General features: G+C 38.7%; 1 pseudogene; it reads right to left on the bottom strand.

Annotated features, from left to right (window-relative positions):
- Positions 1 to 9,733: 9,733 nt before the first annotated feature.
- On the bottom strand, positions 9,734 to 31,468 carry LOC102542093 (cytochrome c oxidase assembly protein COX18, mitochondrial pseudogene; annotated as a pseudogene).
- Between the last annotated feature and the right edge of the window lie 38,893 nt (positions 31,469 to 70,361).

The following is a 70,361-nucleotide window of genomic DNA, read 5'->3' as shown; positions in this document are numbered from 1 at the left end:
AGGAACTGGCACTGGTCCTGGCTTTCTCTTTTCATTTTGAATCATTTCATTTCACTCTCACCTTAACAAAAGTCTAACTGAAAGAAAAGTAAAACTTTTATTGCCAACAGGACAGAAAGGTGAAAAAGTTTGAGAGAACAGAGAAAGAAAGAGAGACAACTCAAGTAGAAATTCAAGAGTAATGAAGAAGTGTGCTTTTCCTACAGAACAGAAATTAGAGAGTTTAAGGGGGAGTGAACTTGTCAAGTCTTACATGTTCGCACAGACGTAGACTTAAGAATAATCAGAAGCTAGAACAGTCCATACTGGGTGACTGTTGAAACTCAGAAGATATATCCAGAAGGTTGAAACTTCAATTTTGACTCTAGTAGCTGGAGGCTACCATCAGCCGCACGGAGAAGCTGAGGGCAAGAGCTCCCAGGTGTTCCTCCATCTCCTAGAGTGATAAGGTTTGTTTTTTGACGACTTTTTAGCTGATTCTTACCAGCCTCCGGATTCTACCAGAGTGAAACCATTTTCCAGCGAAGAGCAAAAGGGATATGCATATTTTACAAGGCTTCTAGCATTTTAGGTTTAGATAAACACTGCAGTGTCAAAAGGGAAACCAGTGACTGTATTTATTTCTGACAACCCTAACCAAACAACCAGTTACTTAAGGTTCAGGACAATGTTATGCTTTTTTTGTGACTCTCTCCCCTCAACACCTTTAAAAGTACCTGTAACAGCCACTAGTATATCATTTCCATAAATAGCATTAAATACTTATTAAATTGAGTCAGTAGCATGATTTTTTAAAACTATAGGGATTAATTCAACTATGGTGATAAATATTCATAAACCTATGGGCAAGATAAAATTATTTTGATTTTTTCCTTTCATTTACTATTCCATGTAATGGCCATAAAAGACTCAGTTAACTGTATTTTTATTACTTTCACATGATGTGTATCCCCTAGTAGGAAGTCAACACTAGGAAGTCAACACCAGGCCAATAAATGGATGTCAGCTCTTAACATGAACTTGCCCGGCTAACACCAACTCTCTCTTGAAAAATAACTGTAAATCCATACATTTTGTTAGGACGTTGGCATAATTTATCTTGTTAACCAAACCACTCATATTCCCAGCCAAGTATCACCTACATCCCGAGACTCGCTCTCCCTTCCTGTTCAGCAGCATCTCCCAGTTCACAAGAGTGAAATCTGAGCCATATCAGACATCTCCCTCTCCTTCACCATTCATATCTGTTCCGTTATGAAGTCTATGGGTTTCACCTTCATTAAGCTTTTAGACTCTATTACCTCCTTTGAATTCCCTCTACTACCACTCTGTTTTGAACCATCTTTAGTTCTGATTTGAGCCACTGCAAGACAACAGGCCTTCTGGCATTTGGTTTCTGCCCTCTCCAATACAACTAATAGTTCTGCCTGATATCTCTTCTATACATCCTTCTCATCCCAAAACAATTTAAATACTCTCAATTGCCTAATAAATAAAGCCCACTCTCTTCACATATTTTTTAAGAAAGGCTTTCTACAATTTAGCCTTGCCTCTATCAGTCATGATCAAGACCTCTCACATCTCAGAGTCCCATTTCCTTGATTTAAAAATAAAGGGGGTGAAACTGTTTCCATTTTGGCTTCCTGTTCATAGGGTAAAATGTGTACTGCATATGAACACGAAGTTCTTGCTATTCCCAGAACGTGATATAACCAGTGGGTTCTTGAACATTTTTTAGGATATGAACCCCTTATGAGATGTTGATAAAAGCTGGGGTCCCTCCTACAGAAGAATTATCTACAGAATTTCATGGGTCTGTGAGTGTGTGGACCCTCTGATGGTCTATGGAATTAACCTACACCTTTCTATACCATCTTTTTTTTTTTCACACCGTACTATGATCTACATTTCCCAACATATCCAGGTATCTTTTTGAGATCTAATTCAAATATGACATCTTCCATTGTACTCTTCAGTTTCACTCACTGGACATGAATGACCCATTCTCTAACCCCCACAGTATTTTATGTGCATCTTTCTCATAACATAGATGACATTCTGCCTCATATCTTAATGCTTGGTTTTCCACTCTAATTCTCCTTACTAGGTTGCAAGAGCCTTGCAAGCAGGAAAGGTGTCTCTTCTTCCCTTTTTCTTCCTTCTGCACCCTTACCCCACTCCCACTGCTCTGACATAGAGCTGGAACTTCAAAGACATTCCATGAACGTCTACGAAATCAACGAATAAATGAAGAGTTAGGAAAAAACTCTAATCCTCTCATTTACTTGGGTATTTATTTGTTCTTGAATCAAAGTAACTTATAAAATATGCTAACAATAAATAACTGGAAATAAAAGGTGAAGCTGGGCCATCGGGCAGCACAGCCACTGTGGAACTCCATGGAACACACCTGGGAGAGACTGGATTTTGTCCAGATTCTATAATAAAATAATGCTACTCCCTAGGATACGAGGGCAACTTTTACAACCATGAGTTCCATGTTACATTTGCAATTCAGAACGTTCAGCGTTGGTGGACTTTTTTTTTTTTTTAACTTGGAGAAAACAGAACTCATGCCCTCAGTTCCTCAAAGTGATACATTAAAGATGAGAAAGTGTTCATAGAGTTCTTTCCCAAAGCACCATTTGCTTATGAAGGTAGTGGTTTATGTCCTGATGACAAATAACCCTTTCTTACTATGCATTTATTTCTCCAAGGAAAACAGCCCTAACAGATTCCTTCTTATTAAATTATACTCTTAGTCCTATCATAGTCACCTAAGAGTTAAGCTCTCTTAAATCTTAAATGACATTAATGATGACATGACCATAATGTCCCTGATGTCCACCACCCCCCTTGGGAACTGGATACATTCCATCTTAGAGACTCTGTTTTGAGCTTTTCTAAATCAGCTTGTCCACGTGTCCATGACTATAGGAATCCAACATTCTATACTGAGTAGGAATTTTAGCTAAAACTCCCCATCTTACATGGCTTTTAACAAGATGAAAATGGTATTCATTACATGACTCATGCATGCGATGTGAAATATAGTCACTCCCTGCATATATTCTTTAGACATACTAATAGAAATTTTTAATAATATATTTCTGTACTAAGTTAATGTGGTGGAATAATCTAGACACTCCCCTTTAATTGGAGATGGGGTGGGAATGCAGGTGAGTCACACATGCTATAAAATAATCTAATCAGAGCTCATACCTCCAATCCTGATGTCAAGGAAAAGGCTATTGACAGCTACATGGTGGTTCTTTCAAATAAGGCAGACCCAGAGAAGGAGCAATGTTCCTTAGAACAATCCTGTTGTACTTCTTGCTCTGAAGAAGCAGAGGTCATGCTAACAGGAGGGAAAGACTTGTCTCAAGTGAGATCAGGCAGTGCTGTCTCTGGAGAAATATATCCCAGGCTTTGCTGAGGTCCACCAACTCCCTAGTTCAGCTAAGGTGTTAATCAGCCCGAGGCTTTCTGCAGGGAAACCCAGATAGCACAAAGGAAAACTCGACTCCATAAAACAGAGGCCTGAAGAGGGGAAGAATGGGTTTGCTGGAGAAGAGGAGCGTTTATGCACATCCTTCCAAGGATCTCAGAAGGGGATACCTTTCTTAGAAAGCCTAATTCTGTCATGACCCCCTTCTGATGCTTCATACAAGGAAATAAGTAACTGAAATGCAGCTTCTTTAGGTACAATTTATAAATAATTATTGTTATTGACTGATTTTATTCCTCCCAAATTTATATGTTGAAATCCTAACCCAGAAGGTGATGGTGTTAGGAGGTGGGGGCCTTTGGGAGGTGCTTAATTCAGAAGGGTGGAGCCCTCATGAATGAAATTAGTGCCTTTAGGAAAGAGGCTCCAGGGAGCTCCTCCACCCTCTTCCTGCCGGGTGAGGATACAATGAGAAGCCAACCAGCCAACCATCCACATCTCAGAAGCAGATCCTCAGCAGACCTGACCCTGCTGGGAGCCGGATCTCAGACTTCCAGCCTCCAGAACTGTGAGAAACACGTTCCTGTTGCTTATAAGCCACCCAGTCTATGGTGCTTTGTCATCCAAGCCTGAACTGAAAGGACTATCTATGTACGTACATAGACTGATACACATATGCATTAGTATTACGTAAATGACGTAACCTTACCCTGTGTTGCTCTTGAGAGATCTACTTGACCAATGATGCGAAACTCTACTGAGTTTGTTTTGTACTTAGTCTGAACAAGACTGGGCCAGCAGGACACATTTGGGTGCCTGATGGTGATCCTTTCCTATCTCTGCCATTTCTGGTGGCCCAGACAGAAACGAAAACCCACTGCTCCCACTTTTAGTGCATAAATCATTACCAAGCAAGGTCGGTGCAAATGCTGGCAGAAAACAAGAGACTTGGTCCCCTCAGGTGAAGCATGTGAGACCAAATTACCTGGCAGAAAAGGAAAGGGCTTCCCATGCCAAGGTTACATGGGTAGCTGTTTGGGATGATGCAATGTGCTTTTATAGACAGGAGGAAATGGCCTTAACAAGACTGTCTCCACAGACCCAACTTTCACACAACTCCCACTGCATAAGGGAGGTACTTGCCCTACCATGCCACCGTTCTCTTCCAGAATTTAGTCTTTAGGACTCACAAAAGAATGAACATTTCAGGCTTTCTAATGGAATTCTGTGTGAGAGACATTCTTTCTGCCAGGAATGTCTGAGTCAAGATGGCAGTGATTTTTCTTTAAACCCGGCTGAGCCCTGGCCCTGTGGGAGGGGACAAAGCTGAGGTACAGCCAAGTCTGCACTCTCCTTTCCTGAGAGGTGATGGCTCCTAACCCAAGCCCATGAAAGTGAGGGTCTGGAGCCGGCTTAATCACAAGGGCTCGTGTTCTATGACATCTGTTTATGGTCAGAAGCAACTTCCCTGCCTCACAAGTTGTTCACACCCTCCTGTCTCCTCTCCCAGTCACTGTGGAGCACAACCCTACATCTGAGGAAGAAATCATTTGGGGACTTTCACTTGGGCAGCCAAACACTGGTTTCTTCAAGAGGATTGAGGGGTTTGGCCATGATGGCTCAAGTCAACTACTGAGTAATTGTGACCGAACAAGACAGACCTCTCTCCCCGTGGGTATTCCAGGAACTGGTGGGCTCCCTGGGCACAAGTATGAAGATGAGAAGCTGTCAGAGGTACAGGAAGGGCAGTGGCCCTGGGCAGCATCCTGGGAGGGCCGGGACCATGGCTGACCTCTGTGCATTTTCACTCTTCTGAAGGTTGCCTGGATGAGCCGTCATTGTATGTTGGCAGCTGCTGAAATTTTCTGGTTAAATAATAAATAAATCAGAAATAGAAATAGTCTCTTTCTTCTTTTGCTGTTCCAAATTATTTTGCAACAGGATGCTCTGTAAGTCAAACTCGGAAATTCCTGAAAACATGAGGACTGGAAAAAGGGTCCAAATGTCTTCCCAAAAGGGCCATCAAAGTGTGTCTCAATGCTCTTCGGACAGAAGTGGCCACCTGCCTCCCAGGCTGACCCCTGGGTCTGACAGGAGTTACTTTGGTAAGCCCTCATGTAAAACAGTGCAAGGTGAGGACCTACTTATTTTCCTTTGATGAACTCTAGGTATTGGTAAAGTAATCTAAAGGAAAGTGCTTCAGACTGGGATATTAATTATTTTCTTTATTCATGTAAAAGTAGGGTCCCTGGTGGGGATGGAGCAGTGGTTACTACAAAAGAAGAAAAACTCATGTAAGGAGAATTATCTAGTTTTCCACCTCTCCTTCCCACTAGGAACATACACAGACACCTCTACTGTTTGACTTTCCAAGTGCTTCGAGGAACACATTATGCCTGAGAAGAGTGGCTGATAATGTACTTTTGAATCAGCCACTTCCACATTTACTATATCTCTGTGAAGACGGAAATGAACGCAAGTGCCCAGGAAATACAACACTGATATTATCAAACGCTTTGCCTCATCCGAGTCTCCCCAGCCCAGAATAATTGCTCTCTCTTATGAGCAGCTCTAAGCCCTCATTTGGCATCTGGCATTTGAATCTTTTCATCTGCATGTGCTCCCTTATCATCTAGTTTGTAATTCAGCTCGGTCCCATCCCATCCAGCTTAAAATATTTATTCTGTACCTATTGCGTGTCAGGGGCTGTGCGACATGATGGTGATAAACATCCAAGATGTCCTCCCTGGCTCCTAGGAAACAGCTGAACATACTGATGAGGAGGCTGGCAAATAACCCAAGTGCCCACACAGAAGCGTGGCCAAAGTAACAGGCAGCAGGGCAGGAAGGGACAGGGCTGAAGCAGATGCATCAGGAAGTGGTCCTTGGAGATGTGACATCTGTGATGGGTTCAGAGATGAGTTCATGTTCCTTAGGCAAGGGTGAGGGAAGGAAACATGTATTTCAGGCAGAAGGGAAGTGTGTGTGCAAAAGACCAGAACACGTGACATTTGACCCATTTGGGGAAATGAAAGTAGTTCAGCGCCAGTAGAGCCTAAAGATGAAATAGTGGAGCTCAGCAGTGGATGATACTTGGACTCAGATGATTGAAAGCTTTGTACACTATGTTAAAGAGCTTGGATTTTATCCTAAGGCCAAAGGAAATTATGCAATGGTTTATATAGGTTAGCAACAGAAATTATTGTTATTTTTTGGTAGCATGTGGAGAATGGATTGGAGGAGGAGGAGGGTGTACATTGTAGAATGTATGTCTGTGTGCCCCCAAAGTCATATGTTGAAATCCTAATCCTCAAGTGATCCTACTAGGAGGTGGGGCATGTGGGAGGTGATTGGGTCATGAGGGTGGAGCCCTTACGAATAGGATTAATGACTTTACAAAAGTGACTCCAGAGAGCTCTCTCGCCCTTTATGCCAGATGAGGACATAGCAAGAAGATGTCTATGAACCAGGAAGCGAGTCCTCAGACAGAGAATCTGTTGGCACCTTGACCTTGGACTTCCCAGCCTCAAGAACTGTGAGAAATAAATGTTTGTTATTTAAACCACTCAGTCTGTGGTTATAGGAGCCTGAATGGGCTAAGATAGTACATATTTGCAGGAAACTCAATAAGAAGTGACCAAGGAGGCAGTCACTGGACATAAAGAAGAACAATTTTGATGATGTAACCTAAAGAACTTGATGAATGAGAGGGATGGGGCATGGGGGCACATCTAGAATCATTTCCAAGTTTCTACTTGGGTACCTCTGTGACTGCTGGCACCACTCCCAAGGAAGAGAATGCTATAGGAGCTAGAGAAGCTTTATGGAAAGGGAAACAAGAAGTTGGTTTTAGACCTTTAAAGTTTTGTGCCTTTCTACTCCCAGGACAATCTGAGGCAACTGCCCAGGAGGCAGTCAGAAGTATAGGTCTGGAGCTCCAGGAAGAAGGCTGGGTGTGTGTCTCATCCTCTGTGTGTCCCCAAGCTTACCACCTGGCCCTGATGCTGCATCTATTCATTCCAGGTCTTTGATGATGGTCTTAATTATGGTGCTAATGATGATGAATCTTTAATCAGATGTGTGCTTTATCAGCATATGACACGGTTTAGGTAAGGCTGAATTGTTTCTGAGGTTGGACTTAAAACAATCTGGATGGCTCCATTAAATTATTCGCTCTTCCTATTATGTCATTTCCTTTGATGTGTCCTTTGTTTGCAGCATGAGATTCTAGCTAGTGTCTCCTGGGATACACAGGGTCCACGAAGTGATCTGATACTGCCCACGGGGTACCATCGCTCCAGCTGTTGCCAGGAGAAAAACAGCTGTCTCCAGAGCGTTGGGATGGTGTGTTTTCTCAAGATTGAGGAGAAAGAAAAACATTGCTTTAAACATCATCATCCACTAGCATTAATCACCCTCTGCTTCAGGCACTCCACCAGGTGCTGTGTTATTTATTTATTTACGTATTTTCTCTATTCCAGCAGACCGTGACCCATCCAGTTCAAAATGTAACATTTCCGAGAATGTTTATTTATACGTGCTGAACATAAAAAGAGAACATAAAAAGAGACCATCCTAAGAAACTCGATTCAAATTGCTCTGCACACCCAGTAGTATGTCAGTATTTCTTATGGGTAAAAAATCAACTGACTTCCCCAAATTAGACAGTTTCACCAGAAGGTAATAGGGCACCTAGACTTGTGTTTTAGGCAACTTGGCTATCAAAATTTTTTAAAAAGATGTCTCCCTGAAGGTAGCCAGGAAATGCGTTTTGGCTCTTGTATAGAACAATGGTTGGGCGCTCAAGTCACTAATGTGGCCGTAAACGTTACAACTGGGGGAAATGGTGAGAGCACAGACATTCAGAGGTCTGGCCATGGCCACAGCAGTTTAGGCTCTGACTTAGCATCAGCCTAAACCATGTGGGTGATGAGGGGAAAGGAAAGCAAAACTCAACCATGGAAGGCTGAGGGGAATGTGAAAGCCAAATAAGGAAAACCAGACATACAGGGGAGATAGGAAGTATCGGACACAGAAAACAAAGGTGCAGTGAAAAGGAACTTCGTTCTCCGGGCCACACACCATCCTTAACTGCTTTGGTCAGTTTTGCTCTGCTTCTTTTCCGTCGTTGTGGGGATTTTTGTTTGTTTTTGTCCTGTTTCTTTCCTACATTCTTTTACTTATTTTTCATTCCTTAGAAAATGATGATTAAAACTCATTTTATGAGTGAGTACATTTTCTTTGAGTTGTTAAGTGCTCATGGAGTGCAGCTCACGTGTTTAAGTTGCTGTGTGAGGTCAGTGCTACGTGGGTTCAGATAGGTCATGTGCATTGTCTCTACCCAAGATGGGATTTACAGTCTAGTGTGGAAGACAGAACATACACATCAATAACCACATGGCCAAGCAGACCAGAAAGAGCTAAATGTCTGGAAAGTACAATGGAAACTCAGAAGTAGAAGGAATTACTCCTAGAGGAGAAATCAGAAAAGACTTCAAAGGAGTGAGAACATTTTTAGCTGGGCGATGAATTATGGTTAGTACTGCAACAGGCAGAGCCACACAAGGAAATGCATGAGTGAAGACTCAGCAGTGGCAAAGCAAATAGCAGATTCAAAGGGATCCAGACAAAAATTGAGTAGAACTTGATAATCCTAAAATCTAGTTCTTTTTCTTTCTTTCTTTCTTTCTTTCTTTCTTTCTTTCTTTCTTTCTTTCTTTCTTTTTCTTTTATTTTGTGGGGGTGGGGGGCACAGAATTTAATTTTATCATTCTTATTCTTTTCTTTTATTTTTTCAACGTATGTTCCATTGAGATAATATTTATTAACTAGGAATTACCAGAAGGCCTTCAGGGGATCAATAAAGGCCTCCATGATGTGAGTTCCAAGACTTTTCTGAAGAGAAAACCATAGCTTTATCAAATACTCAAACAGGTGTATGATCTTCCACACCTCCAAAATTTTAAGAATCACCTCATTGGATGCTCTTATTTCATAAAACTTTTCTAGTCTTGTCCTCCAAGGTTCTGTTACTTCTAATAAGTGGTAATTTTATAAACAGGGCCCAACACTTTGATTCCCTTTTTATATTCTTAGTACATAATTAAACATACTACATTTTTAGCACTTAAAATATTTTAAGGATCCAAATATATCTTAATCCACAGTACTTCACAGGGCTCATGATTTTAAACAAAAGCAAATTAAATCGTATCTGAATTTCTCGATGTTCTAAATACATTGAGTGAATACATTGTCATTGTTCCAAAATTACTAGAAAGTATGTCATTTTCTTGAACTGCACTTGGCATAAAAGGCAGCAAAGAGGTCCTTATAAGGAGTGTGTGAATCTGACTCGGTCAGCGGCATTCGGCGAAGTTGGTGAAATCGAGGGGAACGCAGCAGCAAGCTCCGTGAAAGGCCCGTGAAGCTGGAGCATGACCAGTACCGAGCAATCGATGAAGGTACTGTGGCTGCAACTGGAATCATCAACACTGACACCGCCCGAAGAAAGTATGTAATATGCATCTGAAAACGAGTCATTCCAATCTTCTGCAGAGCAAACATCCCCACTATTAATAAATTGATGACCCCCACGGAGACAGGCAGAATCCAAGTGGAATCCAGGGCAGTGAGGTCAGGAAACCGCAGGACCCCACCGGTAGCAAACTGCTCCTGAACAGAAAAACCTGCTTCTGAACCTGTTGCCCCTGTGCTGAAATTCCGGAGAGCAACAGACATGAAAATCCGCATTGGAATCTGAATCCAGACCAATACAGTGGCTTTGAAAAGGGTGGCAGTTATCCCGAATATACAGCGCTGAAACAAGCCGCCACAGCCTTTAGACAAGTGAGCCTGGCAGCTCTTTTGGACCATCCCAACTGATCTGCACGAACTGCAACTTCTTGGTTAAGACGCCTTGCAACGTGTTTTTATTTCTGGCTGCAAATTTTCCACCTTGGCCAGGATGTAGTGCCGGTAGGCGGCCAGGGGCAGCGTGACGGCGCCGCGCAGGGCCACGGCGGTGAGGATGCTGACCCCCCCCCCCCCCCGCAGGCCCGGGGCGCGGTGCGCGCAGAGCAGCAGCCCCTCCGCGCCCTGTGGGAGCCGGCGCAGCCAGGGCCTCGTCCCAGCCTCCCGCGCCGCCCGGGGCAACTGCGGAGACTGACGCCGCTGCCCACAGGGCAGGGCGGGGCGCCTCGAGCCGCCCGGTGGGACGGGCGCGAGCTGCGGGCCCAGGGCCCCGAGCCGCAGGGCGGGCAGCGGCCGCAGCCGCCGAAAGCCGAGCCGGCGCAGCACGGCTGCCGCCACCGCGGAGCGGAACACGCGGGCCTCTCATTCTCACTGTTTTCTGAGAACATGCTGAGACCCTCAACTAGACCCCTACAGATTTAGTCATTACATAAATCCCAGCAAACATTTCTTTCAAACATGTTTAAGCTCCGTAAATAAAATACAGGCTCAAGTGGTACTCGACTGACTTTCGATACTTAGAGTCGTATGTTTACTCTTTTGCCGAATCAGCTGAGACTTTAGCAGACATGGTCTTCCACTGTTTGTAAAGGAATGCACCTCTACTGTAATGACAGCACAATATTTTTGCATTAGGAGTCCACGAAATTAAAACCATGTCGTTTAAAAATAACTATTATCAAAATTGTAGGTTATTGTCTTTGTGAGTGAAAGAGTGAAAAACTGAGGCACAGAGCAGAGATAAGGCACATATCTCCCAGACCACCATTCCGGAAGTACACTGACCATCTGGTTATCCTTTTTCATGAAGTACCTGTTCTTCAGTATCACAATCCTCTGCCTATGTTTATATTGGGTTGCCTGTCATTTCCTTATTATTTTACAAAAATTCTTTATATGTTCTGTATATGAGTCCTTAATAAAGCATATGTTTAACAAGTACTGTCAATTCTCATTACTTGTAATGTTTATGTTCAATAAAGTCACTGTGAACACCGAACTGGTGAGTACTGAATCACTACTCCTAGGAGAAATACAGGGCTAGGTTCCTGTGGGACTCTCGTCACATTTTTGTCAACTGATCAGTATATTCCCTTATTTTGTGTGTATTCTACTTAAACACTCCTCATTTGATGGATAAAGAAGTGGTGTATATATATGTGTGTGTACACACACACACACACACACACACAGGAATATTACTCAGTCATAGAGAAGAATGAAAATTTGCCATTGGCAGCAACATCGATGGGCCTGGAGGGCATTATGCTTAGTAAAGTAAGTCAGACAGAGAAAGGCAAATACTGTATGTTTTCACTGATAGGTGGAATATAAAATATAAAACAAAGAAATGAATAAAACAAAACAGAAAGAGACATAGATACATACAACAAACTAGTGGTTACCAGTTGAGATGGGGTAGAGGCAAGGGCAAGACAGGGAAAGGGATTAAGAGGTACAAACTACTAGGTATAAAATAAGATACAAGGATGCAATGTACAACACAGGGAATACAGCCAATATTTTATGACAACTTTAAATGGGGTATAATGTATAAAAATATTCAATCACTGTGTAGTACACCTCCAACTAATATAACAGTGTAAATCAATCATACTTCAATTTAAAAAAAAAGACACTTCATTTGATACACACTGCTGATTCATTAACATTAAACTCACAGCTGACAAGACTCTAACTCATGCCTCTGAAGCGTCTTTAACCCACTTATTTTCTCTGTAAGGCACCAAATAGCCTTCTCACGCTCAGATACACTTAACAAGACTTCAACACTATGCTTGGGCACCATTCAAAGCACTGAAATAACCCAAAAATCTCAAAAATGCAAAAAGTTGGTACTAAATACATTGCAAAAAGGATACTCATTTACAGTATGAGAGCTAAAACAAAAAGGCAGATGGTCACTTTGTTGGATCTCAGCTGGGAACATCCCCATGTTGGGTGACTCAAAATTTCTGCCCTCCTGCCCATGTCTGGGAATGAAAGCACTGGAAGTACTGATTCGTGGGTCATAAATAATTTTTAGTGTTAAGCACATTCACAAATGTGAAATCCATTAATAATGAGGATAGACCTTACTCATTCTGTGATTTGCTATTTTATCCTCATTTTTGTCTTTTGAACAAAAATTATTAATTTTAATATAGTCCTTTTTAACAGACTTTTCTCTTCATGATTATTGCTTTCTGTACCCTGTATAAGAAATCACTGCCAACCTCAGGATCATGAAAAGATTCTCCCACACTTCTAGAATTTTAATATTTCCCCTTTCACATATAGATGGATCATCTATCTGGAATTGATTTTTTGTTTATGGTAGGAGGTAGGGTTCATAATATTTTTCTCAGTTGGGAAATATTCAATTGATCTACAAACTTATTGTAAAGATTATCCTTTCCACTCCACACTACAGTGACACCTTGCCATCAATTGACTATACATGTGTATCTCCTTGTGAACTCCTCTCTATTTCACGTGTTGAGATATCTGTGCTTGCCCCAGGAGTACACTGTACTTTAAGTACTGTAGTTTAAAAATAAGTATTGGCAGCTGTTAGCATAACACTTTCCTATTTGTCTTGGCAAGTCTTGGCCCTTTGCACTTCCACATAAATTTTAGAATATGCTTATCAATTTCCACATAACCAAAAGAAAGAAGAAAGGTAAATGAAAGAAATATTGTGGGACTGACTGTGATTGCATTAATTATACAGATTAATTTGGGAAGAATTTGAGATAGTGAGCTTGCCAATCCACAAACATAAGTACCATGAAGGTACTTATTTAAATTTTCTTTAATTGTACTCAGCAATGTTTTCCAATTTTAGTGGAGAAATCTTGCACATGTTTTGGGTTTATTTGATTTTTTTTGACAGTGTTATAAATTGGATATTTAAAAAAATTATTTTTTGTGTTTTGTTTCTATATAAAAATATAATTTTTGCATACAGGACTTGTATCTGATAACCTTGCCAATTTCACTGATCAGTCCTAATATTGCATTTGTAGATCTTTTTATTTTTTTGATTTTTTAAACTTTTTTTTAAGGTATATAAGTGAATGTTTATTTGGAATGAGAAAAGAAATGACAACAAATCACAAATGTACAAAAGCTTACAAATGCATCAAACATCATGAATCTCAAAAAATAATATCATTATTACTATTTAAGACATCTTTACAATACCATATCCCCATATTTTGTGGCTGATTATTCTTGGATCACTTTCTTTTTTAAACATTTTTTATTGATTTATAATCATTTTACAATGTTGTGTCAAATTCCATTGTATAGCACAATTTTTCAGTTATACATGAACATATATATTCATTGTCACATTTTTATCTCTGTGAGCTACCATAAGATCTTGTATATATTTCCCTGTGCTATACAGTATAATCTTGTTTATCTATTCTACAATTTTGAAATCCCAATCTTTCTCTTCCCACCCCGCACTCCCTTGGCAACCACAAGTTTGTATTCTATGTCTATGAGTCTATTTCTGTTTTGTATTTATGCTTTGTTTTTTGGTTTTTTTGTTTGTTTTTTTTTTAGATTCCACATATGAGTGATCTCATATGGTATTTTTCTTTCTCTTTCTGGCTCACTTCACTTAGAATGGCATTCTCCAGGAACATCCATGTTGCTGCAAATGGCGTTATGTTGTCGGTTTTTATGGCTGAGTAGTATTCCATTGTATAAATATACCACTTCTTCTTTACCCAGTCATCTATTGATGGACATTTAGGCTGTTTCCATGTCTTGGCTACTGTAAATACTGCTGCTATTAACTTGGGGTGCAGGTGTCATTTTGAAGTAGGGTTCCTTCTGGATATATGCCCAGGAGCGGGATTCCTGGGTCATACGGTAAGTCTATTCCTAGTCATTTGAGGAATCTCCGTGCTGTTTTCCGCAGTGGCTGCACCAAACTGCATTCCCACCAGCAGTGTAAGAGGGTTCCCTTTTCTCCACAGCCTCTCCAGCATTTGTCTTTTGTGAACTTTCAAATGATGGCCATTCTGACTGGTGTGAGGTGATATACCTTATTGTAGTTCTGATTTGCATTTCTCTGATAATTAGTGATATTGAGCATTTTTTTCATGCCTATTGATCATTTGTATGTCTTCCTTGGAGAATTGCTTGCTTTGGTCTTCTGCCCATTTTTGGATTGGGTTGTTTGTTTTTTTCTTATTAAGTCGTATGAGCTGCTTATATATTCTGGAGATCAAGCCTTTGTCGGTTTCATTTGCAAAAATTTTCTTCCATTCCATAGGTTGTCTTTTTATTTTACTTATGGTTTCCTTTGCTGTGCACAAGCTTGTAAGTTTAATTAGGTCCCATTTGTTAATTTTTGTTTTTATTTCTATTGCTTGAGTAGACTGTTCTAGGAGAATATTTTTGAGATGTATGTCAGATAATGTTTTGCCTATATTTTCTTCTAGGAGGTTTATTGTATCTTGTCTTATGTTTAAGTCTTTGATCCATTTTGAGTTGATTTTGATGTATGGTGTAAGGGAGTGTCCTAGCTTCATTGATTTACATGCTGCTGTCCAGTTTTCCCAACACCATTTGCTGAAGAGACTGTCTTTATCCCATTGTATATTCTTGCCTTCTTTGTCGAAGATTAGTTGACCAACCGAAAGTTTGTGGGTTTCATTTCTGGGCTCTCTATTCTGTTCCATTGGTCCATATGTCTGTTTTTGTACCAATACTATGCTGTTTTGATTACTGTAGCTCTGTACTATAGTCTGAAGTCTAGGAGAGTTATTCCTGCAGCCTTTCTTTTTCTTCAATAATGCTTTGGCAATTCTAGGTCTTTTGTGGTTCCATATAAATTTTATTATGATTTGTTCTAGTTCTGTGAAATATGTCCTGGGTAATTTGATAGGGATTGCATTAAATCTGTAGATTGCCTTGGGCAGTATGACCAGCATTTGTAGATCTTTGTATTTATATATTCTTGTACAATTTTATGATGTGAAAATATGATATTATAGTTCCTTCCGTCCCCTTGTCTTTATATTTTAAATTTCTCTTTCTTGTCTTATTGCACTTGCTAGGACCTAGACTATAATGATGAATAAAACTGGTAATAAAGCCTATCTCAATTCCAACCACAGGAAAACCTATACAATAATTCACTGTTAATTATTTGTTTGCTATAGGAATTTTCTAGATTCTATCCATCAGATTAAGAAATTCTGCTTCTATTACTAGTTTGCTAAGAGGTTTTTGGCTTAAATAAATCCTGAATTACACCAAAGGCTTTTTCTTTGTTTACTGAAATGGTCATATAATTTTTCCTGTCATGGTTGAGAATTAACATCAACTGTTTTCAAATATTAAACAATCTATTGTGAATTTCTGAAAAAAAATCAACTTGGTCAAGGTGGAGTATCTCCATTACATACTGCTGGAATCTATTTTCTAATATTTTATTTAGGATTTTTACATTTATACTCATGAGAGGTAATGGCCTGTGATATTCCTTTCTTTTAATGTAATTTTAAGGTTTTGACATCAAAATTATTGTTTTAGATTGGATTCCCCAGGAAAAAGATTCTGAAACAGAGATTTGCATGCCAGTGAACAACTCCCATGGGGGAGTGAAGAAACAGGAGTTGGGGAAAGGATTTTACTGCAGTATGGAATATATCACACCAGAGGCCTCAGGCAGCCCAGAGATGTTGATTGGCTGGGATGTCCTTTCAGCATCATTCTTCCTTAAGGCCCCGGAGATGGGCACTACACCTCTCAATAGCCCAGTCTTTGGATGAAGTTAAAAAATTTTTAGGAATCTAATACACAGACTCTAAATACTGAAACAAAAACAGACAGGACGACAAGGATAAAAAGAGAAGTTCACAGTCACATTTGGAAATTTTAAGACAACTCTCTTAGTAAGTGACAGAACAAGTAGACAAAAAATATGAGCACAGAAAAATTGATCATTATAATTATCAAGCTTGATCTAGTGACTTACATGGAATTCTGTACATAAAAACTCCAGAATACATATTCCTTTCAAGTTCACATAAAAGATGTAAGGAATTTGATCATATGCTAGATTACAAAGCAAGTCTCAACAAATTTCAAAGGAACTAAGATGGAGCGTATTTTCTGACCTGAATGCAATTAAGTAGAGATCTAAAGGGTAACAAAAAATTATGTTTGGAAACTGAGAGATATGTGTCTAAGTATCTCATGAGTCACAGAAAAAATTATACTGAATATCAGAAAATATTTCAAAATTAATGGTAATACAATGCCACATGTAAAACTTTTAAAATAGAAATATTTTCACTAGACAAAAGGAAGATTAAAAATAACCAATCTAAAATCTTAATCTCAAGAAGGTAGAAAAGGAATAGCGAAGTGAGTGAAAAGCAAGTAAAACAAACAAACAAAAATACTGAAGCAAGAGTGGAAATGGAGGAAAGAAATCAACAAAGAACACATGGATTCTTTGAAAGAAAGGGGAAAATATAGAAGGGACAAGGTGGAAATAGAAGACAAAACCACTGTCTAGAAATGTTGGGAACATTGAAAAAATCATGAGATTCTATAATAAATAATTAAATGCCAACATATTTGAAAAATCAGGTGAACTGGACTGTTTTCTAGAAAAACAGAACTCCAAAGGGATGAAGCAATGTTGCGCTCACTGGTTATATTTTAGTGCATTGGTGAAAAATCCTGATTCAAAGGAGTTTAAGGGAGATTAGAAGGTGAGGAATTGGGGGTAAAATGCTTTTGAATAATTTTGTGGCAAGCAAAAAAGGTTATGTGGAGGGAGAAATGAAGTCAAGAGAAGGTATCTTTTCAAGATGACAGAGCTAGCATCGTATCTGTCCACTGAAGGGAAAAATCTGGTAGGGATGTAAGAGAAAAAGCACAGAATTACTAGAGAGATGTGCTTGGTGAGGCAAAAAAGAGTGAAAACCAGGCAGGATGGGCTTCAGATGGGAACACAGATTGTTCATCTACGGCAGCACAAAGAGCAGGCTGATTCCAACACTGGTAGCAGAGTACACATGCTGTGTGGAAATTATGGAAATTCTCTTCTGATTCTGTATTGATAGAAAAACTAAATAGTGTGTAGGTGTAAACTCACTCCAAATTATTCTGCAGATGCAATTAAGGTTAAAATCTCTATAGCATTTTAGTGGAACAGGACCAACCATCTGATCATAAGTTTACTTGACGAAACAAGTATCAGCCAGTTTTGAAGAGAAAGATGTGTGAGTGTGTGTGTGAGTGTGTATGTGTGTGTGTGTTACTATCATATATCAACATTTATTTTAATGCTATAGCAATTAAGATAGTTGTTAGTCTCACTGGAGTGTACAAATGACAGAGGATAAATGGACCCAAGCATATGTGGGGATTTAATATGAGAGAGAGACTACTGTGCATTACTGGGAAAAGGAAGTCATTTCACAAGTGATTTGGGATAAATGGTCACCTATATAAACACATTGTAAAATAGATTCCCATGCCATAGCATACACAGGAATAAATGCCACATGAATTAAAAAACAAACAAACAAACCTGGATGTAAAAAAACTAAATTGATGACTTACAGAAGAAAGAGAGATATACCTATTTTCCAAAGTCTTCATACAAACATATTCCCCGCCCCAGAAAAAAATCTATCATTCTCTGAGCTTTCATTACTCAGGCTCTAAATCAGTTTGAATAATCTGGTATCTCTCACTATGGTCTCTCTTATGAAAAACAGTAATGAATGGTTAATTGGTAAGAAGGAAAAACAACTAGGATTTATACTGGCTTTCTCTAATGATCTTACGGCTCCTACTGAAGTTTCTCTCAGGTTAAATTTTTCTGAAGAAAAGAACATTTGTATTTTATATTTTCTGTATATGACACAAAATCCTGTGTATCTAAATCTGATATAGGGTCTCATTTCTATTAGGAACATGTATTGTAAATATATAACAGATGTTCATATCAGCTGTCTGAGCATTCACATGGGTGAGAAGAAAGGGGTACTCTTTTGTACTAAAAATTCCACCACAGAACTTTCCTTTTCCCCGTTCAGCCTCTCTTTCTTCCTGTCTTTGGTCCACTCCTTGTCTGGGTCCAGGCCCCACAGAGCTCACTCAAGCCTGGCATGTCTTTGAAATCAGTGGCAGCTCTGCAGGGGAGCAGACGAAGCAAAGAGATGGGATCTTTGTAATTCTTGCCTCTGCACCTTGAGTATTTGTCAAATTTTTTTGAATGGAGATCCAAACACTTTGCTTTGAGTTTTGTGAGCACTTAGATCTCTGCTATAGACACTCTTCTTCAAGGACTTGCAGCCAGATAATGATCTCCTGGGACACCCACCCTCTCCAGGGCCACCCATGCCTCCGTCAGAGTTGTTGGAAGGTGCTGTGTGCTTGATCTCTATGTCTGCCACGGAAGTTTCAGTGAAGAAATATTAAGGGCATCTAATTAGTATGAGAAGCACACATAATCTTCCATACATGCCACTTTTTTCTTCTACATAATTCCAATCTAAGGTTGGCTCATTTGAGGAGAAACATGGCAAGTTTAAATGAAAACAGTCAGATAGGCTCTCTCTCATCACTCATCTTTAGCCATGGTCCATGTGGCTGGTCACCTGATTTACCCTTTCCATCTTTTTCCTTTGTTGCCCTCAAAATCCTTGCTGGCTATTTCTTTAAAGTTGTTCTCTGTAAAGTTATTAATAGGCTACCTACAAGGGTGGTCAGCAAAAGGCCTGAGTCTCTCATGTAGAACCAGGAGTTGGGTCAATTAAAACCAAAATACATTGTAATGTCAAGGATAATAAATTTGAATCCAAAAATAAGAACAATCCAAAAGAGGTTATCATCAAAGTGGGGATAAGGATTTGGGGTGAGGCAATTCAATTATGAGTAATAGTGGCAAATAACAGTTGAGTGTTTAGGGGCAAGATCATAGGAAATATAGAGGAAGTCATAGAGGCTGGAAATACTGAGATTTAAGCACAGGACCTTGAAATATATTAGAGAAAGCAGGCTCTGTTGATTTTACTACATGGGGCCAATTATGGGGGTCCCTCTCTTCTGGATGAGACAAACAGAGTAAACTCTGTCTACATAACTTATGTTCTCCTTTATAAAATTCACCATGCATGTAAAGGGAATTAAGTTGATATAAATTATTATCACTTTAATACTGTCAATTATTTTGTCTCTGCCATAAGAGATAATTGCCAAGAAATTTCCTAAACCATGAATATTTAAATGCTACAGGTTGTCTAAAATGTGTAGCTGTCAAACCACAAAATCTACAAACTCATCAGGTAGTGAAGTCCCCATCACTGAGGTTACAGAGAAGCTGAAAGGGCAACTGCCAGTGACTTTTTGCACTGGGTGGAAAGTTGATCCAGATACTATCATTTATCATTTCTAGGAGCCAATCATGTAGGAAACATGATTATAGTTGTTAAACTACCAGAGTGGAAATGCTTTGCAATTTTTCTAGTTCAACTATTCACTAATTAAGCAGCCTGTGTTGACCTGAAATTACATATAGAATGAACCTGATGCCTCTGGATGCTAGAGGGAAACACACCCTAACAGAGAATATAGTTGCAGTTAATACCCTAGAAACAGAATTGCTGAACAGATACAATATTTCATTCAGAATCTATAATAATTTTGTATTTGAACTTGTAATGCTGCTACTGTCTGAAATAAAGGTTAATACTAAGCTATAGTCTAAATTATATATACACTTAAAAAAAAGAGAAAGAAAACAGCCAGGATTGGTATATAAATAAATGTGGGCTAACTTGAAGAGAATATGCAATGTGAACAACATTAAAGCCCTGATTTTCTACCACTACTGTCTTTGTATATTATTCACTGGGTTCTGATAACATGATCTTTTTTACTTAGGCTCTAAGTTCATTTACATACAATAATTTAGCATGGTAGGATCTTTGATAGTGAATAGACCCTATACTTAGGACAACCACTTACTCTAGCATTACTGGAATAGGCTTCAACTCAATTATCCTATTTTATTATTCTATTAAAAACAGGAATATCACAAAACTCCAACATACTCACTGCCTTATCTAGACTATCAATAGGCATTTTTAAATAGAAGAAAATGTTATCAGGTCACATATTCTAACAGAGGGTTTAGAAAACATGATCTTACAACATCCATTTATGATTAAAAATCTCTCAACAAAGAGGATATAGAGAGTATAAAAGGAACATACTGCAACATAATGAAGGCCATATATGACAAGCCCATGGCTGATACCATATTCAAGGGTGAAAGCTGAAAGCTTTTCCTCTAAGACCAGGAACAGGTTAAGGATGCCCACTCTTGCCTCATTTATTCAGCATAGTATTGGAAGTCATGGCCAAAGCAGTTAGGCAAGAAAAAGAAATAAAAGGGATACAAATTGGAAAGGAAGAAGTAAAATTGTCTTTATTGACAGATGACATGATATCATATTTAGAAAATCTAAAGGCTTAAAAAAAGTTACACTAATAATTCAGTTAAGTTGCAGGACACAAAATCAATATACAAAATCAGCTGCATTTATATACACTAATAACTATTAGAAAGAGAAATTAAGAAAATTATTCCATTTACAATTGTATCAAAATAATAAAATATCTAGGAATAAATTTAACCAAAGAAGTGAAAGATCTGTACACTGAAGGTATAAGACATTAATGAAAGAAACTGAAGAAGTCTCAAGTAAAAGGAATATTTCATGGTCATGGATTGGAAGAATCAATACTGTTAAAATATCCATACTGTGCAAAGCAATATACAGATTCAATGCAATTCTATCAAAACACCAACGGCATTTTTCACAGAAATAGAGCAAGCAATCCTAACATTGGTACAGAACCAGAAAAGACTCCAAGAGTTAAAGCAATTTTGAGAAAGAACAACAAAGCTGGAGGTATCATACTTCCTGAGTTCAAACTATATTACAAAGCTGTAGTTATCAGAACAGTATGGTATTGGCATGAAGACAGACATACCGCTCAGTGGAACAGAATCAAGAGCCCAGAAATAAACCCATGCTCAATTGACCCATATGGTCAATTAATTTATGACAAAGAAGCCAAGAATATACCGTGGGGAAAGGACAAGTATCTTCAATAAATTGCATTGGGAAAATTTTGCCACATGCAAAAGAATAAAACTGGAACACTATTTTACACTGTACACAAAAATTAATTCAAAATGGATTAAAGACTTAGATATAAGGCCTGGAATCATAAAAATCCTTGGAGAAAACCTACGCAGTGACTTCCCTGACATCAGTATTAGCAATAATTTTTTGAATTTGACACCAAAAGCGAAGGCAACAAAAGCAAAAGTTCACATGTGTGACTACAGCAAACTAAAAAGCTTCTATACAGCAAAGAAAACCATCAACAAATGAAAAAGCAACCTACTGAATGGGAGCAAGTATTTGCAAATCATCTATCTGATGAAAGGTTAATATCCAAATATATAAAGAACTCATACAACTCAGTAGCAAAAATTTGTTTCTAAAATAACAATCCCATTAAAAAATGGGCAGAGGATCTGAATAGACATATTTCCAAAGAAGACATAAAGATGGTCAAAAGGTACACAAAAAAGTGCTCAACATCACTAATCTTCAGGGAAATATATATCAAAATCACAATGAGATATCATCTCACACCTGTCAAATGGCTATTACCAAAAAGACAATTAATGGCAATGGTTAAGGAGGATATGAAGAAAAGGAAGCCCATGTGTACTGCTGGTGGAATATAAATTTGCAACTATGGAAAACAGTATGAAGGTTTCTCAAAAAATTTGAAAAACAGAACTACCATATGATCCAGCAATTCTATTTCTGGATATTTATCCAAAGGAAACCAAAACACCAACTCAGAACATATTTAGTCCTCCATATTCCTTCTAGCATAGTTTACAACAGCCAAGATAAGGCAACAATCTAAGTGTTTATTGAGAGACGAATGGATAAAGGAAATTGTGACCAGTCTATCTATAGTGAAATACTATTTGGTCAAAAGAGAAAATCCTGACATTTGAACAACATAGACAGAACTTGAGGGCACAACTGAAGAGAAATTATTGAGACAGATAAACACAAAGATCATATGATCTCATTTTTATGTGGAATCTAAAAACCGAAACAAAACATGAGCTCATGAATATGGAGAAAAGATTGGTGTTTGTCAGAGCTGGGTGTAGATGCTCAAAGCTACAAACTTCCAGTTATAAGATAAATAAGTTCTGAGATGTAAGTCACAGCATGATGACTATAGTTATTAATACTCCATTGTATATTTGAAACTTGATGAGAGAATAAATCTTAAAATTTCTTATCACAGGAAAAAAATTTAAAAATGTGGTGATGGATTCACAATATATACATATATTGAATCATTATGTTGTACACCCGAAACTAATATAATTGAATGTGTCAATTATGTCTCAGTTTAAAAACAAAAATATGATCTTAATATCATCAGTGGTTCGACTGGATTTTTAAGAGAAAGACAAAGAGGAAAATGCATAAACCTTCTTGGCATTCAAATTAGGATCCCTAATATAGGACCTAGAATGAAAATTAAGGACTTGTGATAGGTGCTGATTTGCAAAAATACTCATAGATACAGTTCCGTTCATTAATTGTGACAGAAATAAAAACATATAGGTAAAAATGATGTTTAGTTGAGCTGCTAGTGACTCATTCATTATTCCTATTAGAATATCATCACTCATCTCTTAAAAAATATGTTTTATTTCCCTTGAAGCCTAAGATTACTGGTGGAGTGAGTGACTTTAACATTTCTGAGGAGTTTGTTTGGGAGGGAGCAGATGGGTTCTTTGACAGTAGTGCTCCTAGGCAGAGCTAGGGAGGACTTAGCATCTTGAATCCCTTCCTGTTATGACTTCTGGAAAACCACAAGAGGATCTGGCAGGGAGTGGCTTAGAATTGAACCAGGTAAGACTTTGACATTAATTAGTTAATTTCTGTTATTTACAGTATTATGTGCACAGAATTCAGAAATGCTTATTTTTTCTTTTCACTTGTATCCCGTTAATTGTCTTAACAAGTGTAGATTACATGTGAACTATATTAAACTTACCCTGCTAGGCACTACGGGAGATACAAAGGCACACAGTAATTTGTAGAACAACAGCTTCATGCCAGGTGCTATTCTAAGGGCTTATCTGGTTTCTCATTCAGTCTTCATAAGAACCTTACAAGGTTCATACCACTTTGATCCCATTTTACAATTTAAAAGAGTCATAAAAATGTTTACCCCAATTTGTAAACCAATGAGTAGAAAATCCTGTGTGCTAACTACCACAGAGTTCTATCTCTATTTTGTAGAAGACATATGTCTGTGTGCACATATGCACGTATGCGTGACACAACATAACATCACAACTACTCAAATTAATGGTAGAATTGTACAAGTATTGCATTCTAAAGTTGTATCTTCATTAATCAATCAGGGTTGGTGAACAAAATGCTTATGACTACGAGATACGCATCCTTAATGTACACAGACTTGGAAGCTCTCTTCTGAGATCTAAACTTTTATAATTATTTATGGGACTAAACTATTGCATGTCCTACAGGAATTTCAATTTCACCATCTCCAAAATCCACCACATCTAGACCTGCTCTTTTTGCTGTAACCACATCTCAGTGAACTGAAGTGCCATCAAAGCAAAAAGTCCTAAATTGTCTTTGAATCATCCTTCTGGCTTATTTTATGTCCAATCCATGAAAGTTCCTATAAAGTCTACCTTCCAATTATTTCTCAAATACCCTGTGGCAATCACATCTCCTGGAAGGAGACGCTGAACTGGGGACATAAGTGCAAGCAATTTCTTCTGGGAAAACGCTTGTGAAAGATAAAGAGGGAAGGGAGCAGCATTGAACAGGAAGAGCCACTGAGTTGTGCTGCAGATCTGACACCCGTGAAAGGAAAGGACGGGGGAAACAGGACTGGGCAGGAAATTTCAGACAACTTGGTGGATCTTACAGAATTGAAGTCAACGCAGTAGGAAACTCAGCACTAGGGACCGGCCATGAGAAGAGTCCCATGATGGGCAGAAATGGCCAAATCCTAATGCTACAGCCATGCCGGTCACTGGCTGGGGCTACTCAGGATGAGCGTGGCCTCAATTCAAATGCTACAGCAGATCTCTGAGACATTGCAGCGAGAGGAAGTCGGGTACCTCCAGAACTTGCAGCCAAGCATCAAGTTCTTTCTTGGAGGCAAGCCCCTCCACAACCTTCCTTCGGTGCCCATTACTGATGTGATTCAGGGTCCCGTGACTTTCACGCAGCTGCTACAATGGCTTCCTAACTGGTCCCCTTGACTCTGCTCTCACTCACCTCACATCCATACTCCAAAGCCATCTTTCTAAGGAGCAAATGTGAGAAGGTAATTCCTCTCCTAACACATGTCCTACAGTTACAGCTTCACAACACAACGTGCAAGGTCCTTCATGACGGCTCACCCACTTGGCTTTAACCACTACTGCTCCCTCCACACACCCAGAGGTCATGCCGGCGTCTCCTCCCAGCAAACACTCCCTGACTTCTTTAGGCTGGCATCGCTCTGTCTTTGTTTGTTTTTCACATTAGACTGCAGGTTCACCCAAGGCAGCAACCACACCGTTCATCTCTGTACTCTCATGCTGAGCTCACTGCCTGGAACTTATACTTTAGAGTCTATGTTTATTGAATGAGTTAAATAATATGGTTGAAAAGTGAAATTTAATGGGAGTCTCAAGAGAATGGACATATTCTATAATTTTAGTTCTATAATTAAAAAAGAAAAATGATTGAATCTACCCTATAATCAATAATAATTACAATTTTTAAAAATCAGCACTACATGATTAAAGATATAAAATACATTTCCTTACATTAAGGTGGGCAGTACATTTGGGGATTTAAAATCCTGTGCTTAATAGTCCATATTTTTGAGATGCATGATAATTCATTTAGACTAGATTCTATAAGTACCATTCAAATTTATTTTAGTGATAAACTGTGGGCATCTTGTCTGAGGGAAAAACCAACAGCATCAGACTTGTAAAGAGATAACTAATGTCTTTTGATGCAGTAACAACTGTTTCATTAATATGCTTACAAACCTCTGGTCATTAAGCAGAGAACAAACCTTAGGTTTTCTTTTCCTACATTTTTCCTACGTATAACCTTATGTTTATATGTGCTTTCACTTTAAGATATAAAAATTTAGATTTTTCCCAAACTGCCATTTAGTAGGAAGAAAATAAACATATTTCTCTTCTTTCTCTCTCTCTTTCTTCCCTCCCTCCTTCTTTCTTTTCTTTTGAATAAGAGTATTACCTGTGGGAAGAGACTCTGTTTCATGGGCTGGTGACTGCATTGATATTTTCATTTTCACTTGATTCATGATTTGTGTGAGTCTGTGGCCTTAGAGTGATACAGGGTAGAAAAACATAAGAGGAAATAAATGAGGGAGGTAGAGACACAGGTACCTGTAAGATTCAGAATAAAATTCTCAGAGCGAGTAAGAATGTTACTGGCCGGTCTGAGAGAAACAGAATTATGGAGAGGTAAGCTCTGGTGCAAGGTTAAGCCTGAGAAACTGGTGAAGACAAGTCACAGTGCCTCCTCTGGGCTCGCCTGGTCCACCTGACAACTCTTTATCCCTGGGAATTGCACCATCCAGTATCGCTCCACTTACTAACCCTTCTGCTTCAAGACTTTTTGTCTAAAGCCCACTGCTACACTCCTTTATTCTTTTTCCATCTACCAGTGTTCTCTGACTTTGACCTTGTGGCCCGATCGGATTTTTCAGTTTTCTACTAAGTAGTTTAAGAATTTGGGTCCGTGTTCAGACTCATTGCAATCCTGCTCATTCAACATACATTTATGAACATCTAGAATGGGAAATAGGATGGATTCCTGCCTTTAAAAAGCTCACAAGCTAGGGTCAAATATGGAAAGCATGCTTTATAAGAACAAATTCCAATAATGGGCACGTTATAAAAGAACAGTTACCAAGAGTACATTTTAGATAACACTGAATTTCACCAAGTCTCTCTCATACTACATTCCTACACAAGTAGAGAAAATTAGATCCATACAGGCACAAATATATTTTCACTCCTAGGAAACATAGTTTGCAAATGCAAAATATGCTCCTCGTAGCAAGAAATGCCAGAGAGGTGGAGAAGTGTTATTATTTGTAAAAAGACTGTGCATTACACATCTGCTTTATGTAAACAAGAAAAGACCCAATAAACAATAGCATCTCCCCGTGTATACATTAGAAATAAATTTCTGTTTTGATGATGTTTGACTACACTGTAGCAATTTCGATATCCAACCAAGCTTGGTAAAATGGGAATTTTACCTGAAATGGATTTCCAACTAATATGCCTATTATGCCATGACTAATACAGCATTTTCTCCTGTTATATGAAATCCAACAAGACAGGATTATTTTCAAAGAAGTCAGGCAATATGCTTATATTCTGTAATAGTCTTTATGATTCCAGAAACATATAAAATATGTCTTAAGGACTGCTGATTTATTTTTGTAAAAAATTGGTGCTATCTCAATGACAGATAAGTACAGTTGAAATTACAATATGGAAAACAGGAATTTGGGTTAAGATACAAGTAATGGGCTACTTTAATATAGCGAAGGATTGCTCTAGGTTTCTTATGCTCTCTGACATCAGAAAGATTGTTACCATTTATGTCACAGAGACACATTAAAGTAAAGTAATAGAAATAACATGTTGCTAATTTTGGTTTTAAAATGTTTTAATACAATGGATGGCAGCATGACTGGAGTTACCATTCACATCACTGACACTATGAATGGCAACACCACCAGAAGCTGGACAGTACAGCCACTTTGCAAGGTCCACAGCTGGATGGAATGTGTGATTTAACCACTTTACGTATAAATTAAAGTCCAGAGTTATTAAATTAAATAACAATATGTGCTGAGCAGTGTGGATAATATGATGAAAACAGTGACATTGCCTTGGCTTCTACCATTGTGTAAAGAATGGTAGAAACAAATTACAGTTCCTGTTTTCAAAAGCTACACATTTCTTTTTCTAGAGTCTTGCTTTTGCTTATCTGTAACACTTGCTTTGCCCTTGTATCATGATGGTTTCTGTTTTAAGAGGAAGCCTATTTTAAGTACTTTCCTAAGTCAGAATCTTGCCTTTGTTTTGCGTTCACCCAGTGGACTCCTGGGTGCCGATGCTTGCGTGAAATCTACCACCTTCTCTACCTTACTTCTGATGTGCCCTGGCAGCTGGTAATTCTGAATACCTTAACTCCTATTGCATCCATGAAGGTCTCTCATGGACAACCTAGTTGTGATTGCTGAAAATAAACTGGTCCTTCACCTTGCTGGTTGATATTTACTAACAATATTTACTAAATAGCTCTACAGTTCCTCTTAGACTAAAAACCATCTATAAGTTTAAAAAATACTTCAATAAACTACTCTAGATATGAAAGATTGAGGCTTGTGGGGCATGACTGGAAAGGTGACTGGGGGAAGAATGTTAATAAACATTCCTGTACAATAAATCAACAAGATTTTTTTGGTCAGGAATAAATAGCAGAAGAGAGAGGGAAGTGGTATGTGAGTGAAGAAAAAACTTAAGTCTGTGGAGATAGGTAAAGAGAAATTCCAAGAGTCAGGTGGCTATGTAACTATTAAGAATAAAGATAGTCGAATATTCAACTGTTAGTTGCATACAGTATTTTAACATAAATCATTCCACATATCATTCCACAACATCATTCCAAAATATCCCTAACACCTATTACTCACATAGTGTTATATCAATCATATTTCAGAGAAGACTTAAAGTCATGTTCAAAATGGGCACTAAGTGGGGTTACAGAGAGACAGCAGGCATGAAAATCTTAAGTAATTGGGCAGAAACAGAAATTCAAAGACAGCAATGATCAGGAAACATATTCTGCCCCCAGTGTGTGTGTAACTGAGCAGAGTCCAATGGAGTCTTCCAGGGACAGAACCCCCACCGCCCAACTCCCCCTTCCATGTCCTCTGACTACCTCTTGTTTGTAGCAACATTTTAACCTCCGAAGTTTTCCCTAAGTTCCAAATAGTAAATTGAATCAGAGAAGCAAAGGAAAAGAGTCAAACTAGACAACATCACAATAGGTCAGCCATTAAACAAAGTCAAGGACCTCCAGTTCCTCCTCAAGAGCTATAGATAATATTCTGAGCTGTATTCTTTAAGCTGTTTTTGCAGACACTGAAAGTCCCACCGGTGGAAGAACTTAACTGTATGATGACCACACTATAGTCATGACATAAGCTGTTCCATCTAGCACAGTTCCAAGAACTAGCCTTCAGAAAATGGGAACAAACTGACACTGGAATCGAAGGTTAACTGTACGAAAAACAACCAAGATGACACTGGTCAGACCTCTGCATGACTAATTTCAAGATGACTGAGCTGACTGTGCTGTTCTGCACCTAGGACTCCACCTGTACACCCCTGAAACTCTCCTTTTAGAGCTCTTGCCCTGTGGTTGGCAACTGGGAGTTGGTTCTTCTCCCCAGGATTGCCAGCTTCCTTAATAAATCCATCTTTCCTTTTACCCACTTGTCTCTCAGTACTAGATTCTCAAGCGACAAGCAGCCAAACCTGAATTCAGTAACAGGTTCCAGAGCCAGCTTGCATTGGCCATGAGAGTCACCTGATAAACTTTCAGGAATTTTGTGAAGCTTCTTGTTAAATACAGGCACTATTAAAATTTAAATTACATGAACAGAGTTAAATAAATCATATTTAAAATAGAAGTCATAAATACTCAAACCATCACTTCCTAGTGATTTGACTACCTTTTAATATTATCTCTGTGCTTGACATTGTTTATGTCTACTGTACCTGTATCTGTATGATGGAAATACAATGTAATGGCGTGTGATTGTACACCCCGTACCTACTCCAGATTCAGTAAGGGCATTTTGGTAGTTTGAAATTGGCTTTGGTGGGAGTTCTTAAACCACGGACACTGGCAAATGCTATAAATCACACATTTTTGGAAAGTCAGGCTGTTAAGTATTTACCAGGAACCACTGCCCACTCCCCAGCTCACATGCAAGAATTTCAAGAGATTAGAAGTTAAGTGGCCCAGAACATGTTGGGGAAGAAATTAGAGAAAAAAATAAAAATCTCAAGGGACTGGTAACTTCCTGCTCAGAACTGAGTTATATATAAGTTTCATGACTTCTTCTGCACTTCAGCCCACATCTTATTTCTAATCTTTACCTCTATTTTGGAAATAAAATAACAATTATTTTCATCCCTTTCTGAGTTGATTCAGAAATGCTTGGACACACCGCACTTTTGACAAAGGAAATGATGCATCTCTATAATGACATTACTTCTGTGGTATTTTAAAAACTTTCTAGCAGATTCATTTTAAAAAATCATTTTCTGGCTTTATATAACATTTCTAAAATCATGCTTACTGGCGTCATCTTTGTGGAGTATGTCAGCCAGACAGCAGAACATAAGAGCTCCTGGCAGATGTTTAATTACTTGAGCAGTTGTGTGCCCTCCTACATCATTTCCTCATCTCTTATCTCCCCAGCACACCACAGCTCAAGTCGCCGATAATTTACAAGTTCCAGCTTGCACTGTTTTCTGACCTTTCTGGAGAGCAGCTCCAGCCTCCTGATATATTATAATTATATACTAAGTAACTGAATGATGATGTAGTGTAGGAGTGAGGGTGCAGGCTATGAAGCCAGAGTGCTTGGATGCCAATTCTTTTCCTGCCACTGATAATGAGGCAACATTGGGAACCTCTCTCCACCGTTTTGAGTCTTAGTTTTCTCATCTGCAAAATGTGAATAATGGTGATATCTACTTCATGGGTGTACTATTTCCCTATGGCCTCCATGAAAAAGAATCACCATAAATTTGATGGCTTGTAACAACAGGGATTTAACTGCTAATAGTTCTGAAGGCCAGATGTCAGCAATTTGAGTGTCAGAAGGGACACACTTCCTCTAGATACTGTAAGGGAGATTCTGTGCCTTGACACTTCTGGCTTCTGATGGTTACTGGCATTCCTTCATGTGTGCCTGTGTCAGTCCAGTTGTTGTCCCCATTGTTACACAGCCACCTCCTCTGTAGGTTTCTTAGAAGGACACTTGTCTAATTTTTAGGGCCCACTGGACAATCCAGGGTGGCCTCATCTCAAGATCCTTAAGTTAAATTACACCTGCAAAGACCTTTTTTTCTAAAGAGGGTAACAGTCACAGGTCCTGGGGATTAGGACGTGATATATCTTTTAGGGGGGCCACCACTCAGTCCATTAGAAGGGGGCTATGAGGATTCCATGGGTGAGTATGGGTAAAGTGCCTAGAACAGTTCCTTACATAGAGCAAGATATCATTAAATATTCCTCCTTCTGTTTCTTTCTCTCCTCTGACTCTGTCCTCTTCTTCCTCCTCTCCCTTTTTCTACTTTTTCTTCTTCTGTTTCTAAATCATAACCACTCATTTCGGTAGATGGTTCTAAGTCTCATGACTCAGTTTCCATACAGGTCCTTCACTGCTTCCCAGACAGAGCTGATCTCAGCTTTGATGTAGGGGTTTCTGGAGTGGAATTCTTCACCTTGAACCACTTGAGTTCATGCAAGCATCCGTCCTCATCCTTGTCACAGGTTACCTGCCTCATGGTCTGCCTAAGAATTCCTGTCGCCTACACCATGGCTGCTTTGTCCTTTCCAGTCTACTTTCCAGGTCCTAGGAAACCACCTCCACCCTCAAACACAGGAGCCACACATCTGAATTCTTCCAGCAACGATCATCAATCGAAATGACCATGTACTTACTCTTCTGGTTCTCTTTGCCAGAACCCAGCTTCCAGAGGTTTCTGATTCCTGACTTAAAGACGCCAGTGATGACCATGTCCTGGAGCATCTGTAAACTGTGCATTATGTATTTTTCCCTCCTGTCTTCTTGGCTGTCAGTTCCAAAAGGAGGAACAGCTAATTTAGCCCCTGACTCATTCTGGTAAGGGAGTCTGGGGAGCCCTGGCCTCTCCACCAGACTTCATATCGAGGGAGTGGCATACGTGGAGTGGCTCCAGACACACTTGAGATCCATGGGCTATTAGCAGCTGGACTCATTTACAAAAAAGTTGAGCATTTCAAATAGAGTAGTTCGAAACTTTCTTAACCCTTGGGAAGGGGGTTGTGTTGATAACATGAGAAGTGAGAGGACATGGTCTGGAGCTGAGAACAGTTGAATGTCCAGTTATTTTGAGAGTCATCCATAAGTTAAATTGGCAAACATGCTGATGTTAGAAGCAAGCTAAATTTGACAGCTCTCAAATTCACAGAATAAAAAGAACACTTCCCCCTAAAATTTAAGAGTAGGCCTCTTTTACTTCAAAGAAATGGGAAATACACACATTGCTGTACTTCAGAATTGCACTAGCATCGTGCAACCAAATTATGAGTCTGAAAAGAACCCTGCTGTGTTTATGGTTTTAAGCTTTCACTCACTAGTTCCTGATTTTGCACACTGAGAATTTAATGTGGGTGAGTTCTGAATTTTCAGGGGTTATCTAGATACTTTACCTGACATTCATTTTGCTTAAAAATAAAAAAGAAAAGACTTGAAATGAAGTTTCCTCAAGGGACCACTCCCTGCTGTAGCGAAATGACTTGATTTTAAAACAAAAGGCACATTATCTGAAGGCTCCAATGCATTAAAAGGGATTGTAGTAACAAAAAAAAATCTGATAGGATAGATAATATCATATTGCACAATATTTTCAAGTTGAGTCATATTACACTATCTTGAACTTTTCAGCTTATTGATTTTCTGTACATTCTTGTTAAGATGGTATAATGGCTACTCAGAAAAGCTCTAAACTAAAAAGTTAAAGCTAGGAAAGTCACTTTTAAAATTCTACTAATTAAATGCCTTTTCACAGGGAGGTAGGTTCTCCATTCTGTATTAATTTTCTGGTCTTTTCAGAAGTTAATACAACTTGTTTAATGAACAGAGAGGTGTGATTCACTTCCTGCATCTGGAAGACAGCTTCAAAAGAAGTCTTTCCAACTTACCCTGTCATGCTATCAGCAGGAATTTTTTTTTTTCTGTAAACAGTAATAAAATCCTTAGAGTCCCGGCAGGACTTCAGAAATTATGATAGAATGTTTATTCTCTTCTCTGGGAGCCATACCCTAGTTGTGATAACTTTATATATTATGCTCATATCATCAACATCTCCTAGAAACCAAGATTTGAAATATAGACCTGCTTTCTCATCAGTGTAACATTTAAGATTTGGTTCAGTTCTGAGTGACCCAAAGCCTGAAGAAAAACAGTAGCTAAAAGCAATTAAAGCTTATTTTTCTCTCATGCTCTATAAGTCTGGATTCAGGAAATGCAGGACTAGAATGGCACTCCAAGGAACAGGGAACAAAAACCAAATTCTTTCTGTATTTAATATCCCCACCTTCCTCAGCATATGGCTTTTGTTTCATGGTCTCAGTCAGCTCCTCCTCCTTCAGACATCAAATCTGCATTCATGGAAGAAGGAAGGGGCAAAGAAAGACGCACCCCAGTTATGCAGAGCTTGGAAGTCACCACTCTGTCCTACTAACAAGTCAAATGCTGAACTGACTGAAAAATCAACAGCTCTTCCTGAATCCTCGAGACAGGGAAGAATACAAGGCAAACCACTGCCCCCAGTATTGGAGAGACAGGCAGGGAAATGTGGCTTAGCAAGCAGAGATTAATAAGCAAAAACCACTGTGGGAACCAGTGCCAGGGTCGGAAAACCTGAACTGTAATTGAGAATCACCGGAGGCTTAGTGTAGACAAGCCCGAGAGTCAAAAAATCCAGGAAGACCCAGTGATAGAGGACCCTCAAAATACTGTGAGATTTACCTCCAGGAGCTTAGCCAGGTTCTCATGGTAAATACTGGAGGCAAAATCCCCTTATTCTTCTGTAGGAAGAGGGGAGAAAAAGGAACCACTTTGGAATACACAAAAGGATCTGTCCTTAACAAAGCTTGCCTCAGGGGAGACCAGTTAACCAGAGCCTCATCTGGGGACTGTTATCAGGGCATAATGGACCTGGGGGAAGGGAATTATCCATATCTAGCCCCCTCTAGCCTTTCATGTGGGAGAAAGGAAATGTTCAACTCTAGCCCCGACTCTAGTCAACCTGCTCCACTTAAGAGGGACAGAAAGGCCTGAGAAACACTTTTGATGCCCACAGTCTAGAAGCACAGGCTCACTAAAAGACTGAGACCTAATCATAAGCCACAGAACACTCCCCCTCCACCCACACTTCACCACCACATTGCTGAAGGCCTATTTAGACAATTTCTTTGACTTGGTATGTTATATCCAACTCTCAGGAAAAAATTGCAGTGCATATACCAAAGGCCAAAAACACAAACTGAAGACATAGAACAAGCATCAGAACTAGGCATGGCAGGGAAGTTGGATTTATCAGACTGTGAATTCAAAACAACTATGACTCAAACACTAAGGGCCCTAATGGATGAAGTACACAGCATGCAAGAACGGATGAGCAATGTGAGCAGAGAGATGGAAATCCTAAGACAGAACCAAAAGTAAATGTTAGAGATGAAAGAACACTGTAATAAATGAGGAATGCCTTTGATGGGCTCACTAGTTAACTAGATGTGGCTGAGAAAAGAATGCCTGAGTTAGAGGATCTATCAATAGGATCCTCCAAACCAAAAATCAAGGAGAACAGAGATTGAGAAGGACAGACTATCTGAGGACCATGGGATACCTACAAAAAGTATAACCTACAAATAATGGGAATACCAGAAAGAGAAGAAAGGGAGAAAGGAACAGAATATCTGAAACCATAATGATTGAGAATTTTCCCAAACTAATGTCAGATACCAGATTATGGATCCAGGAAGTCCAGAGGACACCAAGGAGGATAACTACCAAAAAACTACACCAAGAAATCTTATTTTCATACACAAAAGGTCACAGATAAAGAAAAGATACTGAAAGAGGCCAGAGGATAAAAGCACCTTACATACGGAGAAACAAAGATAAGAACTACATTTAATTTCTCCTCAGAATTCATATAAGCAAGATGAGAGTGGAGTAGAACACAAAGTACTGCAAATAAAAACCCCACCAATTTAGACTGTACCCTGTAAAATTATCCTTCAAAAGTGAAGGAGAAATAAAGATTGTCACATGCAAAAAGGGAGGAAATTTGCCTGTAGACCTGCCTTGTAAGAAATGTTACAAGAAGTTCTCTAAAGAGAAGAAAAATAATATAGGTCAGAAATTAGGATTTACATAAAGTAAGGAAGAACATGAAAGAATAAATAAAACTAAATTATAAAATCCTTTTATTTTGATCATTCTTAATTGATACAATAGATAAAAGTTTATTTAAAATAGTAATACCAAAAATGTATTGGATTATGAATGCTTGTGTATGTATATGTACACAAATAAATGACAGTAATGATACAAAAGACAAGAGGGAGGAATTTGGATTATTTTACTATTATAAGGTACTCAGGCTATCCATGACTTGGTATGGGGTTATTTGAAAGTAGACTTGGATTGGCTGTAAATGTATATTGCAGAACCTAGTGCAACACTTGAAAAAAGTAAAAAATCAAAACAGACAAATGAACAAAAAACTGAAAGTGTAACTGATATGCCAAGAAAGGAGAGAAAATTAAATCATATAAAATGCTTAATTAAAATCCCAAAGAGCAGAAAAAGAGTGAAAGACAAAAGTAGGAATAAGGACAGGGCCATAAACTGACAAGAGTAACAACTGCCATAAGTATTAATCTAATTATACCAATATATAGTCACTTTAAATGTCAATTGTCTAAATTTATGAATTAGAAGACAGAGCTTATCAGAGTAGATCAAAAAATAAGATCCAGATATATATTGCTTACAAAAAACCCACTTTATATATAAAAATACATATTAAAAGTAAGCGGATGGAGAAAAATATACCACAGTAATACTAATTTAGAAAGCAGAGCATAGCTACATTAATTTCCGAGAGAGCAGATTTCAAAGCAAGAAAAGTTACCAGGGATTTGGAGGGGCACTGTGTAATGATAAAGGGGTCAGTACTCAAGGAAGACATAACAGTCCTTAATATCTTTGCCCCTAACAACAAAGTAGGCACATGAGACAAAAGCTGATAGGTTTGCAAAGAGAAATAGATGAATCTACTATAATTTTGGAGATCTCACCACACCTCTCTCAGAAATGGACAGATTCAGCAGGCAGAGAAGCAGTAAGGACATAGTTGCACTGAACAACATCAACAATCAACTGGACATAATTGACATCTATAGACTACTTCATCTAAAAACAGAACAGAGGAGCATATTTTGGTTTACTGTGCTTCACTTTGCATTGAACAGGTTGGAAAAATGGTGCCATTTTTCCAACAGCATTGCTTGCTTCGTGTCTCTGTGTCGTATTTTGCTAATTTTCGCAACATTTCAAACTTTTTCATTATTACATTTGTTATGGTGATCAGTGATCAGTGATCTTTGATGTCAGTATTGCATAAAGACTATGACTCTCTGAAGGCTCAGATAATAATCAGCAACTTTTTAGCAATGAAATATTTTTAATTAAAGTATGTACATTGTTTTTTCAGGCATAATACTATGACAAACTTAATAGATGCTGTATAGAGTAAATATAAATTTTATATGTACTGGGAAACCAAAAAATTTTTGTGACTAGGTTTATTGCAATATTTGCTTTATTGTTGTGGCCTAGAACTAAACCTGCGATTTCTCTGAGGTATGCCTGTACAATCTTCTCAAGTTCACATGAAACATTCACCAAGATAGACCACATTCTGGGCCATATAATACACCTTAAAAAATTTAAAAGATTAGGAATCACACAATGTTTGTTCTCAGAGCATACTGGAATTAAACGAAAATCAATAATGGAAAGATAACTCAAAAAACCCCAAATATATGGAGATTAAACATCACTTATAAATAACACATGAGAGATTTCAAATAAATTTTTATTTATTTATTTATTTATGTTAGGTTTTTTATTTATAAGTGTTTCTATTTTTTTAAACATTTTTTATTGATTTATAATCATTTTACAACGTTGTGTCAAATTCCAGTGTAGAGCACAATTTTTCAATTATACATGAACATATATATATTCATTGTCACATTTTTATCTCTGTGAGCTACCATGAGATCTTGTATATATTTCCCTGTGCTATACAGTATAATCTCGTTTATCTATTCTACAATTTTGAAATCCCAGTCTATCTCTTCCCACCCCCTGCCCCCTTGGCAACCACAAGTTTGTATTCTAGGTCTATGAGTCTATTTCTGTTTTGTATTTATGCTTTGTCTGTTTTTTGTTTGTTTGTTTGGTTGGTTGGTTGGTTGGTTTTCTAGATTCCACATATGAGCGATCTCATACGGTATTTTTCTTTCTCTTTCTGGCTTATTTCACTTAGAATGACATTCTCCAGGAGCATCCATGTTGCTGCAAAGGGCATTATGTTGTCGGTTTTTATGGCTGAGTAGTATTCCATTGTATAAATATACAACTTCTTCTTTACCCAGTCATCTGTTGACGGACACTTAGGCTGTTTCCTAAGTGTTTCCTAATGTCTTGGCTATTGTAAATAATGCTGCTATGAACATTGGGGTGCAGGTGTCATCCTGAAGTAGGGTTCCTTCTGGATATATGCCCAGGAGCAGGATTCCTGGGTCATATGCTAAGTCTATTCCTAGTCTTTTGAGGAATCTCCATACTGTTTTCCACAGTGGCTGCACCAAACTGCATTCCCACCAGCAGTGAAGAAGGGTTCCCTTTTCTCCACAGCCTCTCCAGCATTTGTCATTTGTGGATTTTTGAATGATGGCCATTCTGACTGGTGTGAGGTGATAGCCTTATTGTAGTTTTGATTTGCATTTCTCTGCTAATTAGTGATACTGAGCATTTTTTCATGTGTCTATTGATCATTTGTATGTCTTCCTTGGAGAATTGTTTGTTTAGCTCTTCTGCCCATTTTTGGATTGGGTTGTTTATTTTTTTCTTATTGAGTCGTATGAGCTGCTTATATATTCTGGAGATCAGGCCTTTGTCAGTTTCATCTGCAAAAATGTTCTCCCATTCCGTAGGTTGTCTTTTTGTTTTACTTATGGTTTTCTTTGCTGTGCAGAAGCTTGTAAGTTTCATTAGGTCCCATTTGTTTATTCTTGCTTTTATTTCTTCTAGGATAAAATTTTTGAGATGTATGTCAGATAATGTTTTGCCTATATTTTCTTCTAGGAGGTTTATTGTATCTTGTCTTATGTTTAAGTATCTGATCCATTTGAGTTGATTTTTATGTATGGTGTAAGGGAGTGTTCTAGCATCATTAATTTACATGCTGCTATCCAGTTTCCCCAACACCATTTGCTGAAGAGACTGTCTTTATTCCATTGTATATTCTTGCCTCCTTTGTCAAAGATTAGTTGAGCAAAAGTTTGTGGGTTCATTTCTGGGATCTCTTCAAAGAAATTTTTTTAATATTTTGAACTATATTAAAATGAAAACAACTTGTCAAAATTTGTGAGATGCAGTAAAGCAATGCTTAGGGGGAAATTTATAGCATTGAATATATATATTAGAATATATTTTCTAAAATCAATAATCTAAATTTTTGCTTTAGAAAACTAGAAAAAGAGCAAATCAAATCCAAAGTAAGAAGGAAAGAAATAAGAAATTTAGTAGGAATCAATGAAATTTAAAACAGGAAACTAAGAAAGAAAAACTCAATGAAACCAAACATTGGTTTGTTGAAAAGATCAATAAAATTGATAAGCTTCTAGATGGGCTATTTAAGAGAAAAAGAAGAGGACACAAATGATTAATATCAGAAATAAAACAGGGTACATCAGTACAGATCCCATGGACATTAGAAGGATAATAAAGGAATAATATGAAAATTCCTATGATCACAAATTTGATAACCTAGATGAAACAGATCAATTCCTTGAAAGGCATAATCTATCAAAACTCACTCAAGAAGAAAACAGTCTGAATAAGCCCATATCCACTATAGATAATACATTAATAAATAATAACCTTCAGAAGCAGAGATCATCAGTTCTCCCAACTTTTATTGAAGGAAAAGTACAAATTTAGAGAATTTACACCACCCGACTACAAGGCTTCCTATAAAGTTACAGTGATCTAGACAGTGTGATATTTGCAAAAGAACAAATATATTGATAGAACAGAATAGAAATCCAGAAATAAATGCACTTAAACATAATCAGCTGATATTTTATAAAGGAGCAAAGACAGCACAATGGAGCAAAGATGATCTATTCTACAAATGGTACTGGAATAGGTAGACATTTACATGCAAAAAATGAATCTAGACAAAGACCTTACAGTCTTCACAAAAATGAACTTAAATAGATCACAGACCCAAAAGTAAAACACAGAACTATAAAACTCCTAGAAGATAAAAGGAGAAAACCTAGATGACTTTGGTTATTGTGATGTCTTTTTGATAGAACACCAAAAGCATGATCTGAGAAAGAAGTAACTGATAAGTTGGACTTTATTAAAATTAAAAACTTCTGCTCTGCTAAAGACAATGCCAAGAGAATGAGAAGACAAGTCACAGACTGAGAGAAAATATGTACAAAAGACACATTTAATAAAGAACTGCTATCCAGAGTATATGAAGAATATCTACAACTCAACAATAAGAACACAACCTGACTTAAAAATGAGCCAGAGACTTTAACAGACACCTCATCAAAGAAGCTATAAAATTATTTGTTCCTGAAATTGCCAAAATAATGAAGGTTTAGATATTTCTCTCTTCCTTATTTGGCCAAAATATTTCAAATCACAAATATATCACTCTCTCCTCTCCAGTCCCATACTCACAGTTAAGTTCTCATGCTAGGTGAGTTTCTCCTTCTATAAACACAGGATTTACTTATTTTCTGAGATTCATGGTGTCTTCTAAAGTAGTGGTTCTCAAAGTGTGATCCCTAGACCAACAGCCAGAACATCACTTGGGAACTTGTTGGAGATGCAAACTCTAGACCTTCTGATGGAGAAACTCTTGAGGTGTGGTCCAGTAATCTGAGACTTAAGGAGTCTTTTAGGTGATTTGAAGCAAGTCAACCTTTGAGAACCACTCTCAATTCAGAGTTTCTTAGCCTTATTCACACATGGGAATTATCTGGGGAGCTTTAAAAAATACTGATGCCTGGGTCTTAACCCCAGAAATTTTTAATTAATTAGTCTGGGGTGAGGCCAGAGCACTGGGAATTCTACCAGCTCTCCAGGTGATTCTAAAGTGTAACCAAGGTTGAGAACTGCTGCTGTAAATCATTTATAACTTCACATTATATTTGCCAACTCTAGGTTCTCAGAGCTTTTTTCTTTCCCTAAGGAGATTTACGCGTATGTAGCAAGGCTGCAGGGAACGAGATACTACCTTGTTGTGAGTGGATTTAGATATTAAATGAAATGTGACACTGCATCTCATCATTTCCTTTGGTTTTGTTTATCATACATGATGAGCCTTTGAACTTGAAGCTGAATTAATTTAATGCAATGTTTCCTTTTGAATCTATTGGATTTTGTGCACATCAGGGTGACATACAAAACGAACATCTAAATGCTCTTCCACTGATCTTCGGGAAAAGCACCAGAGGAGAAAGAGTGTCCACGGTACATTAACCATGTAAAGTGAGTTTAATCAGATGGAATTGATTTGTTTAAGTTATACTTACATGTACAAAAAGAAATGTTCTGGACTAAATAAATTCAGTATTAAAATTGCCTTCACACTCCATACCTAACCAATTTTATCACCGTATACGCTACCAGTTAGATGCTACTTGGGGAAGAAAATGTGATTCTTCAGCTAGCAAATGAAGAGAGATGGTAAGAAGTAACTTCTTCACGGTTTCAGTGGGGAGGAATATGGTGAGAACTTTGCTCTTCATTATGCCAGACATGGATGAGAAGCACTCCCAACTTGTTTTGTAATGGACGATGAATCACTTTCTCCACAGGCAGTCAAGTGTTTTAATCTCATCTTTGTAAAACAAACATCAGCCAGTCACATATCTCTTTTAGTTTTCAATCTCATTTTATATGTGGAGAAAGTTTCATGGTGACTATCCTTTGTAATTCAATCCTGACAGTGGAAGAAGCAGCTTTGAAACTGGGCTTCCTATTATCTTTGAGATAAGAGGATTCTGGAATATTCAAGGGCAAATGACAGCCTAGAACCATCAGAGGCAGGATGGATACAATCACTGTAACACGCAGAAAAACCAGAATGACAACGAGGGGGTCTTGACTTGCAAAGATCTGTGGTGCAAGATGGATGAGCCAGTGATATGACTCAATTTTATGACAGTGACAAGAAATCAAGAGCATTTTGAAGCAGCAGAGACAGGACTTTGGAACAATGTGAACTTAATATGGAGCATAGAATCAACAAATAAGCTCATTCTCTGGAAAATAAAAGTATATGTAACAAAATTCATCTTCAGAAAACAATGTAATTCATTTTTTTCTCTTTTTCAAAATATAACAAAGTGGACATGAGAGGTTACCTTGCCCACTATTCAGAAAAGTCTAAATGTAAGACATCCTGGTAGGCAGGAAACTATGTGCCTGTGTATGTCTGCATCCTACTGCTCAATAATATTAGTGATCAAAAGTTAAGAAAGTTTAAAATCTGAAATCCTAGATCCCACTTAAATTCCCCTGTTGTGAGCTACACTAGCTCAGTGATTGCTTAGCATTCATTTTATTTCCACTCTGCATCTGTACACCATTACCAAACTGCCTTCTGTCATGTCCAGTAAATACTCTTAATTATTAAGCAAAAATGAAAAGACATTAGATTTTGTTCTGGAATTTCTAAGTCCTTGTCTCTATTACCCATCTAGACTGCCTTTGGAGCTGAGAACCTAGGATTTACTAAGAAATACTTACTCAAATCTTTTAGACACTTATTTCTACATCCACTTGCTTTTGCCATATTCTCTATTCCAAATTATGACAGCAAACAAATTTCTGGCTTTATTGACCTGAGTCTCATCTGTTTCAAATCCAGCACCCATATTCCCACCGGTGTATACTCTCAAAGTGGAAGTCTGATGATGCTGGCATTTTTGCTATAAATTTTCACAGGCTCTCCCCATCATCCTGTAAATTTCTCTGTTTTTTTGCTACCCTCATCTATTGATGCGATTTACTTCTCTCTTTCATGTCTAGAAAGTGTACTCAATATCACAGAGTATCATGTCTGTGCCACATCCATACAAGCCAAATATGTTGTAATTAATTGTCTATTTCCCTTGTATGCTTTTCAAGGGCATTTTCTCATTTCCTTGATGAACAATAATTCTGCATCAGATTGGGCCATACCTTGGAAATATGCTATCTGCCAGTAGATATTCTTAATACTTAAACCAGAGAAGTATTGGCTAAGAGTAGTCAAAATACAGTTGTTAAGAGTCACATGAAAAATAACTGGACCACAATCTTTTACCATATAAAACATTAATTCAAAATGGATTAAAGACATGAATGTAAGACCTGAAACATAAAACTCCTAGAAGAAATCATTGGGTAAAATCTCCTTGATATCCATCTTGACAATATTTTTTTTGGATCTGGCTTCAAAAGCAAAGACAAAAAAAGCAAACATGAGTGGGACTTCATCAAACTAAAAAGGTTCTGCACAACAAAGGAAGTCAGCAACAAAATGAAAAGCCAACTTACTGAATAGGAGACAGTATTTGCAAATCATCCATCTGATAAAGGGTTAATACCCAAAATATACAAAGAAATGCTACAACCTCATAGCAAAGAGCAATCTGCTTAAAAATGGGTAGAGGATCTGAATAGACACTTTTCCAAAGAAGATATACAGATGGGCCAACACCTACCCAAAGGACACTCAATATCAGTAATCACCAGAGAAATGCAAATAAAAATCCCAAGACATCACCTCGCAATTGTTAGAAAGGCTATTATCAAAAAGACAGGAAACAACAAGTATTGGTGAGGATGTGGAGAAAAGGGACCCCTTGTGCATGGCTGCTTGGTGGGAATGTAAACTGGTACAATACCTATGGAAAACAGTATGGAGTCTCCTGAAAAAATTAAAACCAGAACTACCCTATGGTCTAGCAATTCCATTTCTGAGTATTGATCTGAAGAAGACAAAGGACTAATTTGAAAAGGAAAAGGTATTTCCACCCACATATTTGTTTCAGCATTATTTACAACAGCCAAGACATAGAAACAACCTTAGTAAGTGTCCACTGATGAAAGAATGGATAAAGAAAATGTGGTAGACGTAATCAATGGGATATTACTCAGCCATAAGAAAGAACAAAATCTTGCCATTTGTGCCACATGGATGGACCTTGAGGGCATTAACTAAGTGAAACAAGTCAGACAGAGAAAGACAAATACCATACGATCTCAGTTATATGTGGAACCTAAAATAACCCATAAAACAAATCCAACAAGAAGCTCATAAAGAGAAAAGACTGACAGATTGGTAAGAGGTGGGCATGAAATAAGTGAAGGGGATCAAAAGGTACAACTTCCAGTTATACAATAAATTGGGAATGTAATGTATAGCATGTGACTATAGTTAATACTGTATTTTTATGTAAACATTGCCAAGAGACTAGATCTTAAAAATTATCATCACACCCCAAAAATTTGTTTTTTAACTATCTACGGTGATGAATGTTAACCAGACTTTCTGTGATGATCATTGCTCAATATATACAAATATCAAATCATTATGTTGTACACCTGAAACTAAAGTAATACTGTATGTCAGTTTTCTCTTTCTGTATGTATATGTGTGTGTGTATATATACACACACACACGTGAAGAATGGGTTTGTGACCACAAGAATAGCTCAACTATAGTGGTGGACTTAATTAACTAGGAGATAAGAAGATTCAACATGAGGTCATTAACCAGAAGATCCAATGACAGACCATGGATAGGGATGGGAAGTTGAAAAGGGGTATGCCAAAATCCACTCCTGAAAGAGGAATTCTCATTCTTCATCCATTCCTTTCATGTAAGAATGGACAAGATCTTACCCCAGGGGTGAGGAAAGACAGAAAAAGGAGCAACAGGAAAAGGAAGGAAGCATGTGTCTCTTGAGATGCCTGAGGCCACTCCAACTGGACAAAATCACATTTTCAAAGGCAAGAATGTTCAACAAAATTCCCCCCAAAAGATCCTCAACCATCAATAAGCACTTTAGGTAAAGGTAGTAATGAGGTTACTTTGGGATTTTGGTTTATTAGACAAAAATGCACCTGATACTTTTAGCCAGTTTGTATGACCATTGATTCTGATTTTTTTAAAGATAAAAATGCTGAGAGTATCAGTGGTTCCTTGGCCAAAGACACTGTGGAGTCCACAGCCCTGTAGTAAATGACCAACATTCCTGGATGGGGTCAGTCCTCTGCTACCTGCTATGTCTGCACAGTGGACCATTTACAAAACAGTGAGGGTTTGTTTCAGGTTTGTTTATCTTTTAGTAAAACCACCTGCCTGGAGCTGAATTGTCTGGGCTATAAGTAGAGAAATAGCACTCAGGGTAGTTTCACCATAAAAGAGGAAAAGAGCATTAGATATCGGGGGGAGAGTGCAAATTCCCATCCCACTGCTTTATAGGAACCTAGGGAGGGTCTTTGGGATTTTTATCCAGTCAGCTGTGTGACTGGAAAAGAAAATAATATTAATAGTACCTGCATATTTAAACATCTAACATCTGCTGAACTTCATTTTATAATCTCTTGGAGTCAGGGGAAGAATCCAGGGTGGGAGATTACCGTTGTCAACCCCAGTGGCAGACAATCCGTACAGCAAATCATTGCAGTAACCTCCAGAAGTTACTAGCAGTTGAGATATACCCAGTTTCTGCAAAAACTAGCTGGGTACAGGTCACAGAATTCATAAGTTCTTTAAAATAATGCATTGTATTACTGGTAGGGACACACATGGCTCAACCAGTACACATTTCTCTAACAATGAACAAACTCTTGATTCTTGAAACCAAAAGAGACTGGATTGTATTAGAGTTTTACTGGAGGGATTGAACCAACAGACCCTTGAGACAATCTGGGATTGATGTGGGTATTCTAACCGAAATTCTAATCTTCCATATCTTCTAAACCACGAATAACAACTATTTAACCTTTCAGAATCTCCTTTACTCTTGACTTGAAGCAAGCAATCCTCATTTAATTTCCTTCCTCAGTATTTGTCTGTTCCTTCATGTCTCCTTTAGTCTTTAGATCAAGAGGTCGGAAAACTTTCTGCTGAAAGCCAGGTAGTCAATATTTTAAGCCTCGTGGGTCATGTGCTGTGACTACTCAGCTCTGCCTCTCAGTGTGAAAGTGGTCATAACAATATAAAAACAAGTGAGCACAGCAGTGTTCCCATCAAACTTTACTTACTGACACTGAATTTGAATCTCCTATTTTCACATGTGAAGAAATAATATTCTTTTGACATTTTCCCACCATTAAAAATTTTTTCACTCAAGGGGTTGTACAAAAACGAGCAGGCCATAGTTTGCTAACCTCTATTTTAGAGGTTCCACAAGCATCCCATTTTCACTTCCTCAAAACTTCTGTTTCCTCTCTGCCTGAGAAACCATCTTTGTTCTTCTGATGAGCTTTTCCATCTCATGACTGCCTTTCCAATCTACAAGTCTTAGATTCATAATCAGTGTGGTGCTCTCCTTGGTCCTCAAATCCTGTTCTTTACCTACTCATGCCAGGTGTTTTTGGATCACATTCAAATTTATTCTAGTTCTGAGTTTGGGGGGATTGCCAAGATGGTGGAGTAGAAGGACATGGTATTCACTCTCTCCCACGAACACAACAAATTTATTCTAACTCTATAGCTGCAACTTTCTTGACTCCAGCTTTCTTATGCCTGTTCTATAACAATCTCTTCCAAGCTGAATTCTCCTCTTCTAAGAGACTTTTGACCTATTGCTCAGTCTTTCTTTTCCAGCTTGCCACATGTTCAAATCTTTTCTTTTCATCACCATGTCTTTGGCCTCTACGTTTCAATTCAGTTTTATATGCAAAATGTGATATAGGCAATGCTAATAATAGTTATCTCACAGGTACAGGTCATTTAGGAAACTCAAAAATATAGCCATACTATACTTCTTGGGCTTGGTTAGTTCACTAAAACATTTTGATAAAAATATGTCCATGAGAATAAATATTATTAACATTTAAATAACTATATAATAAATGACATGGTATTCCATAACAACAAATACATGGTATATGCTATAATTTTTTTAATCAGTCATCTATTTTGGACATTTTGGGTAATGGTGTTTTTTTCACCTTTCAGTAATAGTGCTTCGTTGAAAATCCTAGTGACTACATCTTTGTAGACATGTATGATTATTTAACTATTTAATTAGAATACGTTCCTAGTGTTGGAACTGCTACATCAAAATTTTTCATATTTTAAAGACTGTCCATTCATATTCAAAACTGACTCAACAAAAGATTTTTACAAATTTTATTTCCTGGAGTAATCTATTAAATAGTCCATTTCTTCATGGGCAGATCAATGCTGGGCATTAGTAATTTTTTTTTGAAATTGCTAAATTAATAGGTGAGAAAGTAGTATACATTAAAATTTATTGAGGGCTTTAAACCTTTTCCTCACATACATTTCCAATTATTTTCTCAGTTTGTGAAATCCTTTTCAATTTTATGACTTCTTGTGTTGCAGAAGTGTTTAAAATTTTCATGGACTCAAGTATTTCATTTGTCAATTTTTTTCCTCATTTGTTTTCTGGCTTAGATGCCATTTTAGGATATCTTTTTTCTTTTGTATTATGTTTTTAATCTGTCCTTTTCTGGAATTTTTGTTATTTTCATATTTTATGTTTAAATGTTTCATCAGAGTAAATGGTTAGCTAGCTGGTTAACAATATTTTTTCCATAGTATACCAGTTCTTATGGATTTGAAATGCTAAATCGTGCTTATAATAAAAACACTATTTGGGGAGCATTTTGTACTTTCAATTTCTTTCTACTGATTTTTCTGTATATTTATGTTATACTCTTTTAAATATTGTAAATATATATTTCGAGACACAAGGGTAACATTCCACATTATTCTACTCTTTTTTGTTTTGTTTGTTTGATTTTTGGCTTTGTATATGAGTCTACAACGAATAGATGATTTCTAGGTCAAATTATGCTATTTCATACAACCTTATCTGGTATTTGGAAATGGAGTCCTAAACGCCTAGGTTGAGTTGCCTTCCTGTGTTCCACAGCAACCTCCCTGTACAGCTGAATGCTCCTGATACGTCCACACTAGAATGTGTTTCAGGTCCAGCACCCCAACTCACCCGTCCCCAGTTCCTCTGTGCCTGATTTAGTGCACGTACCTTGGCCAAGGCCCTGATTTTATGAGGCTGGAACATTGCCCAAAACTACACTGCAAGTGAATAAGCAGAGAAAAGATTTGTCCCAAGGTCTCCTAACTTGCAGGTCAGTAGTTTTTGCTTAGATTTTGTATCTCAGTTCACTTGTATTTCCTGTTTACTTCTGTAGATGCCATGTTTCTACTGAGTCTTCAATGACCAAAAGAAGTAAAAAAGAGGAGAGAAATGTTTATATCCTCTCATTGATCCTCACTGTAAATGCAATGATGTCTGATTTTGCTTACCCATCACCTGGTTGCTTGTTTTCAAGAAATAAACTAATAAAATTTCACTAATCTGGGAGTTTTAAATCTATTTACTCTAAGAAGAGTTTCTAGTGAAATTATACTTTAAGATATAGATAAAATTTTAAAAGTCTCGTTGAAGTTCAAGATTATAACTCCTTTTCTGAAGTTAAGTTTCACAGAAATAAACCCCTTGGGAATCACATCTGAATCTGGTGAGTGTCTGATATATAACAGAAGCTCAGGAAATGTAGTTTAACTAAACTTTCATTATCTAATCATGCAACTGCTTTGATTGTTTTTTTTTTTCTTCACACACATACACACAGGTTTCCAGTTTCTAAGTACATAACAGATATTATTCATTGTATTTGTTAAATGTTAGCTCAGTTGTCTATATAAGCATTTTTTTTTCTAGGTAAAAAATGACCTGTAGGGTAGGATTCATCCTTTGATTCAGGCATTGCCTCCCTCTCCTAATTCCCTCTCCACTCCTCCAAATACTCCTTGATACCTTCAGGCTAAATTAGTTGATCCTTCTCTGTTCCTTTGATACTTTGTTTATATTTCCCTCCTGGCAGGTATCATTTTGAAAATTTTATATAATTATCTGGCATGTGACTGTTACCATCTCTAGATTATTCATCTAGCATAGATTCTAAATTTAGAAAGTTGTCATAAATACTTGTTAATGAACAAATATACGTGCACCATGCTTAATTTAGAGACAGCTGAGGACTCAGGCAGATAGGTGGTTTACCAATGATTTTCATATTTGAAGCCTATTTTTTAAAAAAACTGAGATATTTATAGAATTTAATAAACAGTTGAAGCATAAATATCCTGTTAGAAATGTTTTCCAATCTCCTTCTAAAATAACAGTGATTAATTCACTTCATGCACAGTGTGTACAGTTCATGTCCACCAAACTAGACACCAAGACCCAGGTCTGATGGCATCTTTCTCTATGTGAGGATAATGGTACAAAATAGCTACAAGACTACTTGTCCTAGAATCCCCTGGACTCAAAGTCACCCCAAGTATGTGGTCTTGTATACACGGAGACATATATCAGAAGGATGAAAATGCATTTAGAAATGTTCATGCTCTTTCTCAATATATAAAAATATGTTAGTTACCATGGCAACAATGGATATAGATTCACTTACTCTCTTTCTATTATAAGAAAAATAAGCAGAAGCTGAAATATTTTACAATAAACTTTTCCCATAGATGTCTAGAAGAATATTTTTGCAATCATCTAAGATATTTGAAAGAATATGTTAAAATGGGAATGGAAGATTCTTTCTTAATAAAAAGTCATTGAACTATTCACAGAAACCATCAAGTGACATATACTTCCAAATAATATGAAACCTTCCAGTGTAGGATGAAAAATATTTCGTTTTTGCTATTTGGATCTGAAAGGGAGTCAGGTTTATCTTAAGGGAACACTGTCTCAGACTTAGGAGTATGAATGGCACCTTTTGAAGGCTGAATGCTTTCCCTTTTTACATATAATGTCCAATCACAAACAAACATGTTTTACATTTTAAAATAAATAGTTAGTGGCCAAAAATTATATCATTGCAAAAAATATTAACCATAGAAGAAAACAGGAAAGAAACTCTCAAAGAAACCCATGAATTACAGCTCTTGAGATGATAACCATGCCACTATTACCTGGTTAGGATGAAGAGTTTATGTTGGTTCTTAAAATATTGATTTGAAACATGCAGATAATAAATTAGGAGAGTCATCAAGCAATATTGTGTTAAGATATGTCCTACAATTACAGGCCAAGGTTTCTCTTCAGCTTTAGACATTGATTGTCACCTAAAGGTTCAACTTCACTTGGATGGTTCACAGGCTCTGCAGCTGAGTTATGATCTCCAACCACCCCCAGCTTTTTTTCTTCTTGGCCTCCCTGTTCCCATAAATGGCAAAACCACCCACACGGGGACTTAAACCTGAAACATCAAGACCATTTTATACTCTCTCCTGCAAGATTCCCTTCTTGCTCCTTTAAAAACGTCCAACAAACTTCCAATTCATGATGATTTTACCTCCAAATTATCTCCTGAATCTGCTGCCCCATCTACTTTCTGATGATAGCTTTCCGAGATGAATCCCTCATTCCATCTCACCTGGATGACTTGGGGCTTTCCTTACTGGTTCCCCCACTCTCCCCAGCTCTCTCTCCAGCTCAGCTTCTGGTCCTGGCTCCTAACCCTCATCCTCTTCAGAGTGATGGCAGAGCACAGCTGATTTCACCACCAAACTTCCATTCACTCATTTCCTCACCCAACCCCTTAAATGACCCTCATGGACAAAAGATAAAGTCAAAACTCCTGCACGTGACATTTATCTGGCCACTGAGCTCCCATCCACCATCACCGGCCTCCTTTCTCCAAAGAGCTGCTGTCCTGTAGTTATTCCAAGCTTCTTGGCAGTCACTGTACTTCAAAGTTCTTCATACCACTAGACCTTTGGTTGCACAATTCCTCTTCCCTGGAATTTCCTCTCCCCACTGCTTCATCTGTTGTATTCCTACTCATCCTTTTAATACACAGGCAACAGCTCATCTAGGAAACCTCCCTGGAATGCCAGGCTGGCTCCCTTTCTCTCTGCTTCTGCAGTGATCATTACTAACCTTTACAAAAGTGCCCATTACCCAAGGGAATCCACCCTTTCTCTTCACTCTACTTTGGTCATCCTAGGTCAGGAACACGTCTTTCCCGCTTTGAATTCTCAGTGCCTGGCTTACAACTACTCCGCAACAAGAAGGCCAAGCTCTTAACAGGCTTAAATATTAGGCAGTGCAATTTAAGGTTATTACTATGATATTATTATTTCTGGTGTAATTGTTGGCCAATTCTTTTTAAATGAAGGGGATGTATTTTTCCAAAGTTCTTATCAGACATCTCATGTTGAACCAAACATAAAACACAAACAAAACAAACAGCACCTTAGAAGCAAAAGCAGTGTAAAATTGGGAAAAGGAAGGGAGAATGCCCTCAGAAGAAGTTATCCACCTGTCCCTTGCAGAACAGATAAAAGCGGTGTCAGGACGTTAATTGTGTGTACGTGCATTCCCGGGTGGAAGAATTACCTGCTGGATGGGCATGCTGAGCCTAGAACCACATGGTATTAACTAGAAAACCAGGTCTTCAGTTTTAAAGAAAGAAGCAGAAAACAACCTCTAGGTCCCATTGTCTCAAGTGATGAACTCACCCTTGGCTACTTTGTTCTCAGCTCAGGGAAATGCGTTCTATCTCTCTTTCATTCCACTGGGTACCATTCAGTGTTTGGGCAGACATGGCCAGATGTGCTGGTTATGTTCTGCTCCAGAAGTAGGAAGGCACTAAATTGAATTCCTATGGCTCAGATGAGTACCTATGCCCCACCCAACACCTCACTTACCACTAGGAAATGACTAGGTACTGGGGATCCTTCTGTTTGTCAAACAATATGAATTAAACAGTTGAACGGGTCCTTTTGGGTTGAAATGTTCAGGAGCTGTTCAGGCAATGGCTTCCCAAATGACACACATCTTACTTCATCTTTGAAAACAAAGGGGCGAACAGATTTTCAGTGTGTTATCTATTACAGCCCTCCATACACCTACATGAAAAATATATTGCTGTCTGTCCCAGGCAGGACTGCATGACTGGCTGTTTAAGGCAAAGACCATTCATGCTTTGCAAGGGCCACTTGAAAAGAGGCATTTAAGAGAGCTGGCGGTTTCTATGATGGTCTTATAAATATTAAGCATGACATTTCCATTAACTGTAGTCCAAATACTTCCACTGCATTGTTAAGTACCTCAGACCACAGGAAGAAAAGTAGGATGTCTTCTTGTCTGCTCCAGTAGTCCAGCAGTCACTGTCAAAGGCAAATATCCAAGTGGCTACAAGTTGTGATCTGATTCTATACACTCCAACTGGTGATTATAGAAATGTCATACTCATTATTCCGAAAACTCTTCTGCTTCAAAACTCATTATATTCTCCTATGCATTAGTAAATTGCTCATTTTTAGGAGGATTAGTCCAGTGGGTTATCTTAGCTAGTCATAGTAATAAAAATAATTTATATTTGCATAGCATTTTAGCCTCTAAAAGTACTTTGTAGCTAATTTGATCTTACCAAGAGTCTGTGAAGTAGGGCAGTGACCACTACCTCTGATTATTTTACAGAATAGGAAATGGGAGAAAAGAACAATTAAGTGAAAAAGTTAAGAATTTTCACTGAATCTTCTGATACTAAGCAACTGTCTAGTTTTGAGAGTCATGGGCCTCTGAGTTAGGCAAAAATTTGGGACAGAAGCTTGGATAAGGAAAAAACATATGAATTATTAAAAACTCTCCTAAATATTCTACTCAGAGTTAGCGATGAACGTCATAGTTTGACATCTAGGATACATGACACAGGAAACATCACATATTCAATCACGAGAGGGCCAAGTGAACTATTTTGAAACTTAAAGCAAACACTTCAGCCCAGGTATTGGTTCTGAATCAGAAACACAACCAGCTGCTGAAAGTGAGAATGGATGTAAAACTGCAAAAAAAAAAAAAAAAAAAGAGTTCAGGCGAGGTGACCGAGGATGTACGCTCAGGGTGACCTGGTGCAGTAGGTGAAGAGGGTTCCAGAGTCTTGGGGGGCTCTGGTAATCTTAGCTCCATGCCAAAGCTGTAGTCAGAGTCATGATTCTAGGAATTAACAGGTGCTTAATTAACTGCGGAGATTGTAAACTCGCTTCTGGGCTTGGTTTTGCAAAGTATTGCTCCTCACACCTTACTGTGCGTATGAAATATCTGCAGTAGATCTGGGAGGGGAGGCCTGAGCGTCTGCATTTTTAACAAGCTCCCATAAGTTACACAGAACCATGCCAGAAACCTAATTTTTACCCCCCGCTCAGCCATCTCTACTTCTCAGTTTTATAAATCAGTTTACATTTGATGTTTCAGCAGACATGGCCAGATGTGGCTACAATATACTCCAGAGCTATGCACACCAGGAGTGGGGGTATAGAGGCAGGAATGAAGTAATCTTCACTCTTTTATCCCATTCATCATTCACATTTTCTGTAAAGAAAACACATTTTAATATCTACTACTCAGATGCCATCATAACCCTTTGAAGAATGAGAAATAGAAGGTGTAGATGCAGAGGTTATGTGTCTATGAGTGAAAACATCTTCCTGAGATCCAAAGTAAGGAGTCAAAGTACACAGATGTTTCTTGGATATGAAGCGTTATTCAATACATGGTCAGTTGATCAGAAGATCTCGTTTTTTCCCTTCGATCTGGGGAGACAGGTAGAGTAGAACAGCCCCCACCTTTGCACAGGAGTGTCCTGCCTTGATGGAACTGGAATGAACATTCTCAATGCCACCTAATAGTCCTACTCTTGTTTGAAGATCTGAGAGTTTCTCCCCCAAGTATTGTATACAGTCAAGCTTCATCATTCCTGATTCTGTATTTGTGAATTCACCTACCCACTAAAATTGTGTCAAACCCCCAAATCAATAACTGACCCTGCCTTCAGTCAAAAAACAAAACAAAACAAAAACAAAAACAAAAAACAACTTGAATCACCTGCTGTGCCCATTCCCAGCTGAGGTCGAATGAGGCAACAGTCCGCCTCCTTGTTCCAGCTCTCATGAGGTAAGCAAGCGTCCTCTTTCGTGGTTTACTTAATGCCATGTTTTACTTGCAATTTTGTGCTTTTTTGGGTGATTCTGCTGTTTGAAATGGCCCCCAAATAGTACTAAATGCTTACTAGTGTTCCTGTGCATAAGAAGACTGCGATGTGCCTTACAGAGAAAAGGGGTTTATTAGATTGGCTTATTCAGGCATGGGCTACAATGCTGTTGCCTGTAAGTTCAATGTTAATGAATCAACAATATGTATAAACTGAGGTGTCTTTAAACAGAAACCCATATTATATGGGTTTGCACTGCATAACCAAGGTTATGCATTGATGGATGAAAACGTTGTGACCAGAGGCTTGCAGGAGCCTAACCCTCTGTTTCCCCTGGGAGCAGTGGCTCGGCATTTGTATATTCAGTGCTCACAGTGACTACAGAACGTAACTACTGCAGATAATGAGTCTTGTATGTATGTACTTGTATGTATCACAAGCATGTGACTCATGGTTAAGCAAGGGGGCTCAAGAGCAAGACTACATGAGTTCATATCCCAGCTCTACCACCTAGGAGAGCTTGGGCATCAATTTCCTCTCTTGCCAAAGGACCTCACTCGTAAGATTGTGGTGAGGTTTAAAGGAAGCAGTGTACCCACGCATACTCACACAGAAAACCCTTAGAATGATGTCTGGCAGACCACAAGCACTCAGCAACATTAGCTGTCACTACTGTTCATTATTTTGTAGGGCACAAAACACCTGAAAGCTCTGGAAAGGGTATAATGTCACACAGTCAGGGGCTGAGCTGAGACAGGAATATCGTTCTGAGTCGAACACCAAACTCACAAGGGAAACCAACCAAGTGAGGAGTGAGAAGTGTTTGGAGCCTGCATGGACGGCTGGTCATCACCCTAAATATAGAGTTGTGGGCTGTGTATTGAAAGGCACACTGGGATGGGGTCAGTCAGCAAGAGATAGGAAAAGGGGTGCCTTTGAGTGACCGCAGCCATTTCAGGTGTCAGATCTCAGACTCTCCGGTTTTGCAGCTTTTTATAGAAAGCCTGTGGAAACATAATGGGAGACAGGGGTGACTGCAGCTCAGCATTTCAGACATACCATCTTTTCTCTGTAGTGCTGCAGGGGTTATGCTACAAATTGAAAGATCCAGCGACATGAAAAGGAACTGACACATTGAGCTAGAGAGTTTTTCCTTGTGCAGAAAACTCTGATCTTCAAGTTAGCCAATCTGGAAGGGGCATCTTTGACAAGAATAATTTCAAATTTTGCCCTTGCAGAGATGGCAAGTTTAACAAGGGAATTAGGATCACATCTGGAATTCATGGAATGAAAAAAAAAAAATCCTAAATGTGAAACTGGGAAAAGGATGTCAAAAACTGAACACAGAACACCCCCATCGCTTCACATTCCTACCAGGACAATAACTTCATGCTTGGATAGAGGAGCAGCTCCTGGGGGCTCAAGGTGCTCAGAAGACACCCCTCTTAATCTCCACTGCCCACACCAAGGTAAAACACAACTTTTCACAACTTGCTATCCTGTGCCCATGAGGAGAGATTGCTCCTTTCCTTTTAGAGGCAGCCTTTTAAAAATATCCATTCAGTGTTGTCGGGGGAAGGAGCTGGAGGGTAAAACACTTGCCTTCTGATGTTCTAAGATTTGTAGCACCAAAGAAACAGATTTCTCTAAGAAGGAGACAAGGAAGATCGTTTTTTAAAAAGGAGATAGGATGATGGAGGGAGATACTGAGTGCTTTTTGGTATACAGTGACGAATTAAGATAAAAAGAATAATTAATTTTGGAAAATCAACATACTTAAGGAGAAGGAAAGAATGTTATAATTGCTGTCAGATGGGCATTGCAGTGAATTACACAGATCCTCACTCGGTTAATACCCTAAATGGTTTTGGGAGGCAGTGATGATTTTCCTCATTTTACTAGAAGATTAAACGGGCTCAGTGAAGTTTTAACATCTATTCAAGGTTGCGTACGCAGTAAGTAGCAGAAACGCAGTTTGACCTCCCACCTGTATAATCCCAAAGCTTGAGCTCTTTGCAAGCAAAAACCCTACAAGAACAAAAATGCAAGCTAATATTTACGGAGTGCTTTCTATAGACTGCACATACATGAACTCATTTAATCTTCACAGTCATCTTCTGATTTATGTACAATTGTACCCATTTCAGAGGTGTGGAAACCAAGGCTTAGAGAAGTTCAGCAACTCACCACAATCTCATAGCTAATCACTTTTACAGCTCTGAGAGGCACCATATCAGAGGAAAGCCTGGTAGGGCTACAGAGAGACTTTTACTAACATTAGCCCTGGTCTTGAAACAAAGCCTCTGTGTGTGTGAGTGGAGGGGGTGCAGAAAAAGAGGTGGTGACCCCAGATGCAGGGAATGGACACTTGGTTGGTGTGAGGTGTTAGGACTCCAGCACCTGGCATGACGTCACAGAGAAAGAGAGAGAAGAGCTAGCCCCCAACAGAAGGATGGAGTGTGGGGTGCGGGTACAGCTTTAAATAAAGGAAGTGAGCAAGATCAGGATGGGATAATGGGAGCAAAGGTGGGGAAGTGGGGAGACAAGGAGGAGGGAAGAAGTTATCTTAGTCCATTGTGTGGCTCAGCTCAAAGGCACAGAGTAGGACACTTGTCATCAGATGAATTAAAAATACAAGCTGAGAGGCAGGGAGGTTGTGTCAGGGATGCTGTGTGTGCCTCACTGCGAAGCCAACGTGGATCTGAGGCCCAATCAGAAAAGGACTCCATTTTTCCAGAAACTAAGGTCTGGAAGGAGATAGTTCAGAATGCCCTGGGGGCAGCAGTACATCCAGCCAGAGCTGTGGCCCCGAGGACCCGGCTTAGGGGCTGGGAAGTCCAGGACAGAAGCAGGGCATGGAAAGGCCCTCGGGTGAATTAAATCTATGCTCAGCCAAGGAGCAGGACGAGGCTGGACCAGTGACGCCTGTGACCGTTTGTCCTCCCTCCTGTGAGCGGGCGCCTAACCTGGCCATGAGCTGGACCAAAGGGGTTGGTTCCCTTCACCTGCAGGTGGAGGAGCAGGTAGGGGAAAGCTCTGCTCCAGGGTATACATGTCTGCAGTGGAGACAGCTTCGCTCTCCCCACCCCGAAGAGTGACAGCCAAAACGTCACCTTTGCTGCTCCTCTTAAAAGCAAGATGCTTTAATCTTTTATTTTACCCAGAATGGCTCTCCAGCTCTCTAAATCCCCACAAATGTTCAGAATCTCACTTTTCTCTGTCTCTCTGCTCCTAGGTATAGGTGCATCTCCTTCTGACGGAGCCCTGCAACTCCAAGTGTGATTTATTTTAGGAGAAAATTGCCCACCGTTTAGAGTAAATAAAGTTGAGAGCAGAGCTGAGCGACTTCATTTCCACTTCCTAGTATAGCGACTGAAGAGTGAGCCTCCTTCAGCTCCAATTGTGCTTCTCAGAAAGTTTTTATTTAGCTTAATAGAAGAAAGCATGGCTTCTAGACCAAAGAGGAAGAAAATAAGACAAGGCAAGGCCAGTAAGTAAATGACAGTTCAACTCAGATATTTTAAAAAGAAATCTTCCTCTCTCTTTTCCTCTCTGTCTCTCCAGTTTTGTTTTTATTTTTCCATCAATAATCAATCGCAGCATATAATGTGAATTATCGTACAAATGACGAGAGAGAAGAGGAGGAATGGGGCAAAAAGAACGGAAACATGCACTCAAAGCCATTGTTGTGAATATCTTGTAAGAAATGGCCACGGGGGAGCAGCTATATAAATAGCCTCTCAGTGTGAAAGAAGGACTGTGCCTTATTTTCTGTAGAAGCCGTTTCTGTGCCAGCGAAGATGCTAACAAAAGAACATGCTAAGTGGTGCCCCGTGGACATCTGACTTCCCGTGACGTATGCTGCGTGTTATGTAAGGAGCAATGGCATGTATGCTCACCTTGCCCATCTCCATGCTTGATTTTTTTTTTAAGGGACTAAAAGAAACCATCCTATGTGGAGCTGTCAGACATCACTCAGTGTGGGTTGGGATGAACCCCAGTGAGCAACACCCAAGTGGGTTTAATTGGAAGTGGAAATGGAGAGCCCATACTCCCAAGAAGTTTAAATAATGGCATATAAATTATTTATTTCCTAGGCTGTAATCCGAATAACCAACAGAGCAAGAAAAATAAAAGAATAAAAGATTGCTTGGCTTTGTCCTTTGTGCAGTTTAGGTGTCCCCCACCTAACGAGGCTCCTGGATACTAGTTTGCTTCTGAATATCACATGGGGTGATTATAGCTTACGAAAGTCGACCAGAAAAAGGCATGCCTTCCTATGTCTTGGGCTGTAATTAAAGCCACAAGCCATCAGATAGTAAAGAGGCCAGCTGCAGCCCTTCAAACCTTTGGTACCCTGGTGTTAAAAATAGATGACAGCACAAAATATGTACCAAAAATAATCCCAATAAAAATTTGCACATTTGATTACTATAATTGATTTTTTTTCCTTCTAGATATGAATAAATGGCCCAGGCTAAATGCCAGTTCCTTGCAAAGAATTTCATTTAAGCTTCACTGAATTGAAAAGGCTCAACCAGACTCAACATTTCCAACTTCCTAGCAAGTAGCAGAAAATCTACCTGACAGTTGCTATGGAAACACGAACAGGAAGAGTGAACCACCAGCCTATAAATCCACAGAGAAACCTTTCTTAATTGGAAGGCCTTTAACCCACACATTTTTCTCATAGCTGCAGAGCTTATTTCTAAAGAGATTATTAAATTCTTCAATTGACTTATGAAGGATGCTTCCCACTATATTACTGTGCTTTGGGTCACTCATTCTTTATATCTGTTTCCAAAAATTACAAAGCAGACCAGGGATAATAAAAGTTAACACAGATGTTTCAATGAAAAATCCATATGATGTTCTGAAAATAACTTCAGCAGCAACGCTGAACAAAAAGGATTCCAATACAAAAGCCAAGGTGGTGTAGACCTGTTTCTTGCAAAGCCATATCTAAGTCACCCAATTTCAGCACCCCCACCCCCTCTGAATTCATCAGATTCATGTGGGTAGGAAATGCTGACAGCATTTCTCAGTGTTAAAGAGCAGTGACCAAATCGGGAAAAAAAATGAATAAATGAAGTGGTGGAATATGTTAATTTTATACTCACTCTTGATTTTTAAAAACCCTTTTTACACTTGGAAGTAAATACTAACTAGTATGTGGCTAATGACACCGGAGGCAAATAAACACAATCAATGTGTCTGTGACTCTCAGCTGGATTAGGGGTAGTTTAATCTTGTGCTACAGTCTACATGACGTGTAGGAGCCATGGCAGAGGACATGGAATGTAGAAACTGCCCATATCCAGAGGCAACTTCTCCCCTTGTCTTCGTGCTGTAGGAAAGAGACGCCCCTCCTCCCAGCCCAAGCCAATCCTGCTTAGGCTCAGTTCCCACCCTCTTCAGCGTCTCTAGGTACCTTTTTATAGATACCACATCTACAAATCTACGAAATCCCCAAGCCCATGCTCCACTTTGTAGTGCTGTCTCTCTCTCCTCTCCTTTCAGCCTAGTATCTGAGTGAATTCTGTTCTCCTCACTGCTCCACCTCCTTACTTTCTGTTCTCTTGCCAGGAACTGGAAAGAAAATCTCCTCATAGATTTTCTTCCCATTGCTTCCTCCTCAGGAAATCCCCTGCTCATCCTCTAAGTTCATTTTAATCAACTCTACCCAAAGCCTCCTTACCCTTCTTGAGTTAGATGCCCCTCTATCAAAGCATTCTGTGTGATTCATGGTTGCATCCTATGCATTGGAATTGCACAAGAGGAGAAAACTGTATAGTTTTTATCCACTATTTCATCCCCCCAAAATATTTCTTTGAGCCAACAAATATTTGTTTGAGCCATGGATGAATGAAACTGGATCACTACATAAAACAAACCATTAACTCTAAATATTTAACTTCTCCTTTTATGGTTGTTTCATAAGATCTTTGACAATGTCCTTAGTTTCATCCATTTCAACCTCCTTTTATGAAAACCTAGTTACTGCCAATTAACCACATGGAGGTGTCCAATGTTACTTTGGTTTCAAAATTACATAGGATGACATGAAACTTTCAAGTAATACATGCAAAGTGGGGTCATAAAGTATAGGGAGGATAACTTGCTGGTACACATGATGCAGCAAATATAAATTCATCCACACAGGCAGTGTTCCCCAGCATTCAGACCGCAGTCCCTCTTTCCTCTGAAAAACTTACTTGTTACCTACTCTGACCATTAACTGCCTAGAGAAAAATACTTTTCTTTGAAATAATTTGTTTAATGATGTGGAGAAAACGTTTCTCTGGTTAATATGCTCAAGAGATCAGATCACAAACTATGAGGATTCGCACACTGCTGACATTGGGGAGTGGGGCAGAGATTCAGGGGTTTTAGCCAATGTGTTTAGGCAGCATTTAGGGAAAAGGAGTCAGGGAACTGGGGAGGATGTGGCTTCCATCTAACCTTTGCTGCAGAAGCAAACACACCTGGGGTCAGTATACATACACAATTATTGCACAGACAATGAGCAGGGTCAAAGCACAATAGATGGAAAGGTGTCCTGATGTACCCAGATGGCCACACGTGTACACAGTCACTCACTCATGCACCTGTGAGACTGTCACTTTGTGGCTTGATTTCTCATCCAAAGACTCCCTTTCTGTTCTGTTTCACATATTTCCAAGTTAGAGAATTTTCAAAGCGTCAGGGTAGGACAGTTGGAACAAACACAGTGCATGTCACGCTGATCTACCTACCCAAGGGAAATCAGTGAGATTTACATGATTGTCCCCTTGGGGAGGGTGAATGCAACTGCAGAGCTTTGGAGCACAAGAGGTTTGATTCTGAATCCAGCTCTGTCTCTTGGTCATCATGTGACGCTGGGAAGACTTACTGAATCTTACTGACTCTCTGATGAAGAAGAGAAAATAGCACCAGCCTTGGGGATTGTTGACAGTTATGTAAGGTTATGTGGTAAAGGCTCTTTGGGTCAATAAATGTTCAGTAAAATGCCACTAAAGAACAGGTGAGTCACGTGGCTCAAGTCTCCATGAGGTCACCTCAGGTGAACAGTGCTGCCTAACCATCCAGCGCCTTGATCGAAGGAATGGGTGGACCGATTCACTCATGTATCCTTTTACCACCTGCAGCATCACCTAGGATTTGAACACTAATAATGGCCGCGATCTCTTTAGCTCTGACACTTTTTGGAACTTGCAATTTCAAAAATACCTCTTTCAGCAGTAGGTTTTTCAACCTGCTCTTGAAAATTTACATACAGAAACTTTAACTTGTTTACTGAAAAACAGAAAACGCTGGAATAACTTTAGTGATATATCTGTATTGTGAGGATAATTACACATTGGACAAGAAAGCAACTTTTTCATAGAGATAGTGGAGTTAAAAGTTTTTTTTGGGGGGGAGGTGGGGTTCTACTTTTCTTTGAAAAGGAACAAAAGTATCCAAAGTATACATCTAAACAAGAGTGAATTTGGATTTTGACCCACTTCTCTGCACTCCACCTGCTGAGATTCTACCATCTGATTCCCTGGCATGTATTTTCACATCCTCTAATTAAGTTAATCCTCGTGATAACTTTGAAATATATTAGGTTTTTGGATATGACTCCCATCTTTATAGATGAAAAGACTAAAACTTAGAAATAATTTCCATAATTACACCACGAATGAGGCAGAATGAAGAATCACACCCGGCTGTCGGATAACAAAGACTATTGTTTTTCTTTGACATCACCTTGTCTCATGATACAATGTCACCTCACCTTATTGCTGTCTCCGTACTTTAATAATCCCAGTGTTCTCTATTCTTTATTCCTTTCCCCTCCCCTCCCTATTTTTCGCACATGCATATTCTCTTGCTTGAAGTACCTTCCTTTCTAACCCAATATTTTGTAATTCATTTAGTACAGTAATTTATCTGGAAAGATTTTTGAGAGGTACCATTGCTGTTTTCTTTCTTTAATTAGTAACAGGGGGGAAATTCTCCCATAGTCCAGGAGTGTCTTTACTCCAGGACTCCCTGGCATGGTCCTCTTACCTCTTCCCGCCCAAACTTGAACATACGTCCTAAGTTGAAGTAGGGAAACATAACAGGCTTTGTTCCCACCTTCACTTCCAATTTGAGTTTCACGTCTACTTTATATAGAGGTAAAAAAAAAAAAAAATCATGGGCTGGAAGGCCTGAAAATTTTAGGAATGTGAATTTTATCACAGATCCAAATTCTGGTCTGTAAGCTTTAATAACCAACATTTCACAAGTAGCGTTTTTCTCCTATCAGTAAATATGATTAATACATGTGCAACTCTGTTAAAACTATTTTCTGACAGTTGAGTAGATAAGCTAATTCAATGGAACAAGTGAAGAGGATTAAAAAGTACCATAATACATGGGTTGGAAAACAACTTTTTGGTCCAAAGAGGAGTCACGTGGCATAAATATTGGCTTTAATCCACCAATCTTTCATAATATATCCAAACAGAAAAATAATTCTCCCTTTTAATAAACCTCTCATAGTCCTAATTTTTTTGTGGCTTATGCTTTCCTCCAAACCCACCAATTTCTCTTATTTCTCAAAGAGGACTGAATGAAAATGAGAGTAGATATATGGGCAGCAGCATCTTTCCCTGCTGTTAAAAATTTGGGGGGAAGGCGACTTTTACCTTGATCTCTCCCCTCCCCCTTCCCATAGAGGAGGCAAGGTCAAGAGCAGGGCATGAGAGCTAAGTAAGTCTGTGTACGCAGTTCTACTTATAGAACTTAATGAGTCAGACTCACAGTACATTCTCTCTCACTTGCCTTAGACAAGCTAGGGGTCTACACTGACTCTGAGTACAGACTCAATAAGGACTCTTACGGTCTATGCTGACTACTCCCCAGTAGTACTTATACCAAACTCAGTCTTCTTCATTTGAGGAACTAGCTAAGAAACTAGGCTGGTTGGTTTGTTTTGTTTTGTTTTGTTTTTGAGAATCACAGCATTCTAAGGAAAGGGGCCATTTTTAGAGAGGAGGAAAATGAAGCTTACAGATAAAGCAACTAGCCTGTAGCCACAGATGTAATGCAAGTTAGAACAGCGATTCGGAGCTGGATCTTTCCACTGTCCTGCTACTACAAAGAGAATTCTTTTCTTAGGTAAACGTAAATTCATGTTTTAAAATATACCTTTGGGTTCCTATTTTCAGTAATTTCAGAGTATCTCGTATTGGATTTGTTCTCCTGCTGATAACAATTATATTTAAAAAGATGTCTGAAGTTATTAGAGAGTGACCAAAATCAGGTAGAAGCTGGAGGAGGCTCAATTCATTACAGAAGGAAACCACAGTGGGTGAGACCTAAGTAACACAGCTTTTCCCCTAAGGAAAATCCCCAGTCCTCCCAGCCATGGATGGAGATCAGACAAAAAGACACAGCTTGACTAGTCTGATGTGTAAGAAGATAGTCTTGGGATGCAGAGTGGCTGGGAACTGAGACATTGTGGGGAGGGAGTCTCCCAAAAGAACTCCCCCAAATTGGCATATAAACTCCCTTCAAATCCATCAAACCTCAGATGGTGTATGGGTGAGACAAGGCACCCAGGAACTCAGGAAGACAACTGCAGTTTAAAGTGGAAAGAGCTGACGGGAATTGCAGCAGCTGCCCACCACAAAGAAGACTGGATTAAGAATCTGAATCTCATCAAGTTAGAGAGGTTAGTCAATACTTTGGGCTTTTCATTGAAACCTCAAAAGGTTTAGAAGTACTCCTCGAGGACTAAGGTATTCACACTAGGATGAAGGACAAAACTAAAATAGAACCTTGACAAAGTTTCAAAACCAAGATTCTGCCAGTCCAAGTGGATCTGCAGCAATTTGACCACCTATTAGAAAGAAACTTTTCAGATTTCTCAGAGAAAGATAATAGAATCCAGCATCTCAACAAAATATAATCCATAATATTTTTTGAAAAAAGGAGACAGACAATGAGAAAAATCAGACCGAAGAAAAGGACCTAGAGAAGGACCATGTGTAAGCATTAGCAGGCAGAAGTTTAAAAATTATGATAAATAATCAATAGGAACTATATATACATAATATATTAAGAGTATAAAGGAAGGAAGGAGTATAAATGAAATTATACTGTTATAAAATTCCTGTATTAATCACTAAGTGTTATAATACTAATATTAATCTGTCTCTCTCTATATAATATATTGCTAGCTAGCTAGATATAAATAGATAGATAAAGATATATAGGTATCTATCTATCCATCTATCTATCCACTCTCACACACACACTGTATTCTCTAAAGAAACTATATTAAAAAAATCATATGAAGTAGTTTGAATAAAAAGCTTGTAGAGAAATTGAAATGAACTACTAAAAGATATTTGATAAATTAAGATAAAGCAGAAAATGAGGAACAAAGGAACAAAAATCAGAAAGGATAATGAGAAAATAATAAGACAGTAGATTTAAATTCCACCATATTATTAATTACATCAAATGTAAACAGACTAAAATATGTCCTTTACTCATAATGACTTTTCCTCTAAGTGTTTAGAGGATGTTCACAATAATTATCACAGATTTGACATTTTTAGTAGCAACTTTTCTGATAGTAAAGATCTACTTATCAGATTTGTGGATTGACTGAAAACTGAGAAGTTTACCAATGTGATTTGCTGACAGAATCGCTTTGAAGAGATACCAACCAACCCTCTACCATCACCCACCACCCTGAATCAGAAAGATGAGACTAACCCTAACGAGATGAAATTAGCTGCAGAGTGGGGGAGACCTAGATTAATATTAATTCATATAAAACAGACTATAAGATCAAACGACTCCAACAGGAAGTGCATCAGATAACAACAGCAAATGCCATTTAGGCTGCACTCATAGAACTGGGTGAGGGATTCCAGGTCAGTGACTAAGTCAGCCTTCTAGGCATCATATGGATATATCACTTGTGTGGAATTACATTCAGTTCAGGGCTCTTTGAAGGGGAATATTACCAATGAAAAGATATTAAGTGGAGGATGAATAGGGTAGTGAAATTCTAAGACATCATGTCCATCAAGGATAAACCTATAAGACAAAGAACAATTAAGGTGGAAAAGATGGACTTAATATTTAAAGGATGATCATCAGAGAAATTCATTCATTTTCTGCATAACTCCAAGTGACTTCTACCTTCTCTTTGGTTCCATAACACTACGCACACACAGTTTAATACATGGTGACACCATGTATAGCATGCCAGGTAGGAAGATAGATTGTGTTCAGGCATCAGTCAATGAGACTTGTTGCTCACTTGATCTGTTTTCTCTGGGTACCAGAGTCTTGACTGTGAAATAACTATCATTCTTTTACGCTGGCCTTTTCACATGGCTATTAGATGATTAATGTAGTAAAACACATTACATACTCAATACGTATTTTTCAAAACAATGGATGTAATCTATATTGTGTGTGTAAGTGTGTGAGATATGTGTGTAACATCCTACTCTGTCTCCACCAGTAAAGAGCCATAATCATCTGATGGATGTGACTGTGATAACAGTCTGTGACCCTGTTCTGTACAGAGTTTCTTCTTCCTGCAGTTGGATTCAACTCCAGTTCACATTCCATGTGGTTCGACATTCAGTACCGTTACTCCCTCCACTCAAGGCTCATCTGCAAATTCCAGAGAATCTCTGCCTTCATATGATCACTGAAACTTCCAACACATAGAGTCTGTATTTATTCGGTTCTAGACATTCTTTTTCTACTTTGCTTTTTGCCTGAGTTATAGCAGAATTCAAGCAAATGACGTTTCCTTTTATGAAGCTCCCATGGGAACGGGCTTCTCTCTTGAAGTGTGGCGTGGTGATTAAGAAGGCAAACTCTGGGGGCGGACTGTCACCAGCTGCAGGACCCTGGGCATGTACTTGGCCTCTTCGTGTCCCGGTACCAACCTCAATATTATGTCATGTCAATATTAAATGATTTAATAATGAAAATTTCTTAGAATAGTGCCTAGCACATAATAAACACTGTTATGATTTTTATTCCTCTGTGATACATCTGGAATGCCATCTGGTAGAAGTTCCTACATAACGTACCAGCTATCACTCAGCGTGTGCTGGAAGTAATATATTTAGGCAAGCCCTGTTCTCACAGCACAGACCTTCACTTTTTAATGATATCATGCTTGGTAAATATAAATGTTATAATTACTTGTCTTCATGTCTGTTTTCTCTACTTAGGAGCTTCTTGAAGTCAGGGACATGGTCTTAACTAGAATAGAACAAAAACAAGCTCAATAAAATCTTGGATAAGTACATTTTGAAGTTAGAGAGGGAAACTGCTCATTTAAAGAAGTATCATTAAAAGTCATACAAGAAGGTGAGTTTTTATTTCATTAAATATAAAATCCTGGAATCCATATATCTATTTTATTAGAAAGAAACTCCATCACTGAATCAGAAATTTAAAATGTATTTCCTGTCATTCCTAAGCTTCTATTTTTAATCTTCTATTCCTTAAGCCTGTGCTGACTGAGCATTTACAATTAACCAAGCATTGTGCCAAGCAGTGGAGAGACAGCTAATAATCACAAGGAGCTTCCTAGACTGGAGATAGACAAAAGATGAACAATTGAAATAAACAGTTCACACTTTCATAGAAGTAGCTGCCGTCTGTCATGGAGGATCAATTCAGATGAGAGGTCGCCTAAAGGAGTGAGCTCTAAAATAAGTACCAAAGGATGAGGGTAGCCAGATGAGAGGGCCAGACTGGAGAAGGTCTGACGGGCAGGCGGATTACAAAATTCACTCTCATGTTTGGTACTGGAAGCGATGGCTATAATCTTATTTCTCAGAAGAAAAACTAAGATTATTGGAAAAGTAAAGGGAATGCCTTGGTCTAAGGTTATTATTAATGAAAGAATCAGGAATAAAATCCAAACTTCTTTTTTGTTTTGCTTTCTTTAAGGGAGAGATAATTAGATTCATTTTTATTTATTTATTTAACAGTACTGGGGATCCAACCCACCTTGTTCCTGCTAAGCACGAAACCGACCACTGAGCTATACCCTCCCTGCAACATGCAAACTTGTAAAGTTTCACCTCCATTATAAATAGGTGTGCCTTTCCATAAGCACGTGCTAATTTTAGAGCTGACACTGGAGCACTTCTATGATTTAAGTCCTTTGTATTGATAGATACATATAATAACAAAAAGTAACGTAAATTACAATTAATGTTCTTAATAAAAAAACATTTTGAGTAATCTCGTCAGGCAAGCTGAAACATTTTTAAATTTTCCATCTAACCTCCGCTCACTTCTTAGAATTTCATCATTTTCTCAAAGGACAGTACTTTGAATGCCCAGACGTCTGAGTATAGCCTTTTCTTTGACTTCTTCTTTTTGGGTTTGCTCAGTGGATATTAATCTTGGGGTTCACAAGAACTCTCCTCTAGGGCTGCATACAAACCAATACATCACACACTATTTTATAATATAGAAAATTGAAAGTTCATTTGACTATATGCAACTTTTTCTTTATAAGTTGATTTTAGAAGGAAACCCTTACATAAGATGTTTCTCTATGTTTTTTGGTGTTTAAATACCAGCTATTCTTATCAGAATTATCAAACTTATTTGATGCTCTTTAGCTATCTCTTCCTATTACACAGTTGATCAGTTTTATTTAAGACTAAAATGGATAGAAACATTCACATGGTTATGGTGCTTATCCTTAAAGCATCCTCTTGCCCCTCTTTCTGTGCTTATGTATACTTTCTTGTGAATACCTCTGAAGGAAGCCCTTATAAAGACCACTTTCTCAATACCAGCACACCAAGAAGGCCATTGTTGGTAGAAATAACAGTTAAATTCACTTTTCTCAGCTGTAACAAACACTCAAGAAAACACTACCACAAAATTGGTAATAGGAAAAACTCAGAGAGAAGCACTATCTCAAGACTACCCAGAAGGAGACACTGAAAAACAAAAAGGATGACCTCCGTGTTTCTCCACACATCCATGTGTGGGAAAGAGACTTTCCCCTCCTATGCGGATGGTCCATTTCATTCCCATAGCATCTCCTTCCCTCAAGAGGTGTGAGTTTCACCCCCTGGCTTGTTTCTTAGACTCACACTCTGTAAGACCAAGACCATCTGGGATTCTCGGGGGCAGTTTGGCAGAGATGGTGAACTTGCTCGTTCAGGGCACACTGTGATGGCCTCCTAGAATGCAGAGCCCGACAAGCTGAAAACTCTGTTTCTGGTTCTCCTTACAGCCAGGGTTCCCAGGTGTGCTGTAGGACCTGCCAATCAGATCCCCTCCTTTGAGTCCTGGATGGTAAGGAGTCAGATAAGCACAGAGGCAGGACCTGGGCATGCATTTAGAGCATACTGTGGCTGAGGAAGTGGCATCCGGCATCCAGACATTTTCCTGAACCTGGTCCTACAACTCTCTGATTGTGGTGGAAGCCGTAGCACTCTGGGGACCTAGTTATGCAATGTGGCCTTGGGAGTCACTTCTGGACACTCAGCCTAGAGTCTGTTTCTTTACCCTCTGACCTAACTTTAAGTCATTTAACACCATTTCTGCTTGAACTTCACTAAATCATCTATTTCTTTCTTCTTAAATTATCTAAAATGGATTTTCCCCTTAGAAACTGAACGCTTCCTGATAAACTCTGAAAAGGACATTAAAGCAGATCCCTCATGTAGGAATTCCTGAAAGGGCAGGGTTCTGAAAAATCTGCGTGTTCTTTGATTGTAAATTTAGTACATGCTCCTTTTGCTTTTCTGAGAAATGAATACTTTCCTTTAGGTCTGAAGTCCCACATGGCCAGGGTGGCTCATAGGTTTGGTGAAGGGGTCTCTGCTCCTGGAAGAGTCAGTGCTTTCAGCAGTACTCGTCCTGTTTGGCCCCGTGACATATCACTTCATTGACATCTCTAGCCACCAACTTTGCAGGTTTGGGGATAGAATGGGACTCTCTTGCCCTCCAGACTGGTGCTGGAGAAGACAAAACTGCCTCTTCTAATCAAGACCACACCCTAGCTTAACCTTCTCACACACATAGTTCAGATGTACTGCACATTAGCAGGTAAACCTATTTTTAAAAATGATGGAAGATGTGATCCATTATTTTAAAGATCTCTCTATAGCTCTCCTGTTCAATTTATCTCATTATTCTCTTCGTTGGGCAGTTATTCCTAAATACCCCTGATGCACTTTTATGTCCACTCTTTCTTATCTAGAGCTCATTAGTATAACCTAAGGTGATTTGGGTTGTAGGTAAGTTATTTAAATTTGCATAATGAGCCCCAGTGCCTCTCTGGCATGAACTAAGGAAAAATTTGACAGCTTCAAGAAAGTCATAGAATAAATTCATCATTTTTGGGGAGAGGAATCTCCCTATAATCTTTTAATTAGGGTTTGAAGACAAGACATCCAAAGTATCAGGGAAGACCAGGTAAATAACCCTTGATTAATATTGTACAACAGTTCACTCCAGGAGGGGCAAGATGTCACCTTTGCTGTGAAAACAGGTCTTCCTTTTACAGATGACCTTTGAGAAGCCAACAAGCTATTTTCCATACAGAGCTCTAAGGGAGAGCTCTTTCTAGGCAGTCCAGGAAGGAAATAAAGCTGGTCTAACACAGCAGGTATAAGCCCAACGAAGAGGACATCCCATCAGGTAAACTGCTACCAGAATTTAGAGCTTTGGTGGAATAGCTGTAATAAAATGAGCTTTCCCCCCACCATAACTAGCATATATGATCATGGTACCCAGTATAAATTTCATTCATTACCCTTGGTGACCCTCACACAATCCTATAAAGTCGATGTTATTATTACCATCACCTCACAGATTATGAAACTGAATAGGAAATATTTAGTAATTATCTAATGCAATGCAACCTGGTAATAGGACCAGGATTACAGCCTAAGTCCAGTTTTCTGACTAGTACGTCACACACAATACTCCAGATCTACCATCAAGGGTGCTCACAGAACTCTCCATAGATAATCGGATCGCTGAGGATATATTCACTACGTTAGACCAACGCACCGCCATGACAGCTTCACAAACCAAGTCAGAAGGGATATACGTAGCAAAGCAACTGTACAAGAATACATTATAGGTAGGTCATTTCATCACAGGGAGATGGCATACACGTGTGGTCTAGACAGACAGATTCTCTATTCATGAATGATTTAGATACTCCTTGGGAGATCTAAATTATTTTAGTTCTAAATATATTTGTTCTAAATTATTTTAGAACAAATAAACTATTTTATATTTACTTTTCTTTCATTTGATTATGCTTTCCTCTAATATATGTGGTCATATGGCTTTAAAGTGAAGTCTCTATAACTAGTGAGGGTATGTTTCCAAGCTTCTGACTGCCAGTTTCAGTCAAAAGGAATCTAAAAGGCTCCCACCTGAGCTAATAATGTCCCACCATTGATATTAAATGTCACATTAAAAGGATGATGGGCATCGTGATTCTCTGATTGGGACACAGCATGCTGCAGTAGAAAAAGTGCAGCTTTACAAATTAGGCAGTCCTGTGTTTAAGTGTTTGCTTCATTAGACACTAGCTTTTTGAACTATGGTCAATCACTAAAAGTCTCTGAATTTCAATTTCCTCAACTTAAAAATATTGAGAAAGAAATACTACCAAGGAGTTCGATAAGAGGATTAGAGATAATGTATTAAGATCTACTTTTCTGCTAGTAAAACAGCACAGTGAAGAGGTGCTCAGAAGAGAGTCAGCTAACACTGGGAGACTAATTTTTGTATCATGCCCTTGCTTCAAGGTCAGAAGGAAAGGTTGGAGATGGAAGACAATTTCGCTCTTCCACTCTCCTCCACCAAAATGTAGCTACGTTTCATTTTTTGAGTTATGAGATCTTTGTCTTCAAAGAGTTAATATTAACTTGTTGCTGACTGCCCAAAGACAGATTGGCAGTTATTCAAAAGGCAACATCCATCCAGACTTTTGTCTGGGGGGAAAAGTCTAAATCATAAGACGTCAATGCGGGCCAACCTTAGGAAGAGAGAATTTAGAGAACGTCCCCTCCATGGCAAGATGCTGTCAGATCTTGTCATAGCAGGGACGATGAGCTCCCCCAGGATGGGGCATGACTTCAGACATGGATGAAACACAGAGGCTCTGAGAGTAGGAAGGTGAGATTCTGCAGCACAGTGGGAGGGGCGGGACTTGCTGGGAGCATCAATGTCTGGCAGACTGCCCAGTACCTCATGGGTAATGAGGGGGGCAGGCAGCACTGTGGATGCAGGACCTGGCCCCGACCCAGCCAATCGGAGCCTGGAATTC

Source organism: Vicugna pacos, chromosome 35 (assembly GCF_048564905.1).
Source record: "Vicugna pacos chromosome 35, VicPac4, whole genome shotgun sequence".
NCBI lineage: Eukaryota > Metazoa > Chordata > Mammalia > Artiodactyla > Camelidae > Vicugna > Vicugna pacos.
Note: the sequence above shows the minus strand (reverse complement) of the source record. Positions and strands in the feature narration are given on the sequence as shown.